Below are 72,089 nucleotides of genomic sequence, written 5' to 3' on the forward strand. Positions count from 1 at the left end.
GATGATTATTACTGAGTGGGACCAGCACCAAAAACGAGAGGTCTTGAGAACCATTCCAGATAATCAAGACTGGGATACATACAGAGACAACTAGAGACCCACATGGCAACTAAGGAACACAAAAGTCCTTGATGCCAACTTACAGCCTCACACTGATCTCCAGCACTATGTACCTGAAAGAAAGGTGTACCCAAAGGGTAGAAAATGGATCCATTATATGATGTATGACAAAGCAAAAGCAGATGCTGGAACCGCAAGGCGGGCCCTGGAAACGAATTTTCATGACATTGGAGGTATCTGGCACCATGGAGGTCATGACACAGGAATATATGGAAGCTATTATTGCATCTACCGAACCAGAGACCTGTGGATCAACCACCCTCAAGTCCAACCATGTGCTCGATGGCCTAGAAATGATCCCAAGGTAATATTCCCCGACACAGTTTATGATTTTTCAGATTATAAAAAGCTGTGGTGGGACTTCATGAATGTTGATGACAGAGAAGAAACCCATTACATAAAGTTGAAATTCAGCACATTGGCAGCATCCCAGAAAAATCTACAATGTGAATGGTTTCAGAACTGGTGGACAGATTACGGAGTCAGCAAAACAGCCATGGACCCAGTATATCATGAAAGATATGAAAGAAAATACTGTCACAGATGTTTTGAGTACAACATTGGGGAATGTTTTCATCGCATATACAGCACAGTCAAAGAAATGACAGTTCAAGAGTGGGATCCTTTTCACATGACAAAGTATTCCCTCCAGGAATACATGAGAGAGCACTTAGAATGGTATGTCTTAACCAAAGTCCAGCATCAAATCATACTGGGTAAACGCATGATAGTCCGGAGGATTTATACAAAGGCATGTGATGATCTACTTTATAAAAGAAACAGATTCCCTGATCTGACTGTATTTTGATTACGTACCAGTCACAAGGGCTTAATTGTGACCAGAGTTCCCGTGGGCTTTACTGTTTAAAAGCTTCCACAGTGTAAATATTCTCAGCTAGTCTTTTCCCGTGGGCTTTTTGTACAAAAAGTATCCACTGTGTAGATAGCCATAATTTGTTTTAGGTACATGAATCTACTTTACAGACTATATCTCATGCGTTACCCGAAAGCAATTATTCGGTCTACTTTATGGACCCGAATATTTGTGCGGACGTCGCTCTGATAGAGACTGAAAAGTAATGATTCTTTAAGCTTTAAGTCATTTCTGTCTGACCAACAGTAATGTTTGTCCCCCCTTCTCATCCTATATAAGAAGGGTAAGGTTCATTTCTTGGGCATCAGCATTTGGAGAGTTTTGTGTGTGTGTTTGAGTCGAGTGTTCTCCTGCTCTACACCTGCGGACATCTAGTCTGATCTGCTTGCAACACGAGAAATCACTCAAAGTCCTTAGTTGGTTTGAGAAGCCTGCGTATCAGTGTGCTCGGCACTGATAAGAACCTAAAGTGGCCGAACCATTAGAAGAGTCAAGTGTTTGGGTGTTAAGTCTGATTCTGAGACAGAGCCTATACCTCGCCAGAAGCCTCCGGTAGTAACTTGCTCAATTTTGAGCTGTGAAAAGTCTGGTAAATGCGAGATTAGTCTATCTATGTATAGAATCCATTTCTATAAAAGCTCTATGAGCATCCTGTAAGAATTTTCTCCATTCTGAAATAAAATGAGTATGCCATTCTGTTATTGAGTACCTCTATGTATTTATAAGTCCGCTGTGGTAGTAGTTTTCTCTGTGCTTTCATCCCAAGTTCGCAGGAAGTTCGCCAAAAGATCGAAGGGACACCAAGGCCATTTGAAGGCGTGGATGCTGTTTTTGAGGCCGTCAGAGTGTGAAAGATCCAAGTAGGTTCATCACTGGTTCATCAGGAGTTGGCTACCAGAGAAATACGAAGAGACACAGAGAACGAGCAAGCTCGTGACAGGAGCCCCTGCTAGAAATTGCTATTAGAGCCAGTAACGTCTGGTTCTAAAGGTTGGTACTCAGATCTATATTGCTTTAAGTAAGAATGGATCCATTCAGAAAGTCTGTTTCATTTCGAGAGCTTGAAGAAGATAATTCCCATCCAGAAGAAAATCCTCTTAAAGAAATGTTTGAAAATAGTTCAAGTAGAACCTTAAACTTCGCTGAACTTACTTATGAGGAATTTCAGCCTTCTGCAAGATGGGCTTTACCAGATATAACACCCTCTGAAGTCTATAGTGATTTAGCTCCTTTCCATTTAATTGCTGCATCTAGAATTAGCATTAAAGAGTCTGTTAGTCAAGTCTAGGAGAACTCTGAGAGTACTCAGACAATACCACTGCTAAATCCTCAGGCCTTACAAGCAGAAGCAAAAAGGTTAAAAACAAATTATCTGCATCTTGGTTGCATTCGGGTTGGCATCAATCCTTTGGTCCATAAAGGATTAAAAACATTTGTGCTTGCTACTGTTAGAGATCTAACGCACAACAGATATACAGATTCTATAATCGGTGGGATTGTAGCCCCTTTGTCTGATGGCCCTGTATACTTTGATTGTTTCCCAAACTTTTCCATATATGTGTTTGATGAAACCATTAAAGATATCTTACAGCTGCAAATCCATACTACGGGTTTTGATATGAAGAGAAAGAGGAACAATATAGCCATCCAGACCAAAGCCTGTTTTAGACATACCAACACTTTATGGCCAGCAATCCGTCATACTCCCAGTCGAGATTCCAAATCAAGTGTGGTAGTCAAAACTGACCCAAAGAACCAAAAGATTGAACATCTATTGATAAAATGGGAAGATCTGCAATTCCCTGAACATTGGGTTGTAAATCACTCCAGGCCACAAATTCCCCGAAACAACACTTCTGCCAATATAACAGAAAATGCTTCCAACGCAGTCATATCCTTTCCTCGCAGGTCAACTATTGATCGGAGAAGAATAGATGTTGCTTGTAAATCATCCAAATACTACAGAGATCCTTCCACTGTCGATACCGCCTGTCCATCATCATCCTTTTCTTCTTGTAAACATCCACAACTTTTCGAATTAGCCCAGCTTGTAAATTTTTCTTCTTTAGAAGTAAAATGTCCAGATTGTACAAATGTCGTAAATCTGCTTTCTCTAGCCGAACAGAATGTTCATCTGCACCATAATCCTCGCACTGGTGTTGCTCCTCCATCTACTTCTATCATCTCATGCCCGAATCCTAAATGTTCTGATATTCCTTTCCCACATGAGCCTGAGCCCGATTCAGATCATGTTCTCATGATCCATTCAATAGAAGAAGAAGACCCTAGGCTTACTCAGATGATTTGCTTAATGAGACCAGCAAAGCCGAGGTATGGGTTGGGGAAACTTGAGCAATCAGAACTGATTCCAGAATGCATATTCAAACAGATTCCTTCTGACTGTAAAAAGCCTGCAGTCATGGAAATGCATAAGTTTTTTGCACTTATGGATGGGTGCTTAAAATCACAAATCAGTTCTAAATGGATGAAAGAAATGTTGAATTGGGATTTTTATACAAATCCGCAAGCAGATGAATTTGACCAAGGATATACCCCAGATCAGAAAAGAAAGCTAGCCACAGACTGGAAACATTATATGGAAGTAAATAATGTTTGGATATCTTTCTATTCATGGAAAGATAAAATTTCTCCTATAAATTTTTTAACTGGTGCTACTTCTATCAGTATGAATGACAAGCATGGATGGACTACAATTGATGGATCCACAGTTGAAACCCCTACTACTTTTCCCCCATATAAAGGAATCATCTTGGGAGAAAAGACAAATGCAGCCAAAGCCATTCCCTTGGTTCAAAAAGATGATAATGCCTTAGGAATTGATGGAAGAATTCAAAAGGCTAGTGAACAGTTAAATTGGACCAATACTGCTCTAAAGGGTCTAGAAATGAATGTGGCTAAAGCAGAAGATGTAAAGAAGCAAGTAGATATTGTACATTCTTCACTTAATAGTGTAAATTCTTGTTTGAATAATTTACAATTTGATTCCAGCATGACTTGTTCTTACACCAAGGAATCATTGAATAAGATTGAAGAAATACGAGAAAACTTAGTTGGACATATTGATGTAACTAAGACACTCCTTACTGGCTTAAATGAGAAATTTGAAAGGATGCAGGTCACAAAAGTTGAGAAGCCAGTTCCAAATTCTTTCTTGGTAAAAAGAAATATAAAGATTGAGAATCCAACAAGAAATGTACAGAAATTCCCGCTGCTGTTCCCCAAAGAAACCACCTCAAATACTGATGAGTCTGAACACATCAGTATTGCTTCCTTATTCAGCGAACCAGAAACAGAAGAACAAAAATCTCAGGAAACACAAATCTTCCCAATCTATGAGCCTCTTGAACATAGATTTTCCAGATATTCTGCTCCTGAGATTGAAGGGAAAGGGAAGTTGCTTGAAGCCCATACTTTCTTCCCGGATTCCCACAGAGAATGGAACATAGACAACATGAGCATTGGCCAAATTCGCCAGATGATTGATTTAATGTATACTGAATATAAACTCATGTGTCTTAGAGGAAAATCAGAGGTAGATGCTTGTAGAACCATCATCCAATGTTTTACAGGTACTCTTCTCAGATGGTGGGAAACTGAATCTTCTCCTAAACTTATTGAAACCATGGAAGCAGAAGTGCTCAAGGATGAAAAAGGAGATGTTATTCATAATCCTGATGGTACTGTAATAAGCAATATGATTGGTGCACTAACATCAATGATTCTAGAACATTGGTGTGGCTGTGAGACAGAAATTGCCAACAAACATGAGGTCATTTTGATGAACCTCAAATGTCATAAGATGTCTCAATTTGATGATTTCCATAGAGATTGGATGCAACGAATCTATGAGGTGAAAGATTCCAAAAACTTACTCTGGAAGCAGGTATATCTAGCTGCTCTACCCTCTAGATTTGTTGACTATATTAGATTGCAAGAAATTTTTCAGTTACCTTTTGAGTCTTATACATGGGGAGAAATTTATTCCCTTATTACAAAGACGCTGGTAAGTCTTTGTACCAGCTCGAAGGTAAACAAGTCTTTGGAAAAACTGTCCAGACTACCAGATAGAAAGTCCATTTGTAGCAAATATGGACTGACAATAGATGACCCATTGGTCAAAAAGAGAAAGTCTAGGAAAAGGGCCAAAAGAGAATTCAAAGAGACTTTCTACAAAAATCGAAGGGATTATCCAAAAAATAAAAGGAAGTATTCTACAAGGGATAAAAGCCATAAAAAGAAGGGCCACTACAAATATATCCCAAAAACCCATTATTATACTCCTTCTGACATCCATTTGCATACATCCAAGCAAGAAAAATGGAACAAAATTACTTGTTGGTTGTGTGGCCAGACTGGGCATACAGCTTCAAGATGTCCCCAAGGGGAAGAATCAAAGCTTAATAAGGGAAAAAAGACAGTTGTTTATGCTCAAAAGGCTAAACAAGTTAAGAAAGAGTATTCAGGCCCAAGCTTTTGTCTGAGATGTAAATCAAAGACCCATGCTACAGAAAGGTGCCCAAATATTATTATCAAAGACTCAGCCCAGCAGCACCAACTAGAGGAATCGTCTCTTGATTCTTTTAGCACTTCAGAAGAAGAATTTCAAGTTAATATCGGCCACTATACTGATTCTGAATCATCTGAATGTTCTTGCTCTAATTCAGAAGAATGTGCATGTCATATATTTTATGAAGGTGACTCTAAATTTTTGTACAGTTGCAGCGAAGAGGAAGAAAGAACAAATCCTCCTAAAGAAAAAGTCCTAATGGCATCTGCTGAAGAAGAGGCGGAAATCAAGATTTTATCACATATTAGGACAATGGAAGAAGGACCCATGAAGAACCGCCTGATAGAAGCATTCACAGATCAGCTTAAATCAAAAGCCTCAAAAGAATCAGGTAAGAAACCTTTGTTTGTCGATGCTGTCGTGGCGGAAAAAGTCGTTTGTGCGGACACAACTGACCTCCCTAGGAGTCTAAACTCTCTAGCGACAAACAAGACAAAATGGAGTGATCTTTCTCTAAATATACCTTTCAAAACATGAAAACTACAAGTGTTTAGGCTTACCTTATTCCAAAACGCTGTTGTTGTAGTCCGTCCTTGCCGATCCGGATGAGCTCCTCCTTCAAGTCAATTCCTGCAACCACAGACAATCAAACAATTACCAAGCACTTGCATTTCATATAATAAAACATATATTCAACATGCAGACCAAGGAACACATGAAATAACTCATTAACACAAGCTATTGAGAAAAATAAACCAGTTTGTATTAATAACGAAACAAAGAAACTCTTACAACCTGGCCTTGGTGTTGTGCAAGTTCCTCCCAGGGTCCATCAAGGGTTTTCCTCTACTTTGACAAAGCTCACCCACTTCCAAGTAGAATCAAGCAAAGACAATCTCTCCTCACAAGGTTCTAAATGGGAGTCCTAATTCCTGCAGCATTTACCCAAAGAAAATGTATAGCTCCAACCTCTCCTCCCTCTGGCTCAATGTCTTTATTTATAGTGCTGTAAAGAGGTTATTCAGGTCCACCATCAATGGGATAATCCCCCTCTTTGGGTGGGATAGCTCCCTTATTGATGGGATAAGTTCCTCCTTAATAGGGATACATGAACCAACTGGAGGCGCATCCATTTCATCAAACCGACCTCTAGAAAGTTCTAGAAGTAACCACAAGTAACTTTTTTAAGATGAAACTCACGCATTTTGCCCTTTACAGAAGGACGCACCTGTCCCTTAACATACAGAGCGTCCATGGACGCAACTTTTGTGAACATTGTGAGCGTCCCCGCAGGTAAGGCTAGAGAGAACCTGCGACCCCAGAGATAAACACATTTTTTACAAGACTTTCTCTCTTCTTTGAGTTTGAGATGGATAGCAGAGGCATAAGACTTGCCTAAGAGGGTAGCATGACTGTTGATTTGAGCCATACTAACTGTAAGTAGTCATGGTGACATTTTTTAGTGTAACAGATTGCCCCCTAAAGTGCGAAGCCTGGAATAGATTAGGGTTTTGTAATTCTAGGAAGGGTGAAGCGCTTTATCATTTCAAGGATTGTCTTGTGGATGACCTGGTTGGAACCTGCAATTTTCAACACAAAATACATGTATAAGATTATATCATCACTGAGGTAGGCATTCCCATACTCAGATTCAAAACTTTAACTAATGGACTAACTATTCTGATACAGGAATGATCTTGCAGTACATCATTTTTATAGACTTTTGTAGACACAGTATGGACGCAGCCATCTGTTTATGATTAGTCTACATAGATAATGAATACAAAACTCCTCGCAGCCTGGATGGTAGAAACTAGATCCAGGGTCTTCACTTCTACTTCCCGAATTGGTACGATTCTAGCCATGTGATTAAATGATTGATGTCGAACATGTTAGAAACCACTTGATTACCAGTCGATGATGTAAACTGTTAACAAGCGTGAGAGAGACCACCAGTAATGTCAATGGTTCTCAAAGTACCAAGCACAACCCGTGAAATGTGAATAGATGTTTTGATGTCGAACACTTCACGGAATCCTTTGATCGAAAGTCAATGATGTAAACTGACGTCAAAGGCGAGAAACCTGCCATTGATGCATGCAGACTTCAAGGTACTGTCGATTCCTAAGTCATCTTTCTAGATAATGTGTCGATGTCGATAGAAAGCGACCCGTTGCAGGCAAGCCCGCAACACGAAATCATTGTTCAAGTTGAAGAAATGTTGCTGTAAGGACTGACTCAGGGATGGTCAAATGGATGACAAGTATTTTGCAGATGAAAGTTTTGCTTGCAGACCTCTTGAACACATAACGACACGACAGATGGCTTGGTGACGAATAACTCAAAGTTAATCCCCGGAACCCGGTTAAAGACTTTCAAAGTGGTTTGGTCAACTGTGAGGTAAAAGATTTCCCAACCCAGGTGAATGAAAAGTGTCGTGTTCAAGAGTGGTAATAAAGTTTCTTTTGAGACAAAAGGTAACAAACAGGTTCATTCTTCTCTCTTTTCCCCCACCATTTCTGGCAAGTACCTCTTTATTTTTAACAAGCTTGAGGAGGATAACATATGCTTGATTATAAGCTCATCCTTCGGACGAGTCCAACCTAGTTTAAATTCGAACCCTAGGAAGGAGTGGTTCGTTCCTGTTTGTAATTGAACAGGTCCTTTACTGTAAAAGTTTAACGAGCCCAGTATAGGAGAAACTCGGCGTTTTTCATTTTTAGAGAGTCTGAAAAAACAAAAGGAGACTCCACGTTGAACTTTTTCGTATATTTGTGTCCCTCAAGCCCGAAAAAGTATAAAATAATACCTGGGGGAACCGCTTGATCTTGCGACCAAGGAGTACTTTCATAATAGTGTCGTTGACCTGAAAAGTAAAAAGCGATCAAGGACACGTCGTTTTATTTCCTTATCGAGTTTGAAACGACAAAAACCCGGCAATCTTTTCCTGATTTTGCGGTCAGAAAAGAGCTAAAAGGGGACCGTCTTTTAATTCCGTTTTAACGAGTGTAAAAGAAACGCTCGGCGATCTTTTCATGTTTTAGGAGTCAGAAAAGGGCTTAAAAGATGACTCTGATATTTTTGTTTGTGAAAAATTACAATTTCCCTCGAAATCCCTTTGTCCTGCACAAAAGCAACACATTACTCATACCTGTTTAAAATAGGCAAAAATACATCGAAAAACATCTTTTCATGGTAAAAAATGAACTAATTCATCCAAAAAACCTATAAAAAGACCTTTTACCATGTCATTTTTACCGTTTGACTGTTGAGGTTGAAAAAGGAGCTTTTGACAAGAAACTTCCCGTGGTCGCTGCGGAAAATCTGACCGTCGGAATCGAACGCCGTCTTATCCAGGTATTTTACACATCCTACTCTGCATTTCTATCCGTTTAGAATCAATTTTTAGGTCTTAGTTTCATTTTTTGGGGGGTTTTGGTTTTGGAATGCGCCTCTCGGCGGACGCGGGTGCCCTTCGGGTGACCCGCGTCCCCCGACTTTTTCTCATACGGGAAAATGGTCGGAAGACGCGGCCCGCCTTCAGGCCAGCCGCGTCCGGGCGCCCTGTGCTACAAAGTCGGGGTGCGTCTTCCGAGAAGCGCGCATTTCAAAACCCCAACTCCCTCAAAAAACTACCAAAAATTCCCAAATCAATTTCTAATTGCTATTTCTGATGTGCAGGGCATTAACCATGTTAGATTGGAGAGAAAGAGAGCATGTAGAGGATGATGAAGCTGCAATAAATCATCAACCTTCCCTGGATGCCCTAAGAGCATGCGGATTATACAAATATTGGACCATACCGGGCATGAGGGGCCAGGTAAGATTCTTGGAATGGCTGGTTGAGCGATGGAACGTTCAAGAACAATGCTTTTACATAGGAGGGCACCAGCTCGAGATAGAGCCCTCGGATGTATACTTTCTCACTGGCTTGCCGAACAGAGGTGAGCAACTCAGTCTTGCGGGGACTAGGCCGGGTGGCCAATCCCTTGATAGTCTCCGCGACGAGTGGTGCACACCTGGGGCTCACCATTCAAAAGGCATAGAGATAAAACACATCACTCTGCCTGAACTCAAAGTCATAGCGTTCACGGTTACCAGAATTTGCGGCGCGGCCGCTTTACACATTGCTTCCGGATCCCAAATGCGGATGGCAATTGACTGTTACCAAGGCACCATTTTCAACTGGTGTGAAGCTGTGTCGGCTCATATGAAGAGCCAACTGACCAAGGCAAAGAACGGACGACTAAAGACTTTTGGATATGGGCCTCTAGTCGTGAGCTTTGCCTTGGAGAGAGTTCCAATGCTGATCCCTCAGCAACTCACTGTTGATATCTTGGGTCCTCGGGAGCCAAAGCTGATACGATGGGTTGCGGTGATGGCCCGGCATCCTGACGAGGGCGCGACAGTGGTTCGATTCTCAGATAGTTACTTTCACTGGTTAGAGGACCAGGTTTTTTCGATACAGGACTTTCCGTATGCCGGAGTGGATTTTAGAGGTGATCCGGACATGGTTCTTCCACAGGGAGAACAATGGGACGACAGAGGTACTTTTATTTTCACAAGTTTTCTAATTATGTATTTTTTTATTTTTCATATATATCGTCTCAAAACTAACAGTAAAATTTTCAAAATGCAGATGTTGGTCCACAGCGTCCAGCCAACCTCCGGCCTTTTGATAGACTACATCCAGCTGCACCGGTACCGGCCCCACAGGACGCGGCTGCAGAAGTACTAGCTGAGTTGGAGCATGATCTAGAGCGTCTCACGGCAGATATACCTGAGACTACTATGGATGACATTCCTATCAGGCTTCAGCGCTTCGTAGTCGCGGTCCCTGGACCGTTTAGGAGATTTTTGCGTAAGGTAGCCCGCGCAGTGGTGTCATACAGAGAGCACCACCAGTGATTGACTAGTCACTTTTGTAGTCACATGTGACATTTTGACTTTTTGTACTATCATTTTGCCGATCATAAGGTGTTTTCAACCTATGATCGAAGACGATGTATATATTTTTTGACACACTTCTATCTATATATATCACTATTACCGGCTTATCTTGTTTAACATATGTGATGAAATGTTTTTAAATTTACTTGCATGATTATCGTAAATGTCTGTCCAACATTCGAGAAGCAATTGCATCTGCTAATGTATTCAAAGACCTTGGAATATGTTGATATTCAATGTAATCAAATTCACGTTCCAAGAGACGCACTCTCAAAAACAACCTTAATAACACAGGATTCCTAATGGCATAAACTCTATTAAGCTGTAATACAACAAGTTCAGAATCTAACCTCACTATCAAACGTCGAATTCCAAATGAAATAGATTCGGATAATAATTCAATCACTGCACTGTATTCTGCAATGTTGTTCGTTGTTTGACCGAGGCTTACCCCATGCATAGAAACTAACTCGTCAGAGGGCGAATAGATAACCCAAGCTGCGGAAGAGATATTCCGTGTACTACGACAAGCACCATCAGCAAATCCAATGTATGTTTGGAGAGGCGTCGACATCTGCAATATCAAGAGTAAAACCAAGATAAGCCAGAATAACGACGAAAAACCACACTCTCTAAGCTAAGCACACTGACTAAACTAACACACTTGCTAGCTAGAAAGAAAATCTAACCTATCTAAAAATTTCTCCATACCCATCATTTAAGCATAATACCTCTTTAGGTAAAGTCCATTTCTGGGTTTACCCAAAGAGTCCCCATCAAAGTCAACTAGCTCATAAGCCCCTTTTGCTAGCTTTCGCTTTACAATGTAGGGCCCATGCCACATGGGAACGAATTTTCCGGCACCTAGCTTATCGTTAGCTTGATCATATAATAGTACTAGGTCTCCTTCCGAAAAACTTCGAGGGGTTACATTTTTATCATACTGAGCTTTCATTCGTTTCGCGTGAGTCTCGATTGCCAATGTAGCGTCACGTCGAGTCTCATCTAATTTAGCCAAGTACAATAAACGTTTCTCCTCTTCGGAAGTAGCTGGAAGTAATTCGACAGCCATTTGAAGTGATGGGATTTCGCATTCAATGGGTAACACAGCTTCTAAGCCATAAACTAGCTGGAAAGGAGTGAACCCTGTTGAATTTTTCACTGAGGTTCGGTATGCCCATAGCGCTGAAAATAACATGTTGTGCCAATTCGACCGATGAACACCAATGGTTCGTCGGATCATGATAACTAGAACTTTGTTGATAGACTCAACCAAACCGTTGGCTTGCGGATAATAAGGAGTAGAGCTATCGTGGCGCAAACCAAGCTGGCTTGTAAGCTCAGTCATCATGACGTTTCGAAAATGGCTCCCATGGTCAGTAATGATTGCTTGTGGGACACCAAACCTAGTTATGATATGATTGAATACGAAAACTGCAGCTGTTTTGCCGCTTGCGTCGAATGTAGGCATCGCCTCGGCCCACTTAGTAAAATAATCAACCGCAAGGATGATATACGCATGCCCCCCGGCCGAGTGAGGGTTACAAGTAATAAAGTCGATACCCCATTTGGCGAATGGACCAACGGCAATTATAGGGTGGAGAGGAGCAGGTGGAGCGCGCATCTTGCGATCAAACACTTGACAGTTGTGGCACTTCCTGACTGCAATGATACAATCTTTAAACATAGACGGCCAGAAATAGCCAGCGCGCAACACCTTCTGAGCTGTGGCATACCCAGACATATGACCGCCACATGCTCCAGAGTGACAATCATTCAAAACCCTCTCAGCCTCTTCGTGAGTTAAACAACGTCGAAAAACTAAGTCTGCCCCCCGGCGATAAAGTGTATCTCCAATAATTTTGTATGGCTGGGATTGAAACCGAATTTTTCGACGTTCCGCCTTGGAAGCTTCAGGCCGAAAGGTTTGGGTTTGGAGATAAATGATTATATCCCCGTACCACGGATCTACAGTACTGATAAGAAACAAAGATTCGTCCGCAATGGACTCCTCTGCCACAGTCTCTGTGTCAGCACTCGGGAAATCACACATCAATTCCGCAAAAACTAAGGATTTCTTAGACTTGGACTTCTCGAACTCCAAGTCGAACTCTTGCAGGATGAAAATCCATTTAGAGTACTTGCCCCCTAGCAGTTGTTTTGTCAAAATATAAATCATAGGGTTGCAATCCGAAATAACTGTAGTTTTGCGGAGAAGAATGTAGTGACGGAAACGCTGGACAGCTTGAACGGCTGCCAGGGCCAATTTCTCCACATGCGAATATTTTAGCTCAGTGGGATTCAAGGTCCTACTAAGATAATATATCACATGCTCCGCTCCGAATTCATCTTCTTGAACTAACACCATTCCAATGGTGGAATGCGAAGCTGCGAGGTATAAGAAGTAGTCCTGGTTGTAGTTGGGAGGATGCAATAACGGTGCATGGGTCAACGCGTGTTTAAGTGCATCAAAAGATTGTTGGGCAATCTCGTCCCAAAAGAATTGTGCATTCTGTTTCAACAACCGTGTAAAACCTTTAGTGACCTCGGCGTAGTTTGGGATGAATCGGCGTAAAAAGTTCGCTTTCCCTTGCAAACTTTGGAGTTGGCGCAAACTCGAAGGAGGAGGCAATTTGATGATAGCCTCGACTTTCGAGGGATCGACGCGAATGCCGGCTTTTGAAACAACAAATCCCAGCAATCGACCTGTTTCTATACAGAAAACACACTTGTGGGGATTCAACCGAATTCGATAATGCCTACACCTCATAAAGATTGCTCGTAGGTGGACAAGGTGATCAGCTCGATGTAAAGAATGAGCAGGCAAATCATCGAGATAGGGTTGCACAATGTGCTTGATGTCATGAAATGCATAAGACATCGCCCGTTGAAAAGTGGCCCCGGCATTCTTAAGCCCAAAAGGTAATTTGCAATAAGCAAATGTCCCCCATGGACAAATGAATGCCGTTTTTGGTTGGTCGGCAGGTAGAATATTGATTTGATTATAGCCCGAGAAACCATCCATGAAGGAAAACATTTCACTTCCGGCACAATCATCAATAATTTGATCGATATAAGGCGTAGGATAGTTGTCTTTTGGACAAGCTCGATTTATATCCCTATAGTCGATACAGATTCTTATTGTTCCTTGTTTCTTATTGACGGAACAATATTCGATACCCAATCCGTTAACGGGATCGGATAAATGAAACCTGCTTTCAACAGCTTTTCGACTTCTGCTTTAATCGCAGCCGCTTTTCGAGGGTGAATTTGACGCAACCGTTGCCGGACGGGTTTAGCATCCGGGTAGGTCTTTATTTCATGAACAACAATGGCAGGATCAATTCCCGGCATTTCCTCGTAAGACCAGGCAAACACGTCGCGGAATTCTTGGAATAGGGCCTTGTAAGTTTGGATTTCTTCTTCAGTACATGCGGCACCTATATGAATGTTTTCCTCGATTCCGGGCTTCACTGAAATATCAATGGGAATAGTACGAGAAATATTCCCTAAATTCAACTCTGAATCAGAATGTTTCGTTGGATCCTGAGCGTCTTTGACATATTCAGCGGTAAAGATAGATGAAAAATCATTTTCAAATGCATCATCCTTAGGTAAAAACGAAGATCTGTGATGGAGATCCTCCCATGGTAGATCATCTACACTTAGGATTTCGCGAAGTTGTTCGTCAGATGACACGACTTCGGGAAACGTTATCCGTTCTAAGGGTGAGGTGAAAAGTGACTCTTCACTGACCACATTCATTTGGTCGACTTCGGTTGAATGAAAGTCGGTAAAAGACATGAGAGCTTCATAAGCAATTTCATATGGACTCAAAGGCATAGCATTACCGAGTGAGTCTATCTCAGAGTCAGATGGGACGAACCAAGGATCATCATAAATAATGTTTTCTGATGTAATCATATGAATGGTTGCAAACGAAGGATCTGCGCTGAGTGGAGGGAGAGGAAAAGTTCCCAGTAAACCGGAATCCTTAACTAAACCTACACCAACGTCCCTATAAGGGATTGTCGTCTTACCAACATGCTGGATACTCTCTGAAGAGGCTGGGTCGGATGAAAAGTATGTCAGCTGATCAATAGTCACGATCTTACCGTTATGTGGAAACTTAATTACTCTGAAGACCGATGAAACGACCGCTGTCATAGCATATGACCAACTTCGACCCAAAAGAAGGTTGTAGTCTAGAGGGGCATCAACCACTTCCACATCCAGACTAACGGTTTTACCTTCAACCCCTATAGGCAATTCTTGTAGAATACCAAACGGACGGAACCCACGGCCATCAAAGGCCTTAAGGATGGTGGGGGATTGGTTCAACGAAGGAGAACCAAGCGATCTCCAACATTGAATCGACATAATACACGTAGAAGCTCCCTCATCAATCACAGTCCGATGAATAGGCCTGTTTTTGACTATCACTGGAATTTGGAAAGCCATTTGATGGGGGAGACGTGGTGTACTATTTTCTAGATCAAAGATCATTAGGTTCGGGTCCTGAACATCGACAGCTCCGATAGCCGACAAAAGCAATTTCCGTTGTGCTGGGCATGATTGCAGCACTTCGAGTGCCGACATTGCTGAAGGTGAAACAGCTAAGTCCTCAACAATGTTGTAATTCTGGGCTGCTCTCGCATGTGGATTGAAAGCAGACCTTCGAAGTACACCCTTGGCGGGCGGCTTAATCACTAAGTCTGGGTTAGGTTTTTCGATCTGTAGTGGATCGGAACCAGGAGCTGAGGTTGATGGGTTAGAGTGAGAAGATTCTGCTTCCTTGCCATCAACAGGAGCCTTACTACCATAATCTTGCGATCGAGTCGCAATCCTCACATGAGACATCATCAAAATGGGTTCTTCACTGGCATTCGAAGAAGAACCTATCATCTTATTCTCCTGCTCTGGAAATGGATTCTTTAACACAGCAGGAGTGGGAGAACCTTTGACTATTTTTACAACCTCGGCCCGATGAGGGCAATCTCTCGTAAAATGATCCTCTTCACAAATAAGACAAGGATATCGAGGTTTGCGTTTTTCGTCATTGGTTTCCGACTTTTCAGTTTTCTCCTTTGGAGCCTTGTCTGCTTTAGCCTTCTTCTTTCCTTTCTTCTTTCCACCGTTTTTTGGTTTGGCCGTAGATGACTCTACAGCGTGAATGTCGGCGGTGAGTTCAGGAGAAGACTCTCCTGTCGGAGAATCAGGCAAAGTGATAATTGGAGTAGTTGAAGCCTTGGAAGACTTCTTCTTGCTCTTCGTAGTCACGATACCAATCATACCATCAGCGGCATGAGATCCCGAAGGAGCAGCAGCGATTTGATTCGACTTTGGAAGATCCGGAATCTTCTCGTGTAACGTACCCGACTGAGTGTAAACTAAGTCAAGGTATTGTGCCTGAGCAATGACTTGCTCCTCAGTAACTACTCCGGCCTTAGCTACATCTTCAGTAATCTTCGGTAATAATGATTTGACAAACCATTCAGCTAAGATTTGGTCCGGGATAAAAACTTTCACTAATCTCCTTCGACGTCTCCACTCATGAATGTGATCAGAAATATACGTGGACGTCGATTGTTTTAGTGAAGTTAATAACTCCGTGCCGTTATCGTATCTGACCGGCAACTGAAAGTGAGTTAAGAACGAGGTAGCTAACTGGCTAAAGTTGTAAAAAGAGGCCCGTGGTAACTCAATGTACCACTTGGCCGCGAGACCAATGAGTGTACGCTGGAAAAGACGTAAGCGGATGGAATCATCTGAGATAGAATTCGAAGCACACCAGAGGTGGTAAGTCATCACATGATTGGACGGATCCTCTCCAGACTTACCTTCGAACTTGGGTATATCGCTGGGCAACTTATTTGGCATTGGCGGCCAGAACTGAAGATATTGAATTGGATCGTTCGTTAGGCGCGTCAAGTCGGGTAAATCCAAAGTTGCAATAAACGGTAACTGCCGGTTAGGATCTCTAAAACTCTGGGTCACAATACCAGCCCCAGGAGGAGGATATCCAGGATAACTAGGAACAGGAGTCGCATTTGGGATATTATATCCTCCTGGAAAACCAGGATTAACCGGACCGTACTGGGGTTGTTGAGGTTGTTGATAAGTGTACCCAGGATACGGTTGATACTGGTAAACCGGTTGTTGGACAGCTTGCCCATGTTGGTACTGTCCCTGGTACGGAGGTTGAACAAATTGAGGTTGAGTAGTGACAACCGTACTTATACCAGGCTGACCTACAGGCATCTGGACCGTGGTTTGAATCGTAGATCCAGACAACGGTAAAGATGTCTGAGGTGTGGTAACAGGGACAGTAGAAACTGGAGCCGTCGATACTCCAGAAGTAAGTATGGTAGATGTAGCGGTAGTTGCAGCAGCCGTTTGAGATGGAGTACTAGGTGCAATTGACGGCTGAGTAACTACCGAAGCTACAGAAGTTTGAACATTTGGCTGGACAGGTTGCGGTTGCTGGGTTGGACCAGAAACTACGGGTTGTCCAGCTTGAGGAATCATCTGTACACTTGGCTGCAACACCTGTTGACCCTGTGATGGATCCCACACTAACATTCCAGGGTACTGACCCGTAACAGGTTGAGGATACTGAGATCCATAACCAGATTGAGGGTAGGATTGATAATTGTAAGGTGCAGTTCCCATACTCGGAACATATGACTGACCTTGAGGCGGTTGATAACCTTGACTTGAGTATTGACCTTGAGGTTGATAACCTTGAGGTAAATACTGATACTGGGGTTGACCTTGACCTTGAGGTTGGTACCCTTGAGGTTGATAACCTTGGGGTTGATACCCTTGAGGTTGCCATCCTTGGGGTTGCCATCCTTGAGGTTGATATTGATACTGAGGTTGACCTTGGGGTACATATTGAGGCTGAGGTTGACCTTGAGGCACGTATTGCACCATAGGTACATACTGACTTTGAGGTTGCCCCCCAGACACGATTTGTGTACCTTGAGGTTGCCCCCCAGGCATTAACTGCGGTTGCCCCCCAGGCGGTAATTGGCCACCTTGAGGTTGGGAAACGGGAACTGAACCTGACATCATGTAAATGTCTCCTACACCCAATGGTATATTACCACTGTTTCCAGCAAATAACCCATGATCAACGGGTTGAGGAGATGCCCCCGCAAAGGTACCAGAAAGTGACTGATACCCAGTGGGAACAGAAGGACCGCCGTGTAAAAAAGATTCAGGACTTTGAGTAAACACGGACGACTGACCAGACATATTTACAGGAGTATGAATACCTCCAGGTGGAAAAGGAGTACGAGGTGTAGAAAAACCTACTGAGTTGTCTAAAAAATTGGTTAACGCAAGGTACCAAGAAGTACTTCTAGGAGGACTGTAAAAGATGGATTCACGCTCCCTTAGATCAATAGTAAGTTGACCTTCAAGGTGAGAGACACCTATATCTTCTTCTGGAGCAAGTTCTTCTATAGCAATCAAACCAGAAGGTAGATTTTCGGTGATAATTCTTTCTATTCTCGGTGAATCAGGGACACTAGAAGTTGGAGTAACAGGTTCGGAAATTTCAGGTTCTTCGCCTGTTTCACTGGCAGATGAAAAACTACCAGCAAGCTCGGAAACTGTAACAGTTTCGGGATTGTAACCTGTTTCTAAACTTTGGTAATCTGGATGGACTACCAAGGAAGATTCTCCTTCTTCAGGTGAACCTACTCTACTGTCACTAGGAGGAGTTACAAGGACCTTTAACCCTTCGTACTGACCCGGAATGTCTTCAGGAGATTCACCCCGCGATTTACGGAGTTTTCTTAACAAATCTATTCCGGTAACAATCTCAGGAGACTTGCCCCGAAGTCGACGGGACTGTCTCGGTAATTCCGCCACAATTAAAGATTTTTAACTACAACACACGAAAACAAAGTAAAAATTTCAAATCAAACCACCTAAAGTCTTCTAAAGAAGCAAACAAATTTGAAGCACACGCCTAAATAATCTAGAGCGTCAAACCAAACACAAACAGTAGTCTTCCGGACCAAAAGCGCTAGTTGGTGATTAGGCCCAACCTCGCAGGATTCAGTACAGAAATGGCGGGTGGAACAGTTACCCCGGCAACCTGCTTAATGAATAGACCGGCACAAGTTCCTCCACTTTAACCGTCTCGAAGTGAAGTGAACCCCCCGGAAAATCCAAGTGAGTATAACCGACGTCTGCTCCAGGTACAGTGGGACCTTCCCTCCACCGTCACCTCGGTAGAACCCTAAAGATTATGGTCACTAAAGTTACCAATCACAACAATTACACCTGGGGGAACAGTCTAAACTCCGACAGCACGCAAGGGCAGAGTAACAAGCTCAATCCCCTTACCGGCTCCTTGACAATAATCCAAGGTTTACCGATAAGTGACCCCTGGCTCCTCGACAATGGTTAATCCGAGGTTTACCGTTTGTAATACGTACTGTCTGGCGTCGTTCCCAACGAGGGGGGAATGATCCCCTCACTGGTTCGGACACGAGCTCGTGCTTCTCCTTTAAGAGGAGCTTTCCCAGAGTATAACTGAAACAATTGGATTTAATCTACTCAAGATAAACTATCTGTTTGGTTTTGTAGTCTTGGAGAGTTAAGTACTCACCTACTCCAAGACCCTAGCCTAAGCTATGTTGGTGTTTCAGAGCCCTAGAAAAATAAAAATTACTAGATTGATTTTAATTTAAGCGTTACTTTTAAGGTTGTTTCTTAAGTCAAAAGGTGATGGAAGTGAAACCAGTGGTGTGTTGACTCGACTCGAAACCACTACAAAATGCACCTAGGATGATTTACCCACTACTTTACTTTTTCGATGAATTGCTTAACTAAAAAGTTGAGAGAATGCAATCTTTATAAAAGCAACTTCTTAATTGAAGACAATCAAAGAAACAATTCGTTTGTCTTTTCCAAGCATAAAAACATGACCGCTCTTTACATGCACGAAAAAACTCTTTTCCTCTTTCAAAAACAAAAAGCTACTTGAAACAAGACTTTTAAAGAAGATGTTTTTGTATTTTTCTTTTAATAAAGCAAATAAATCTAATATAACCAAAAATCAATCTTAACAACTATTAAAATCTACGAAAATTCACTCATAAGCAAACTAAAAGGTAAATTTACTCTAAGCAATCTTAACGAGGCCAAAACCAACAATGATTATTCTAAGGTGTTTTACTTGATCACAATCAAATCAAGGACTAGCTTATTGCAGAACCAAAAACTAGTCAAAACAAAACTCTAATCTTTTTGTTCTTTTGTAAAATGGAAATCAACACTTTATAAACAAGTAATTCGAAATTTGACCCAAAACAACTTAAATGGCAAGCTGCTCACACAAGGAGACTTTACGACAGGCCCGACTTCTAAGAAGGCTGACTAACCAGAGAGATCTAAGGCTGGACAACTTTCTATCGTCAAAGTCACTACAGGACCTATGCAAAAATCAAACCCTAGGCCTAAACTTCGTTGAAATCCACTAAAACACTCAAAGCTCACAAAACAAGTTCAGGTGAAAATTTTTGACAGGGTACTAAAGGATCTGGGCAGAAAACACTAAGAAAAATCAAAATCTAAAAGCAATTAAAGCAAAAAATGGAATTTTCCTAAATTTTACAGGAAGACGCAGGCAACCCGTTATGACAGGTGCGGGCCCGCTCTGTGCAAACGGCAACAGCGCGTCCAAAGACGCACTGTGCAGTACTCAGAGGGTGCGTCCTTCTGGAAAAGTTAAGAAAAACCAAATCTAACTAAATCTAAAGCTAAGCCACCCAAATACTAATTCTCACAGTAAAAAACCAGAAAATAACAATGATTTTCTCAGAGCAAAGTTCACACAAAGGAAAAGACTTTCTCATTAATGGATTCCCCAGCGGAGTCGCCAATTTGTCGTGGCGGAAAAATTCGTTTGTGCGGACACAACTGACCTCCCTAGGAGTCTAAACTCTCTAGCGACAAACAAGACAAAATGGAGTGATCTTTCTCTAAATATACCTTTTAAAACATGAAAACTACAAGTGTTTAGGCTTACCTTATTCCAAAACGCTGTTGTTGTAGTCCGTCCTTGCCGATCCGGATGAGCTCCTCCTTCAAGTCAATTCCTGCAACCACAAACAATCAAACAATTACCAAGCACTTGCATTTCATATAATAAAACATATATTCAACATGCAGACCAAGGAACACATGAAATAACTCATTAACACAAGCTATTGAGAAAAATAAACCAGTTTGTATTAATAACGAAACAAAGAAACTCTTACAACCTGGCCTTGGTGTTGTGCAAGTTCCTCCCAGGGTCCATCAAGGGTTTTCCTCTACTTTGACAAAGCTCACCCACTTCCAAGTAGAATCAAGCAAAGACAATCTCTCCTCACAAGGTTCTAAATGGGAGTCCTAATTCCTGCAGCATTTACCCAAAGAAAATGTATAGCTCCAACCTCTCCTCCCTCTGGCTCAATGTCTTTATTTATAGTGCTGTAAAGAGGTTATTCAGGTCCACCATCAATGGGATAATCCCCCTCTTTGGGTGGGATAGCTCCCTTATTGATGGGATAAGTTCCTCCTTAATAGGGATACATGAACCAACTGGAGGCGCATTCATTTCATCAAACCGACCTCTAGAAAGTTCTAGAAGTAACCACAAGTAACTTTTTTAAGATGAAACTCGCGCATTTTGCCTTTTACAGAAGGACGCACCTGTCCCTTAACATACAGAGCGTCCATGGACACAACTTTTGTGAACATTGTGAGCGTCCCCGTAGGTAAGGCTAGAGAGAACCTGCGACCCCAGAGATAAACACATTTTTTACAAGACTTTCTCTCTTCTTTGAGTTTGAGATGGATAGCAGAGGCATAAGACTTGCCTAAGAGGGTAGCATGACTGTTGATTTGAGCCATACTAACTGTAAGTAGTCATGGTGACATTTTTTAGTGTAACAGATGCATCCTATGAAAGGAACACTAAGTCTTTCCAAATGCATCACCAGAAACCAGGGAAAGTAAGATCCCTGACTTTGGGAGAAGTGAGTGGTGAAATTCACCAACTCAAAGCAGAGATTTCTGTAATCAAAGCTCAAATTGCAGAAATTAAGAAAGGCAAGGAGATTCAAGAAGAAAAAGAAGAACAAACCTGGAACACAACACCCCATAGCCAAGAAATTCAAGTTGCTGAAGGAAGGTCAGACCCAAATTTTGGCTTTCAAGATATGAGATTGTTTACCATCACATATCAGCAACATCATGTCAAGGTAAAAATCTGTATCCAAGGCCAGATATTTTCTATGACTGCATTGTTAGATTCTGGTGCAGATATTAATATTCTAGCAGGGGCTCCTGTCACGAGCTTGCTCGTTTTCAGTGTCTCTTCGTATTTCTCTGGTAGCCAACTCCTGATGAACCAGTGATGAACCTACTTGGATCTTTCACACTCTGACGGCCTCAACAATGGCATCCACGCCTTCAAATGGCCTTGGTGTCCCTTCGATCTTTTGGCGAACTTCCTGCGAACTTGGGATGAAAGCATAGAGAAAACTACTACCACAGCGGACTTATAAATACACAAAGGTACTCAATAACAGAATGACATACTCATTTTATTTCAGAATGGAGAAAATTCTTACAGGATGCTCACAGAGCTTTTATAGAAATGGATTCTATACAGAGATAGACTAATCTCGCATTTACCGGACTTTTCACAGCTCAAAATTGAGCAAGTTACTACTGGAGGCTTCTGGCGAGGTATAGGCTCTGTCTCAGAATCAGACTTAACACCCAAACACTTGACTCTTCTAATGGTTCGGCCACTTTAGGTTCTTATCAGTGCCGAGCACACTAATACGCAGGCTTCTCAAACCAACTAAGGACTTTGAGTGATTTCTCGTGTTGCAAGCAGATCAGACTAGATGTCCGCAGATGCAGAGCAGGAGAACACTCGACTCAAACACACACACAAAACTCTCCAAATGCCGATGCCCAACAAATGAACCTTACCCTTCTTATATAGGATGAGAAGGGGGGACAAACATTACTGTTGGTCGGACAGAAATGACTTAAAGCTTAAAGAATCATTACTTTTCAGTCTCTATCAGAGCGACGTCCGCACAAATATTCGGGTCCATAAAGCAGACCGAATAATTGCTTTCGGGTAACGCATGAGATATAGTCTGTAAAGTAGATTCATGTACCTAAAACAAATTATGGCTATCTACACAGTGGATACTTTTTGTACAAAAAGCCCACGGGAAAAGACTAGCTGAGAATATTTACACTGTGGAAGCTTTTAAACAGTAAAGCCCACGGGAACTCTGGTCACAATTAAGCCCTTGTGACTGGTACGTAATCAAAATACAGTCAGATCAGGGAATCTGTTTCTTTTATAAAGTAGATCATCACATGCCTTTGTATAAATCCTCCGGACTATCATGGGTTTACCCAGTATGATTTGATGCTGGACTTTGGTTAAGACATACCATTCTAAGTGCTCTTTCATGTATTCCTAGAGGGAATAATTTGTCATGTGAAAAGGATCCCACTCTTGAACTGTCATTTCTTTCACTGTGCTGTATATGCGATGAAAACATTCCCCAATGTTGTACTCAAAACATCTGTGACAGTATTTTCTTTCATATCTTTCATGATATACTAGGTCCATGGCTGTTCTGCTGACTCCGTAATCTGTCCACCAGTTCTGAAACCATTCACATTGTAGATTTTTCTGGGATGCTGCCAATGTGCTGAATTTCAACTTTGTGTAATGGGTTTCTTCTCTGTCATCAACGTTCATGAAGTCCCACCACAGCTTTTTATAATCTGAAAAATCATAAACTGTGTCGGGGAATATTACCTTGGGATCATTTCTGGGCCATCGAGCACATGGTTGGACTTGAGGGTGGTTGATCCACAGGTCTCTAGTTCGGTAGATGCAATAATAGCTTTCATATATTCCTGTGTCACGGCCTCCATGGTGCCAGATACCTCCAATGTCATGAAAATTCGTTTCCAGGGCCCGCCTTGCGGTTCCAACATCTGCTTTTGATTTGTCATACATCATATCATGGATCCATTTTCTACCCTTTGGGTACACCTTTCTTTCAGGTACATAGTGCTGGAGATCAGTGTGAGGCTGTAAGTTGGCATCAAGGACTTTTGTGTTCCTTAGTTGCCGTGTGGGTCTCCAGTTGTCTCTGTATGTATCCCAGTCTTGATTATCTGGAATGGTTCTCAAGACCTCTCGTTTTTGGTGCTGGTCCCACTCAGTAATAATCATCATGACATGTGCTGCGTTTTTTTCAAGGAATTCTCTGCTGAGAAAGTCAGGAAGACAATTGTCCTTTCCTTTGATGTGCTCAATGGAAAAATCAAAGTTTGCAAAGAGTGCCTGCCATCTGGCAAACTTTGCTTCTTCTGGTTTCTTGATGTCCTTGGATAGGACTTTCTTCATTGCTGACGCATCTGTTCTGAGAAGAAAAGGCTTGTTTATTAGATATACTGCAAACTTGCTGATGCAATTCCATGCAGCTTTTACTTCTCTTTCAATAACAGAATAATTCTGTTCTGCTGGGTTCCATACCCCTGAGGCAAACTGTACCACTTGTTCTTCTTTGTCAACCTTTTATTTCAGAATCCCTCCCCAGCCTATGTCAATGGCGTTGGATTCAACTATCTTGAATGACTCATCATCTGCTATATACAGTATAGGCAAAGACTTTACCTTTGCTTTGATTTCTTGCACTGCTCTGGTATGGGCATTGAGGGGGATTTTTGCCAAGCCGCTTATTGAGCACTTTCCTGTCACTGGCACAGTCTTGATAAAAATTGCTTACATAATTTAGGCAGCCAAGGAACCTTTGCAGTTGTGTCTTGTCTTTTAAGACATCTGGAAATTTGTCTGCAAAGTCAATGGCATGTTGTTGCAGAGAGATTTGTCCATTAGAAATTTGGTGGCCTAAGAACTTTATAGAAGTCTGAAATACTTCTATTTTCTTTTTGCTAAGCACAAGCCCATTTTTCTTGACCAACTTCATGAAAATATTTACATGTTTGAAGTGATCATCAATATTTTTGGAAAAAATTAAAACATCATCAATATATACAAGTAGTCAATCAAAATATGGCTTAAAAATATCATTCATGACCTTTTGAAACTTTGAAGGAGCATTCATAGTGCCCTGCAGGAATACTAGGAGGGAAATGCACCTTAATATTGCGCTAAAAGCACATGGTTCTTGTGGTTTACACGGGGAAGAATAATAAAGAGGATGGAAGCTTCGTGAAAAATGTGGAATTGTGTGCCTATATTCAAATCATTGGAAGCTTGTTGAAAAACGTGGAATTACTTACGGGTGGATGATACAAAATTTCAGAATAGTATGTAGAATTTTAGTGATCTTGATTTTAAAAATATTTTGATAATCTTTTGTGGTTCATATATGCAAGGGCATGAGAAATGGAACGCCGGAAAATGTATCTATTTATTTATTAGTGAAAGTATAATAGTTTTTCCTTATGGAAAAACCTGTTTTTTTTTCTAATTTCTTTCATATCTTGCCAAATTTGTCTTGGTTTATCTGTAACTCAATGATCACATTCTTGGTTTTAATATGGAATTTAATCATCATTTAATGAGTTATTCAATTTCTGTAAATTTATACCAGATTAATTTTGGTCTTTCTGGAACACAAACACTGGGAAGGGTTAATCTGGTATAAAAGAATATCCCTCCATTTGAATTGTTGATCTCGATTAGTAGAGGTAAAATTTCATTTTCGGCCCGGCCGAGACAGAAGAAACTCTTGTCTTGCGTATGCGAAAACTACTGCGTCAGACTCTATTACTACTCCTTGGCATTTGTTGTCTTCTTCCTTTCCCACTAGCAAATCTGTGCTTGAGCTGCCCTCTGTAACAACCATAGTCAGTTTTTACAGGTTCCCATCAGATTTCTAAATCTGGTATGGAAGAAGAGATCGATTTGCCTCTCATTCACATAGCTTTCTGTGAGAAACTTTGGAACGAAATAACTGCTGAACCAATGTGAAGAAATCTGTAGACAATAGATGAATATGCTAATCAGTCGCGCCTGATGATCAGTTTCTTTTATCTGGGGTCTTTTTCTACGAGTTTCGATTGCTTTCTTACTTCTACTTTAATTATTCTAATGTTTTCTCAACTTATTGCTGGTGTACCTTTCAGAAATGTCGATGATTAATCATTTGATAGATTACACTGTGCATCGGAAAGCTTGTGCCCAATTAGCGTTATATATATATTTCCACTTTAGTGGTAGGATAATTCTAACAAAATGCCATGAGAAACTCTGCTTTTAAATGCTCATTTCAGTTTTGTCTGAAGGGAGTTTCGAGTTTGGTCAGGCTGGAAAATCTATTTGCAAGACTTATTTGATCAGGTTGGAAAATCTACATTCGATAACAAAGGGCTCTGTTATTCATACAACGCAAAACAAAACCATGGTCCGGGTATTAAATATGCTAACTCTGTTTCTGAAAAAAAGCCAGGAGTATGTACAGGTATTCAAACGTATTCAATATAGTAACTTCAGTTCTAAAAAATGATTAGAAGTTAAATATACTTGGAAATTCTTTAAGTCAGATCTACTTTAATTATTCTAATGTTTTCTCAACTTATTGCTGGTGTACCTTTCAGAAATTTCGATGATTAATCATTTGATTTTTTTTCAGAGAAAAAAAGCAAGATTGATTATATTAAGATAATATAACTGTCTGTGATGTACATAAAGGTAAAGGTGGCATTTGAAGCCACAGTCTATGATATAGAGCATGTTCAGAAAAATAGATAGTCCAAAAAAAACTTCATAAGCCAGATTGACTTGTGATTTAACAAAGACTGAAAAGCATATATGCATCCACATCTTGGATCAGAATTACCAAAATACGAAAAACAGATAACTGTTGGATAACAATGCTGAGATTGATTCATATAGTGTAATGGTGCGGAGGAAAATATTGGAAAAAGGAGCTTTTGAATCCAGGAAGATATTGTGGTTCCTCCCGATCCAGGCGCACCATATCATTTGATAGATTACACTGTGCATCGGAAAGCCATTACTCCGGGAAACCATACCATTACATACGTTTGATGAAACAAGGAGCCGTGCTGGTTTGTTTTCAAGTCTCTAAATCATTATATATATTTTCCTCAGCCTTGTCCTCCACCCTTCATCAGCAATATTAGCCCCGTGGTTTTTGCTCTGGAAGCAAAATTGATTCAAATATTTTTTATGTATGTGAAATGGGCACTTCGTAGACAAAATATGATTTTGCAACAACCTGTCAATGTGGCCTGCTATTTCGTACGAAATACCGAATGCATTTCGTGTGCGTTAAAGCCATGAAAATATTTTATTGAACTCCCACAATAACAGTATACACATAACATATGCGATCTTAGATCTCCTACAATAACAGTGTACACATAACATATCCTTTCACGAGAGAACACAAACGTACTTGAAATAAGAATTATTGTAGCAGCATTACTGATGATCATCGAAAGAATTGGAGTCGTAAACCTCCATATGCCGGGTTACTAGATACTGCTTTCCGGCCCTCCTGTGTAGTGATTGAGCTATGGAAGGGAAAGTTCGATCGGTTGGTATCATCTGAAAGTCTTGCGCTGGTGCAATATCAACGAACCGACCAGAGTCTTCCGTATTGGGCAGTCTCGCAACATCCCTTGCCAACGGTCTTCCGCTCCTCGAATGTTGATCTGCCGTAGATAATAGATTCCTTCTGCTGCTGCTGCTGCGGGATAGTATTTGATGAGTGGAGCTGTGTCGGACAACAGCTCTGTAAATGCAGGGTATCAGCCCTTCCATTGGTATCGCTTTGATAGATCTCTGTCACTGATTATTGCCGATGATGGTTAAGCAATGAAACAATAGAAATCAGAAGGTAAGTGGAATGCTAAACTATATTTCTCTTCAAGAGCAATATTGATATCAATATACTTGAGATGAGGAGGGGTAAGGGAATGATCTACCAGATTTCTCTGCAAGAGCAATATTGACACCAATAAACTTGGGATGAAGAGGGATGTGATATGATTTGGTATAAAAAGGATGCAGATCAATGATAGACGACAACTATAAGCGAGTCTCTCTGTGTGCTACCTAATGCTTCTTAAAACCGGCCGTCTGTCTTATCGATGGCACAGTTTGGTCAAAGAGCAACAACCTGCGACTACTGGGTACCTTCCCGTTTCTGTCACATGTTTCGTGCGACTTACTAAAAGCAAAGCAAAAAAATAAAGTATCACCGAATCAAATACCAAATTAGAAAACAACAGATAAGACCCACACGCTGGATACAATGAATGCGGGATAGAGTGAGCCCAAGAGTCTTCTTCTCTCAAAGCCTGTCGTCGAAGAATATCTGGTAAGGCGGATAGAGGATAGCATTGTCAATGAATTAGCATCTTGTTTCGCGTAGTGTGATGGTGGTTTCTTATCAACAACTTTATCCGTAGATTGATAATATAATGCGCTGTTGGGGGAGAGTTATGTAGCTTCGCTGTCGATCGATATAAAATGTTTGTCATTTGTCGTAATGGACACGGAGGTCGGTTCTATGGATCCGTCTTCGGGTCGACGTTTTTTTAACAATAAAATAAAGAGTGGAACTCGACAGGATATATTAACACGTGTTTTCGTGGAAAAAACATAATAGTTTGGCATTTCGTTATGATGTGTCATTATCTGTCTCCATTCATATGGTTAAAGTTCAGAATAAAAATGGAAAGTTTAAATGTAAATTGAATTTTTATTTTTTGTTAACCTCTTTTTTATAAGTTATATTTCAATTCCATATGAAACATGGAAAGAACGAATTCGAAGTTTAGAAATATTTTTAGTCCCTAACATTCTATTTGGAGATTACACTTTGAGAAAAATTGGGAAACGTTGGATAAGAAATGATGACTTAAATTTTATAGACTTGTTTTTGTTAGGAATTAATAAATTTAAATGTGAAGTATTTAAATTGTTTTTATTAGGAATTAATAAATTTAAATTTAAAGTTTATAAATTAATTGCTTGATCAGGTATTTTATAGTGTATAGTAAATACTAGTAAATCTACATATTTACAATTGTATTCGTGTATTAATATTCAAGAAAACATAAATAATGGTGGGAAGTAACTTCTTTTAAGTATGAATATTTATATCTTATTGAGAAAAATATTTTGAATATTAAACATTATAAGTTATGTTAGGCAAAGCTAAACCAATAGTAGTCAGCTGTTAAATCAATTGCTAGAGTCATACATAAAAACTCTCTATTGCCTTAAAATATTTTGGTCAACAAATATATTGAAATATTTCATGTATAATACACAACTTTTTCTTGTTATTATTGTTTTTGAAATAATATATATCAACTCAAGAAATGAAATAAATTACACATTTCTCTCCCAATGAAAAGTGAAAACATAAGAGATGTTTTATTTATATTACATTTTTTGTTATTAATATATTTTTGTTTTAAATATTACAAGTCAACTGAACATAGAATGAATTGCACATAATGCAAAAATATTATTTTTACATATTTTCTTCTTCCTAGGTAGTCTTGAATTCACTTTTGGTTCAACTTAGTGATTCAATTTTGGCGTCGAGACAACCTTCCTTGCAACAAATCTGTGAAGAGCTTCATTTTAGGCTTTAATTGTTCAGTTATTAGGAATTTCGGTGGGAAAGGTATTTCAGTCCATGAGATAATTGCGGTGCGAAATTAAGTTTAATATGGGCCACATCTCAAGAAGGTACTCTTGCATTTCTAGTTTATAACTATGTTGTTTTCTTCAATTTTCGTCTAAATAGAAATACTAGGGATCTAGGCCTCTCCTTTGGCCCCAGGGTTGTTTATTGGCATTTTCAGACCAAGAGTAACTCCACGAATGTGATTGTGTATCTGCATTAAGAGATAATTGATAAATACAATGAAGGGAGACAATCAGAATTCAAATTTGAGTGTCTCTTCACATTCCTTATTTTTGTATTTACAATATTTACATAATTTTCCTAATCCCAAACATTAACTTTCAAAATTTGCCCCCTTAATCTGAAGGGTTTTTGGTGAGTCCAAGCATCATTCTGAATATTTCAAACTTTTCCCTTACAAGCGCTTTGCTTAATGATGGGGCCAGCCCACGTGATCCCGTCGTCAACGCGTTCCACGTGGTGGGTGTACAAACAGATAATAATGTTGAACAGAGATTTTTTTTGATATATGCAAATTGTTTAACCGCGTTGAATTAAATGAGGGTTATGGCGATTAGTACGATGGTTTTTGTGTGTTGCACATCTGTCCCTCCTTGGGATTCCACAAGCCCGCCTTGGTATAGGATTTCCCCACCTTCGCGCTCACTCGGTTCATTCATTATTCTCTCGGTCGTTTGTGCTGTGTGCTCTCAGCGGTCTTCGCGACTTCAATGTGGGTTTCGTTTTTGCTGTCTTGCTTTACTGGTTCGGGACTCGACCTGTAAGTTTTTCCACTCGTCCAGCAAGGTTTGAAACCCTGGTAAGGTTTGCTCCCTTCGTGGTCTCCTTCTCAAATGTCGACTATTATGGTATGCATGGTATCCAACTTGGTATGTCTCCGTCTCTGTGTGTCCTTGTCTTGGTTCGTTATTTGTGCTTTCCACGAGTCTTACAGTCGGTTGTTAGTTGCGTTGTTCCTAGTAATGTTTCTCCAGCTCCGAGTTCAATTCCTCTACGAGCCCAGTAGAACTGAGGTGGCGGATTCCTTCGGTTCCTCCACCAATTTATCTAGGTAAGTCCCCTGTTCTATGCTGGATATATGTGCTCCTTTTTTCTTAGTTGTCTAACGTCTTTGGCTCCTTGTGAGCAGGGAAAAACATGGAGGAGTGGTTGCAATTATGGCTTGCCTCCATAAGGTAACCAGATATGTATTGATTGTTTTCTTCAACTTTCGATTCCCCTTTGTTCCATTTCACAAGAACTCATTTCATTTGTCATTTCTCTTTGCAGGTAGAGCCACCGGAGGGTTTCGGCGCATGGAAACTCAGCCGTTCCAATTGACCACGGGTAGTGTCGTTCTGTTCGTTAGTTGTTTTCGCTTGGCTTTAGTGTTACAACTATAGTGTTGGTATATCTTTGGCCTTCGAGCTGCTGTCTATATTTGATTCTTCTGTAGTTTGTCACTATCGTTGGGTTATGGTAATCAGTTGAGGACTATGGGGTTTGGCTTCCGCTTGTTATAAGTATGAGTCATATAGTTATGAACTGGGTTCGTTCCTTTGTTTCGAACAGAATGTAAATGAGTAAAGAATGGGATGACTGTATTTATGTTTTCTATGAATTCAACTCTGGAACTGATTTGGACTATATTTATAAATTCGCATACCTGGTGTTTACATAATTTGTTTGCTTATCTGGACTTGCAATTTCCGACTTCGTATCGTTTGTTCACATAAATGATTTTATGTCTGATTGTTTGGTTGAGTCCGCCTGTAATCTAGGCGCTGTCACTTCTCCTCTGGTTTCGGTTATCTCCTCTTTTGCTTTATAACCTGTAGTGGTATAACAACAGTCTCCATGAAGTAATTTTAGACAAATTATTATACACAGTGTTTGGGACGTTGTAGGGATGAATGTGCACAAAAAATTTATATTTTTCTCCTTTTTATTTCTTTGTCAGTCAAACCCTTACATAGCGCTTTGTCCCTCTTTTTAATATCAGTGTTCTCAAACTATCACTAACTGCTGTCAGTTATGTTCAATTGGTTACATCAGTTATTCCTCATATAGAACTTTTCTTGGTCGTCTAGCATATTTTCTTTTCACGTTTTTATAACAGTAAATTAACTGTCTGGAAACAATGACTCTAACTAATTCCTACTGTTCCTAATTACAATTTACTACATTAACTTAGGCAACTAAATAAAAGAAGGAAATAACAAAAAAAAAAGTACGCTATCCATTTAGTGAATTAACTCCTTCGTCCCCTTCAGAGACCATATCACCTTCACTGTTGTCTTTGCCCTGTCAGCCAGATGCTCCAGCATCAGGCTCCCGGGGTAAAAGAAAATCATGGCTCCGTTCCATGAGCTCCTCCACCGAATAGCCAATCTTCTGTATCTGCGTCGCGTCGAACCACGAACTGTCCTCCATTGGACGGTCTCTCCACTTGACGAGATATCGTAGATATTCCTTCCTACGTGTCTTCTTGGCTATCTGGGTGCCGAGAATCCCTTCAATCTCATGGGATTGAGCTGAAGGCATATGCCTCATCCAAGAACTCTCTCCAACTTGGGTGTCCCGTTCGGGCCGTACCACACTGTCTTCCTCTGCTTGGGCAGTATATGGGAACAAGTCCGCCACATTGAAAATAGGTGATATGCCTATATCAGGTGGCAGCTGAATTTCATAGGCGTTGGCTGAGAATTTACGCAAGATCTTGTAGGGACCAATTTTTTTAAATTTTAATTTATTATATGCGCCCTTAGGAAATCGTTCTTTGCGCAAGTGTGCAAGAACCTCATCTCCAACATTAAATTGTACTTCTCTCCGCCTTGAATCTGCTTGCTGCTTATATTTCTGCACGCTGTCCTACAATTTAAATTTTACATGTTCATGTACTTCGCTCATTGCTTCGGCAAAATCTTCTCCATCCGTGCTTCTCCACTCCAATTTTCCCAAATCTCGCAGTTCATGTATTCCCCGAGGATGCATGACGTACAAGATTTGGAATGGGCTATGTCCGGTGCTACGATTTGGCGAATCGTTATAAGCGAATTCCGCCTGAGCGAGAGCACGATCCCATAACCGTGAATTTTCCCCAGTCAGACTCCGTAATAAATTCCCCAAACTCCTGTTCACCACTTCCGTTTGTCCATCAGTCTGCGGATGATACGCAGAGCTAAAATTCAATTATGTGCCCAACTTTTTCCACAGGGTGCGCCAAAAGTGTCCTATGAATTTTACATCCCTGTCAGAAACGATAGATCTGGGTAGGCTGTGTAATCTAACAACCTCCGTGAAAAACAGGTGAGCTACATACGTGGCATCGCTAGTTTTTCGGCAAGGGATAAAATGCGCTGTTTTTGAAAATCTGTCTACCACCACCATCACTGATTCATACCCCCGCTGCGTTCTAGGAAGTCCCAAGACAAAGTCAATGCTGACTGAGTCCCATGGCCTGTTCGGAACAGGTAGTGGCGTGTAAAGTCCAGTATTCTGACTATGTCCTTTTACCAGTTGGCAGACTTTACACCTGTTCACATATCATTGTACATCACTGCTCATTCTGGGCCAGTGATAAAAGTGTCCGAGCTGCTCCAAAGTTTTGTCTATGCCAAAATGACCGGCTAGACCACCACTATGTTTCTTCCGTACAATATTTTCCCTCATCGAACAGTCCGGGATACATAATTGTCCACCTCTGAACAATAGTCCTTCCTGCAAATTGTAGTCCAACCATGGACTTGAATTCCTCAACACGGGATTTTGGCAGGCTTCAAAGGATTCTTTGAAGTCTGTGTCGGTCTGGTACAAATCCTTTAGATGTTCGAATCCCATCACCTGTATTCTACTTTCCTGTAAGTAGAAAAGCTCTCCTGCTCAAGGCATCTGCCACTTTATTGGCTTGCCCGCTAATGTGTTTTAACATGAAAGTGAAACTCTACAAGTATTCTACCCATTTGGCGTGCTTATGGTTTAATTTGTGCTGCTGCATCACATACTGCAACGTTGAATTATCAGAAAATAATACAAACTTGTTGCCCAGCACGTAGTGTCTCCAATGCTTTAAAGCTTGGACCACGACATAAAATTCCTTGTCATACGAGGAGTATTTTTGCCTGCTTTCATTTAGTTTCTCACTAAAGAATGTCATCGGTCCAACTTCTTGACTGAGCACATCACCAATAGCTATCCCATTTGCATCACATCGAACCTGAAAAAGTTTGTTAAAGTCAGGTAGCCTTAAGATTGGCCTCTTTGTAATCTTCCGCTTCAAAAGCTGAAAGCTGTCCTCTGCTGCTTTGGTCCAACAAAAAGGCTGGCTGGCCTTTTTGATGGTGTCTAGCATCGGTGCACAGATTTCACTGAAGTTCCTAATAAACTTCCAATAAAAACTTTCCAGTCCATGAAAACCACGTACCTCAAATAAGCTCTTTAGTGACGGCCAATTCATGATTGCCGTAATCTTTTCTGGGTCATCTTCAATTCAATTTCTGCAATTACAAACCCCTAATAGACCAGTTCCTTCTGCGGGAAAGTACATTTTTTTAAGTTTATCAGCAGTTTGTTCTGCTGTAACTTATCTAGCACCCTTCGAACATGTTGAAGATGTTCTCCCTTTATTCTGCTGAAAATCAAAATATCGTCAAGATAAACTATCACAAACTTGCCAATAAATTCTTTTAACATCTCATTCATCAATCTCATAAAAGTACTAGGAGCGTTGCTCAATCCGAATGGCATGACTAGCCACTCGTATAACCCTTCATTAGTCTTGAATGTTGTCTTCCACTCATCTCCTTCTCTAATCCTGATTTGATGATATCCACTCTTTAGATCAATTTTCGTGAAATAAGCTGCCCCACTAAGACAATCCATCATGTCATCCATTCTGGGCAGGGGAAATCTATACCGAATAATGATTTTATTGATAGCTCATGAATCCATACACATCCGCCATTCTCCACCCTTCTTGGGTGCGAGTACTGTTGGTACCGCACAAGGGCTCAAGCTTTCTGTAGAAATTTCTGTTTTCCCACCCCGGTTTTCAGTTTCTCCTTATTTCTCCCATGTAGTTAAATGCCCATTCCCATAACCATACATTTAACAGACTGAAAAAATAAATATTGCTGAAAACACAAATTCTGGAAATTTTTCAGAATGCTGGAAATTGCAGAATTAAAAATTAGCAATTAAAAACAGCCATTAAAACACATTAAAACACTGATATTTTTGGTCAACTTGACCCTGGAAAAACCCCCTACAACTCTTGGGGAAAACCAGTTTGAGAGCTCTTCTTTATTTCTGAAAATTGTCTTTTTACAGTGAGAATTATTCAGCAAAAAATCAGCAAGCAAATTTACAACTTATCTCCTTTCCCGTGCCTCACAGCAATCTGGAAATTACAGCAAACATGACAGCAATAAATGTTGTACGACCTCCATTTTGTGTGCAGAAAAATCAGCAAACTGCTCCTAGATTTTTGTGCAAAAATCTGCCTTTCACTATGTGCTGAATCAGCTGTACAAATCTGCTCAACTGCTGCCTTGGAATGAGTGCCAAGCTGCTGTCTCCTTCTCCTCCCTGCTCAGAAATCTCTCTTGCTCTCCTTCTCCCAATCTGCTCATGAAAGAATGAATGACCTTTTCCTCTTTTTCCTCCTTTAATATAACTCCAAGTGACTTTTGGGTGATCTCTAAATCCAATGGCTGATATTAAATGCTCATTTAAATCTCACTTTCTATTTTTTAATTCACCCCACTTTAATAAAGACCCACTTAGTCATTTATTTCCAAAGTCACTTTTCCTTTCTAATTTTTCATTGACTTTATAAAAGTCACTTTAAAATTAGACTTAATAACTTTATCACTTAAAGTCACTTTTAAATTAGATTTAACTTTATAAAATTATAAAGTCACTTTAGGAGAAAAATTAAATTCTTTTGGACACTTTTCCCTAGGCCAAAGATCAAAGCCTAAGGGAACCACCTGTCCTCCGGTACCAAATTTCAACACTCCCTCTTACCGAGGAAGGTGTTCCTCACCACACCCATCTTGTCTCTGAAGTAGACATGCTTGCCCCGTGGTAAGGCTTTGGTAAGGATATCTGCAACCTGCTCATCAGTGGAAATATACTCAAGCTTCACAGCTCCCTTCTGAACATAGTCTCTGATGAAATGATATCTGATCCCGATATGCTTTGACCTGTCATGAAATACTGGATTCTCCATGAGTTTAATGCAACTTTGATTATCACAGTAAATCACTGAAGGTCTCAACGGCTGACCAAATAAGCCAAACAACATCTTGCGAAGCCAGATAGCCTCACAACTAGCTAGACTGGCTGCCATATACTCTGCTTTCGCTGAACTCAGTGCTACTGACTGCTGCTTCCGGCTGAACCATGACACTACTGCTGAACCCAACCCAAAACAGCACCCTGAAGTGCTCTTCCTATCAGAAGCACAACCTGCCCAATCAGAATCAGTGTATCCTGCCAATCTCACTCCATCTCCCTGCCTGTAGTCCAGACCATAATCCACTGTCCCCTGCAAGTACCGCAAAATGTGTTTTGCAGCCACCCAGTGAACCTTCCTAGGCTCACACATAAACTGACTCATCGTGTTGACTGCAAAACAGATATCTGGTCTAGTGTTGACCAAATACATCAAGGAACCAATCAGCTGCCTGTACAATGTGGGATCCACCAACTCGGAATCCGAAGCATGAAGCTTCTTCCAATTGGTGATCATCGGTGTCGACATGGGTCTACAATCCTCCATGTGGAATCTGCTAAGGATGTCCACAATATACTTCCCCTGCCCCAGGAAGAAATGCCCCTCCTCCTGCCACACCTCCAAACCCAAAAAGTAATGCATCAAGCCGATGTCCTTCATCTCAAACTCCGCCGCAAGATCTCTCTTGCAGTGCTCTATGAGTCTCTCTACACCTGTAATGATCAAGTCATCCACATACAGCACCAGAATGAGAGGCTCCTCACAAATCACAATAAAGTAAAGGTTCGGATCTGCCTCACTCTTTGTGAAACCCATCCCCTGCAAGTATGCATCTATCCTGGAGTACCAAGCTCTGGGAGCTTGCTTCAGGCCATAAAGGGCCTTCTTCAGTCTGCACACATGGGACTCCTTCCCATGCACCTCAAAGCCCTGTGGCTGCTCAATGTACACCTCCTCCTGTATGAAGCCATTGAGAAATGCGGTCTTCACATCCATCTGGTGGATCTTCCAACCCATCTCTGCTGCTATCGATATAATGGAGCGGATCGAAGTATATCGAGCCACGGGAGCGAAGGTCTCCTCATAATCAACTCCCTCTACCTGGGAGAACCCTCTAGCCACAAACCTTGCTTTGAATTTCTCAATGCTGCCATCTGTAGCATGCTTTACCTTGTAAAGCCATCTGGAAGTAACCACGGATTTGCCCTCAGGCCTCGGCACCACCTCCCAAACATCATTCTTCATGATAGAAGAATACTCCTCCTGCATGGCCTCTCTCCAGACCTGCTGGCTAGCTGCCTCCTCATAGCTAGAAGGCTCAGAGTCAAGGATGTTGGTAACCATCGCCATATAACTACAAAACCTCTCAGGTGGTCTACTCTCTCTGACCGGCCTCTTCGGCTCAGCAACAGATGTGGCATCTCTCAAGGTGTCCTGAAGCCACTTGGGCTTCCTCTTCCCTGAGCGCACTTCTCCCACCGGAGAATGAAACTCCTCCTCCTCATCATCATCAGTAGCCTGAACTCCTGACTGTCTGTCTGCTTTCCTCCTGCCTGCACCTGAACCTGTAGAAGCTGAGGTACCGTGTGAACTGTCCATCAGTGGACTCCCTAGTGAACTGCTCTGTGAACTGCTCTGCATGCTGCCCGGAGCACCACCCCTCTGGCTCGATGAGCCACTGCTCACTGACGGACCTGACATCCTCATAGATGTACCTCCTGATCCTTCTGATCCCTGCCCACTGGATCCCTGCGACTGACTCAACTGCTGCTGAGGGTCTGGCTGATCCAGATACTCTAACTCCCGTGACCTCCTAAAGGCCCTGTCCTCCTCGAACTTCACATCCCGTCTGACAACAACTCTCCTCTGTGCAGGAATGTAAATCCGAAAGGCCTTTGAGGTCTCACTGTAGCCACAAAGATACCCTTCTCTGCGGTGGGCTCTAGTTTGGTCCTCTTCTCCTTGGGTATATAGGAGTATGTAATGCATCCAAAGATATGAAGATGACCAAGATCAGGCTTCTTCCCAGAGAAAGCCTCCTCCGGAGTCATGTGCCCCAAGGCACGATGCGGACTCCTGTTCTGCAAGTAAACAGCTGTGTTGCAGGCCTTTGCCCACAAGAACAATGGCAACCCCTGATCATGTAACATGGATTTGGCAGCCCCTATGATGGATCTGTTCTTCCTCTCCGCAACCCCGTTCTGCTGGGGGTTGTAAGGAACAGTGAACTCCCTCCTAATGCCTGTCTCCGCACAATAGTCAACAAACTCTCCAAGGGTGTACTCTCCTCCATTTTCCGACCTCAAGGACTTGATCTTTCGACCTGTCTGAGTCTCCACAAGAGCTCTGAACTCCTGAAACCGCTTGAAGACCTCACTCTTGGTCTTCAAAAAATAAATCCAGGTCCTCCTGGAGTGATCATCAATGAATAAAACATAGTACTCATATCCACTCAAGGAAACATGAGACATCCGACCGCTCACATCGGAATGAATCAAATCAAGTATCCCCGTCGCTCTGCTGTCACTGCTGGGAAAAGGGGATTTGGAAAATTTGCCCATCACACAACCTGTGCAAGTATCAAAGTGATCAGTACTGAAATCTGGCACACCTGTAGTGATCTCCCGCAATGTCCTCAAGGCTCCATGATACATATGTCCCATCCTGCGGTGCCAAATCTCACACAGCTCAGAATTGCTAGCTCTGCTGTCGGTACTACTGCTCAATGCCAAAAGGGGTTGGAATGCAAACTTGTACACCTTTGCATGGCGTACACCTTTCACTCTAGCTGAATCAGCTGGAGTGCCCCTGGGATACATCAACACCTGTCCTCCCCTGAACAGTACGTCATATCCTCTGTCCTCCAAAGCTGAGACGGATATGAGGTTCTTCCTCATCCCTGGCACATAAAGAACCTCTGACACCTTCAAGGGAGGTTTGGACTCCCTCTGAAATGTCACTGTCCCCACCCCGACTGCTCTAACAACTCTGTCATCACCTAGTACTACCTCAATATCAGTGCCACTCTCTGAAAGCTCTGAGAAGTACTCACAAACTCCTGTCATGTGACGTGAAGCCCCACTGTCCACATACCAGATACCTGTAGATGCTTCGCTAATCGAGGGAAAAGCATGCTCCCTCTGAACCTGTGTGGCAAGTGATCCTGCACTAGAGGACTCACATGTAGTGAACGCAAACTCCCGGTCAAAACGACCTGCAAAGTCCTCAATCTCTGCTGAAGCTGCCACGTCCTGGTTCTTCCCCTTCTTCTTCTTCTTCTCCGGACACACAACTGCATAGTGTCCCATCTTTTGACAATTCCAACACTTCACCTTGGAATAGTCCTTCTGTGTGTTCCCCTGTTTACCTTTACCTTTGCCTTTGCCCCCACCACCGCTTGCGGAAGCCTGCTTCTTCCCTTTGCCTTTCTTGCTTCCTGCCACCAGTGCTACATCCTCATCCTGCTCAACTGGCTTGGCTGCCCCAAGCTGTCCTTTCCTGATCTTTGTCTGAATACAATCATCCCAAAACCTCTCCCATGTGGGAAGGGTCTCACGTGCACAAACCCCATCAGCAAAGTTCAACCATGAACGGGGGAGGTCATTCACTGCAATCCGCACCAAATCAGTGGGTGGAATGGCCTCTCCAATCGCTGCCAACTCATCTCTCACGTTGGTAATCTTTGTGAGATATCCAGCTGCACTATCATTCCCCATCTTAATGTTCTTCAGCTTCTCCTTCAGGACCATCTTCCGGTTCTCATTGGTACTCTGGTAGAGATTGGACAATGCTGTCCACATCTCATGGGCATTGCTCTTTCCTCTCACATGAGGAATGCAATGGTCTTTGATTCCGTCTAGAATCAGCGTCTTATCCTTATTGTTCTTTTTTTTATACTCAGCCAACTGAGTAACATCAGTGGGCACAACAACAGGGTTCTGTGCGGTATGCACCATGATATCCCAGACTTCTGCCTCCTCAAAGATACTCTGCATTCTCTCCTTCCAAACACTGTAATTTTTATGCCCATCCAGCCTATCCTCCACCCTCAATCCCAATGACATCCTGCTGTCCTAAAACTGAAAAATAGCACTGCTGTAGTAAAGATAAAACTGCTGTTTATGAAAAAATCAGCTTGCTGGAATTTTCTGAGTGAAAAATCAGCCACTGTAATTTTTCTTTTTGCTGTCCCAAACTGCCCTTCAGCACTCAAGCTCTGATACCATGTAGAAATTTCTGTTTTCCCACCCCGGTTTTCAGTTTCTCCTTATTTCTCCCATGTAGTTAAATGCCCATTCCCATAACCATACATTTAACAGACTGAAAAAATAAATATTGCTGAAAACACAAATTCTGGAAAATTTTCAGAATACTGGAAATTGCAGAATTAAAAATCAGCAATTAAAAACAGCCATTAAAACATATTAAAACATATTAAAACACTGATATTTTTGGTCAACTTGACCCTGGAAAAACCCCCTACAACTCTTGGGGAAAACCAGTTTGAGAGCTCTTCTTTATTTATGAAAATTGTCTTTTTACAGTGAGAATTATTCAGCAAAAAATCAGCAAGCAAATTTACAACTTATCTCCTTTCCCGTGCCTCACAGCAATCTGGAAATTACAGCAAACATGTCAGCAATAAATGCTGTACGACCTCCGTTTTGTGTGCAGAAAAATCAGCAAACTACTCCTCGATTTTTGTGCAAAAATCTGCCTTTCACTATGTGCTGAATCAGCTGTACAAATCTGCTCAACTGCTGCCTTGGAATGAGTGCCAAGCTGCTGTCTCCTTCTCCTCCCTGCTCAGAAATCTCTCTTGCTCTCCTTCTCCCAATATGCTCATGAAAGAATGAATGACCTTTTCCTCTTTTTCCTCCTTTAATATAACTCCAAGTGACTTTTGGGTGATCTCTAAATCCAATGGCTGAGATTAAATGCTCATTTAAATCTCACTTTCTATTTTTTAATTCACCCCACTTTAATAAAGACCCACTTAGTCATTTATTTCCAAAGTCACTTTTCCTTTCTAATTTTTCATTGACTTTATAAAAGTCACTTTAAAATTAGACTTAATAACTTTATCACTTAAAGTCACTTTTAAATTAGATTTAACTTTATAAAATTATAAAGTCACTTTAGGAGAAAAATTAAATTCTTTTGGACACTTTTCCCTAGGCCAAAGATCAAAGCCTAAGGGAACCACCTGTCCTCCGGTACCAAATTTCAACACTTTCTTTGATCAGTCCTTTGTCTAGCAACTCTTGCACCTGTTTACGAATCTCTTCATTATCTTTCGGGCTCATTCTATATGCTACCTTGTTCTGTAGGCTTGCTCTAGGTATGAAATCGATATGATGGCTAATGCTCCTCTTGGGAGGAAACTTATCTGCTAAGTCATCGACTACAATGTCCTTAAATTCTTCTAACAGCTCCTGAATCTCTATAGGCAATTCTGACTTTTTTGTGTTGAACAACACTGTCTTAGTCCTCCTTACAATCGCATAATTCACCTCGTTTTCCTCGATCTGCTTAACAAACTGTTTTCCTCCCATTAACAATGCTTTTGTTCCACTTGCTTCTGTTGTATCCTCCTCTTTGATGGGTACAAGCGTATGCTTGACTCCATCTTTCACAAATTTGTAACAATTCGTCTTCCCATCGTGCGTCACCTTCCGATCATACTGGCACTGTCTCCCTAGCAGTATATGGCACACACCCATTGGCATGATATCGCAGACAACTTTTTCCTTGTATTTGCCAATGTGAAATTCAACCTCTCATTGTTCATCAACTAATAGTTGGTGGCCTTTCTGTAGCCACGACACCTTGTAAGGTGTGGGATGCTTAAGTCGCTTCAATCCTAGCTTTTCCACCATCTCGGTGGCTACTAAATTATCTGTACTTCTGTTGTCTATGATCAATTTACACCTGCAAAAATACATCTGATAGGTATGGCTGCTGTCATACTATTTATTGGGCTGGTTGGGATTATTATTTCCAAGCGTTATATATATATTTCCACATTAGTGGAAGGATAATTCTAACAAAAGGCCATGAGAAACTCTGCTTTTAAATGCTCATTTCAGTTTTGTCTAAAGGGAGTTTCGAGTTTGGTCAGGTTGGAAAATCTAATTGCAAGACTTATTTGATCAGGTTGGAAAATCTACATTAGATAAGAAGGGGTTCTGTTATTCATACAAAGCAAATCAAAACTATGGTCCGGGTATTAAATATTCTAACTCTGTTTCTGAAAAAATGCCAGGAGTATGTACAGGTATTCAAACGTATTCAATATAGCAACTTCAGTTCTAAAAATTGATTAGAAGTTAAAGATACTTGGAAATTCTTAAAGTCAGATCTACTTTAATTATTCTAATGTTTTCTCAACTTATTGCTGGTGTACCTTTCAGAAATGTCGATGATTAATCATTTGATAGATTACACTGTGCATCGGAAAGCCATTACTCCGGGAAACCATACCATTACATACGTTTGATGAAACAAAGAGCCGTGCTGGTTTGTTTTCAGGTCTCTAAATCATTATATATATTTGCCTCAGCCTCGTCCTCCTCCCTTCATCAGCAATATTGGCCCTGTGGTTTTTGCTCTGGAAGCAACATTGATTCAAAAAAAATTATGTATGTGAAATGGGCACTTCGTAGACATAATATGATTTTGCAACCTGTCAATGTGGCCTGCTATTTCGTACGAAATACCGAATGCATCTCGTGTGCGTTAAAGCCATGAAAATATTTTATTGAACTCCCACAATAACAGTATACACATAACATATGCGATCTTAGATCTCCTACAATAATTGCATACACATAACATATCCTTTCAGGAAAGAACACAAACGTAGTTGAAATAACAATTATTGTAGCAGCATTACTGATGATCATCGAAAGAATTGGAGTCGTAAACCTCCATATGCCGGGTTACTAGATACTGCTTTCCGGCCCTCCTGTGTAGTGATCGAGCTATGGAAGGGAAAGTTCGATCGGTTGGTATCATCTGAAAGTCTTGCGTTGGTGCAATATCAACGAACCGACCAGAGTCTTCCGTATTGGGTAGTCTCGCAACATCCCTTGCCAATGGTCTTCCGCTCCTCGAATGTTGATCTGCCGTAGATAATAGATTCCTTCTGCTGCTGCTGCTGCGGGATAGTATTTGATGAGTGGAGCTGTGTCGGACGACAGCTCTGTAAATGCAGGGTATCAGCCCTTCCATTGGTATCGCTTTGATAGCTCTCTGTCACTGATTATCGCCGATGATGGTTAAGCAGTGAAACAATGGAAATCAGAAGGTATTGGGAATGATAAACTATATTTCTCTTCAACAGCAATATTGATATCAATAAACTTGAGATGAGGAGGGGTAAGGGAATGATCTACCAGATTTCTCTGCAAGAGCAATATTGACACCAATAAACTTGGGATGAAGAGGGATGTGATATGATTTGGTATGAAAGGGATGCAGATCAATGATATACGACAACTGTAAGCGAGTCTCTGTGTGTGCTACCTAATGCTTCTTAAAACCGGCCGTCTGTCTTATCGATGGCACAGTTTGGTCAAAGAGCAACAACCTGCGACTACTGGGTACCTTCCGGTTTCTGTCACATGTTTCGCGCGACTTACTAAAAGCAAAGCAAAAGAATAAAGTATTCACCGAATCAAATACCAAATTAGAAAACAACAGCTAAGACCTACACGGTGGATACAATGAATGCGGGATAGAGTGACCCGAAGAGTCTTCTTCCACGTGATTCTCAAAGCCTGCCGTCGAAGAATATCTGGTAAGGCGGATAGAGGATAGCATTGTCAATGAATTAGCATCTTGTTTCGCGTAGTGTGATGGTGGTTTCTTATCAACAACTCTATCCGTAGATTGATAATATAATGCGCTGTTGGGGGATAGAGTTATGTAGCTTCGCTGTCGATCGATATAAAATGTTTGTCATTGTCTATATGTCGTAATGGACACGGAGGTCGGTTCTATGGATCCATCTTCGGGTCGACGTTTTTTTAACAATACAATAAAGAGTGGAACTCGACAGGATATATTAACACGTGTTTTCGTGGAAAAAACATAATAGTTTGGCATTTCGTTATGATATGTCATTATCGGTCTCCATTCATATGGTTAAAGTTCAGAACAAAAATGGAAAGTTGAAATGTAAATTGATTTTTTTTTTTTTTTTATAACCTCTTTTATATAAGTTATAGTTCAATTCCATATGAAATATGGAAAGAACGAATCGAAGTTTAGAAATATTTTTAGTCCCTACCATTCTATTTGGAGATTACAGTTTGAGAAAAATTGGGAAACGTTGGATAAGAAATGATGACTTATATGGTACAATGTTACATTAAAAATAGTCAATAGGAAAATCAAATTTATAGGGTAATCAAATTTTATAGGGTTGTTTTTGTTAGGAATTAATAAATTTAAATGTGAAGTTTATAAATTAATTGTTTGATTAGGTATTTTATAAATTTTGGTGTGTAGTATATACTAGTAAATCTACATATTTACAATTTTATTACTGTATTAATGTCCAAAAAAATATAAATAATGGTGAGAAGTAACTTCTCGTAAGTATGAATATTTACATCTTATTGAGAAAAATATTTTGAATGTTAAACATTATAAGTTATGTTAGGCAAAGCTACAACTAATAGTAGTCAACTGTTAAATCAATTGCTAAACTCATACATAAAAAGTCTCTATTGCCTTAAAATATTTTGGTCAACAAATATATTGAAATATTTCATGTGTAATATACAACTTTTTCTTGTTACTACTGTTTTTGAAATATTATATATCAACTCAAGGAATGAAATAAATTACACATTTCTCTCCCAATGAAAAGTGGAAATATAAGAGATGTTTTATTTATATTACTTTTTTGTTATTAATATATTTTTGTTTTAAATATTACAAGTTAACTAAACATAGAATGAATTGCACATAATGCAAAAATATTATTTTTACATATTTTCTTCTTCCTAGGTAGTCTTGAGTTCACTTTTGGTTCAACTTAGTGATTCAATTTTGGCATCGAGACAACCTTCCTTGCAACAAATCCGTGAAGAGCTTCATTTTAGGCTTTAATTGTTCAGTTGTTAGGAATTTCAGTGGGAAAGGTATTTCAGTCCACGAGATAATTGCGTGCGAAATTAAGTTTAATATGGGCGACATCTCGAGAAGGTACTCTTGCATTTCTAGTTTATAACTAAGTTCTTTTCTTCAATTTTGGTCTAAATAGAAATACTAGGGATCTAGGCCTCTCCTTTGGCCCCGGGGTTGTTTATTGGCATTGTCAGACTAGGAGTAACTCCATGAATGTGATTGTGTATCTGCATTAAGAGATAATTGATAAATACAGTGAAGGGAGACAATCAGAATTCAAATTCGAGTGTCTCTTCACATTCCTTATTTTTGTATTTACAATATTTACATAATTTTCTTAATCCCAAACATTAAGTGTCGAAATTCGCCCCCTTAATCTGAAGGGTTTTTTGTGAGTCCAAGCATCATTCTGAATATTTCAAACTTTTCCCTTACAAGCGCTTTGCTTAAGATGTCTCCAATCTGCTCATTTGTGAAACAATGTCATAGGTGGATTGTTTTGGTCTCAACATGATGTCAAATCAAATGGTATTTTGTATTGATGTTCTTCGTTCAATCATGGAACTTTTAGTTCTCCGGAAACTCTATTGGAGAAGTGTTGTCAATCAAAAGAGGAGTCAAATGTACTTGTTTCTCCTACAAATCTTCCAAAATTATCTTGAGACACACAATTTTCTTTGTTACTTCAATTGCTACCACATATTGTACCTCATTTTTGGAATCTGTTGGAAATGACTATTTGCATGACCTCTAAGAGACAACTCTTGATCCAAGACAATAACATAACCTAAAGAAGATACTCTGGTTTCTTTATCTCCAACAAAATATGAATCAGAGTATCCAATCAAGTTGAAGTCTCCCACTTGTGTATACTTGAGATCAAAGTCTTGAGTTCCCTTCAAGTAATTTAGAATTATTTTTGTAGAAGATCAATGGCCTTCACAAGGTTTTTGCATAAACTTGTAGAGGATTCTAGCAACAAATGAAATGTCTGGTCTAGTTGTATTCATGCAGTTGAGACTTCCTAAGAGCTATCTATACTTTTTTGCATCCTCAAATTATTTTCCTTGAGTGGATGTGAGCATTAAGTTTTTCTCCATTGGAGTAATCAAAAGATTGCACTAATCGCTATCAAGCATGTAAAACAGATCTCCAATGTACTTATTCTGAGAGAGGAATATAAACTTTGGTTTTTTTGTTACTTCAATACCAAGATAGTAGTGAACATAGCCCAAATCTATCATTTCAAAACCTTTCATTTGTTCTTTCTTTATGGATGAAATTTGTTTCTCATAATTCCCTGTCATGAGAAGATCATCTACATACACCACAATATATACAATTGTTTCACCAAATTTCTTGACAAACAAAGTTGCATCATCAAGTTCATAATCATTGAAATTCAGTTTTAGAAAATGCTCAGTGTACTAGGATCGCGGTGCTTACTTTAGGCCATAAAAGGATTTTACAACATTTCATATTATTTGTTTCTAACCCTTCATAACAAATCCTTTTGATTGGGACATAAAAACATTCTCTTTCAAATCTCCATTCAAGAAAGCAATTTTTGCATCCATTTGATAGACTTTCTGACCATTTTGTGCTGCCAAGGAAAAGAGTGTCTGGATGTTAGCCCATTTTGTTGTGTTAGAAAAAGCCTCCTCATAGTCAATCCCTTCCTTCTGTGCAAAACCTTTTTCCACAAGCCTGGCTTTGTGCTTGTCAAGTGAGCCATTTTCTTTATACTTGTTTTTGAAGACCCACTTGCAGCTTATTGGTTTGGCTCCCAATTGAGGATCAAACAGCTTCCAAGTTCCATTATTTATCAAAGAATCATATTCATTCTACATGACTTATTTCCATTCATCATGAGAAGCGCTTATTTGATGGAAGTTGGTTCGATATATGTAGACAAACTCGGTTCACAATCATAAGAATCATCTATATCAATAGGTGAATAAATATATTCTACATCACCTCGATATTTTCTGTGTGAGCTTCTTATTCCTATCTGTCCAACCTCATCAAGATGAACACTTTCAAGTGTCTTTGTCAACCATTCTGGAGGACCTTTCTAAGATGGCTCAAGTTTCTCAGTTGATTGAGATGGGGCTGAATCAATATTTTGTCTGTCAATTATGCCAATCACATCACTCAAAGTATCATTAGTGGTTGGAGCTTCATGTGGTGGAGAGAGTGCTTCAGAAGAAAATTCCACAGATTGATCTAGTATATGGATCCCCCCTTCAATATGTGGAATCTCATTATCAAACTCTTGAAAATAATTTCCATGTTCGAATATCCAAGTGATCAAGTTGACGCTCAACAAAATTGTTAGTGTTGGAAGATTCAAGAAAGATGACATCTCTAGATATTATAAACTTCTTATTGACTTCATCATAGAAATGGTATGATTTGAAGGTTTTTGAGTACCCCAGGAAGATACATTTGCAGCTCCTTGCACCAAATTGTTTTCTTTGTTTCTTACATATCAAGGCATAGCAAGTGGAACAAAAAACCCTGAAATGCCACATTGAAGGAATGTGGCCATACCACATTTCATAGGGAGTCTTGTTTTTGATAGCATGAGATGGACAACTATTATTTATATACACAACACATAGAACTACATTAACAAAAAAAATTGGCTTAACATTCTTGAAAAACATCATTGAAGGTACGATATTTAAGATAGTCATGTTCATTATTTCAGCTACTCCCTTCTGTTGAGGTTTATAGGGCATGGTTGTTTGATGTTTGATCCCATCCTAGCGCAAATAGTTTTCAAATTTATTTGAGGTATATTATTTTCCATTATCAGTGCAAATAGATCCAATACGAGATTGTGCATCATTTTTAATCCATGCATGAAAGTTCTTAAATGTTTCAAAAGCTTGAGATTTTTTCTTCAATAAATAAACCCAACACATTCTAGTGTAGTCATCAATAAATGTCATTGTATATTTATTACCATTTGCACAAAGAATAGGCATAGGGCCACATAAATAAGAATGAATGAGTTCAAGTTTTCTATGTTCTCTGGAATGAGAATCATGAAAATATTATTTGTTGTTCTTTCCTAATCTACAAGCATCACATTGCTTAAGTTTACTAGGAATAGTCAGAAAACCAATAACACCATTTCTCTTCAACAAATGAAGGTTGTCATAGTTTAAGTGTTTGAATCTAGAATTCCATAAAATATTTAATGGAAATGTACTTTCATCGTAATGAGAACTCTATGAAACATTTTCTACATGAGAAGAGGTTCCTTGCAGCTTCCTAGTTCTTTCTTATTCTATCTTGATCATGCCAAGTGAGTTATGTGATGCTTTTATGACATTGACCTTTCCATAAAATATATTAATGGAGTTTCCTTTCTTGTGGATGTGGACCAAAGACAACAAGTTTCTCCTTACCTCATGTCGAAGAAAGTCTAGAAGATCATGGAGTTTGAGCTTGATCGTGCCAAGCCTTGATGGCTTGAGTTTTGACTTGTCTAAAAAGTATGTTGCTCCATCAACATTATTAATTAATGATTAAAAGAAATATCTTCTGAAATTGATGTGGTAATTTTCTCTTGAATTAAGAAACCAAGCCTTTTTCCATGAAGCAAGTGAAGCATTGAATAAGTATTTAGTTACTCCAATGTTGCAATGTGCCACAACACAATGTGTATACTTAGGTGATTTTCCTTTCCCTTTTCTAGGCATTTTACCCTTTTCTTCATTTCTTTCTTGTTTGATTCTGTCCCAAGGAAGCTTACATGTGGAAGCATCATGTCCATCTCTATTGCATCGTATGCATTGACGATCAGAACTTTCTCCTTGGAAATTTCTGACCCCCTTGCCTCTAAAATTCTTCCTTCCTCTTTCTCTTTGGCCACCTGTTCCTCTAGGCAAATATTGTGCATGATTATTCTGGTTTTGTGCAAGGCTTTCAAATTTGTCAAAATACTAAGGAGTTGTCTTTTTTTCCAAATCCTTCTCTTTTTAAACAAACTTCTTCTTAAGGGAGTCAAAGGTAATCTCCTTATGTTTGCCACTTTCTTGGAATGATTCAACATAATTTGAATGTGATATATAGTGCATTGACATAGGCTATGAGAGGAATATCTATTTCAACACTAGTGGATTTTATGTCATGCATAATAGATCATACTTGTGATGCTAAGGAAAGAGTGTCATCATTTTTCAATTCAAGATTGAATGAATTAATCATCAATTGAACAAATTCAAGCTAAGAGTATGATCATACAATTCCTTCAACTTATTTAAGGCTTAAAAAGAATTTGAAAATGGTGAAATACGATAACTCACCTTTTCACTTATTGATGCTAGAATCAAGGCATAATTCTTGTTTTTCTTGTTTTCCAAGATGGCAGGATCCTTATCTGAAGTAGGATTTTTAGATGCATTATCTCCTTCTCCTTTAAATACCGCTAGCCACAACTCATTGAAAATGAAAGTGTGTTCTTTGTAAACCACTCATGATAGTTCTATTTTCCAAAGGGAACTACTCACACAATAGAGATTAATGAATTCATCATCAAAAATACCTATGCGCTTTTGATTTTCAAAATAATTGCAACTTTACTTCTGCCTTCTAACAAGAATTACTTAAAAACCTCACTGCCAACTTCAGTCTTCACTATACAAAGTCAAAATAGTAAATAATAAGTTATACCTTTCATAGACCATATGGTAATTTCATATGGCCTTTAAAAAAAGTTTCATTGAGTTTCTTATGCTATATGCCATTACATAACACTTCATATGCTTCGGCCCATTTAAAAATCCATTATATTTTACTTGACACATGCCAATGCCATTACATATCACTTCATATGCTTCAACCCTTGTAAAAATCCACTAAATAATTACTTGAAATATGACAATCACGGGAGCATTATAATCCCAACAACCACACCAACACACAAATAAGATGACAATAACTCAAACTATGATTCATTGTTCTCAACACAACCCTTTAAAAAAAAATTAACGCAAATTACTAGAAAACATTCATACACACATTAGGGGAGTTTTGAGGTCTAAAATGGACCTCCAAAGGAGATTATAAAATAATATTGGAAATAATAAAATAATATTAGATTACATAATCAAAGTTTAGAGGGAAAAAAGAAAAAACTATTTTTTCAACTCGTATTTTCAACTTATCTATCTACGTGTTTACTCAAATTTCAAGAGGCAACACTTGTTGGATGCAAAATTTGATTCCTCATCCACGGAGTACCCATGTTGCATGATTTTGATGGCCCTTGCTACATGAAAAAATGTGAAATACATGAAAAATGTGATTGTAATAACATTTTTCATGTATTTCACATTTTTCATGTCACACAGTCCATCAAAAGTATGCAACATGGGTACTCCTTGGATGCGGAATTATATTTTTCATCCAATGAGTACTCCCACTTGAAATTTGAGTAAAACCTTAGGGAGATAAGTTGAAAAGATGACTTGAAAAAGTAGTTTTATTATTATTATTATTTTTATCTTTTTACTTTTTTACTCCAAAAATGGTGAATCATCCCCCATGGTTGACATCATCATCTTGAATACTATTGGTTCTTATAAAGTTTATTTTGGTTCTACATTTTTCTTAGGAGGGGAATTCTAGACATCAAAATTCCCTAATGTATATGTCATTCGACACAAGGTTTTCGAAAAATATTCAACGAAATCTTTGAAAAATTGTTCGACGTATAACACGACCTTAAAAAATTTCTGATGCACGGATAATTTTCCAACAAATAATATACAACAATAAACACATATAATAATGAATAAGGGTCAAATGGCTTCACAGTCCCAACATTCAATGCATAGAGATAAATTGCTACTCCTTACAACACATATGAACTAGCACTATTCCAAGACTTAAACTTAAGGCCTCTGCTTTTATATACTCATTCAAATGCGAACTAATTTTTTTTAGGATCTCAACACACAAGAGCAATAGAAAATTTGACATAGTCACTAACTGATCCGAATGGAAAATGGCATCAACCCATGGTATTCATCCACCCATGTTATTCATCCACACACGGAATTTACCCATGGTATTGTAAGTGGCATCCACTCATGGTATTTATCCACCCATGGTATTGTAAGTGACATCCACCCATGGTATTCATTCACCCATGGTATTGTGACATCCACCCATGGTATTCATTTGCCCATGGAATTGACCCATGGTATTGTGACATCCACCCATGGTATTCATTCACCCATGGAATTAACCCATGGTATTGTGACATCCACCCATGATATTCATTCATCCATGGAATTGACCCATGGTATTGTGACATGCACCCATGGCATTCATTCACCCATGGAATTTACCCATGGTATTGTAACTGAAAAATACTAAAGTAACAAGTGACATTTTGTAAAAGGATAGATGGTCCGCCACAATGTAGCGTTTATAGTTATTATCGGTTTTAATAAAAAGTTTATTTGTGGTTTTATTTATTGGGTGTTCAGCAATTTTCTACCGGCATTTCAATTTTTCAGATCTAGGGGGCCTCTTCCCCCAAGATCCGTTTCAATTTTTTAGATCTTGGGGGCCTCCCCCTAAGATTCGAATTAGTGGTGTCACAGAAGGTTACGATTCCATGGGAATGAGGGTTTCATGCATATTTCAGTTTCAAATTTTTGCAGCAATATTCAACAAAATTCAGGCACACGCTGCAACCTCCACATAACACTTTCTTGGTCCAAGTAGGAAGAATTTTTCTTTATTCCATTTTTTTGTAGGAAATTTTTTTTTGGGTGGCGAGTTTGTAGATTAGATATGAATCATTTGGTAAAACATTTATAAAAACAAATAAGATATCTCAATTCCTTATGAAAAAATATGAAAATTAAAAGAAAAAATCATCCAAATCAGAGTCTAGATGAGGGAGATATCACTGATTTAAAATCAGCTACGTTGTAGAATTTTTTTCTAACGACAATTGGTGGACGATGACTCTCCTATCATTTTTTGAAGTTTTCTGTAGAATTTTAGAAAACGGATTGTACATCTGAGCTCCTCTCGAAAAATCACCCAATTTAAAAAATATGGGTCGAATCAGAGTTCGGATGTAGGAGATATTGCTCATTTAAAATCAACTATTTTTTCAGAACTTTTGTGACGGCAAAAAACTTGCAGCGCGAATCGGAGATTCTAGGGTGTCTAGATAAGGATTTCCAACACATGGGAAGATGCAAAAATGGTCCTTCTGCTTCCAAAAACAGGTTATAATAAATATTTTGAGTTATATTGACCGAGTTATGTCCATTTTAATTATGGGGCAACATTTGGAGTGGGTTCCCATTGGAGACATGCCCTCCCACCCCACTTTAGTAGGCACTTGCTTCACATTCATCAGTTTCAGCATAGCAGCATTTGGCTTGGTTTACTTGGAGATGTGCCCTCCCACCCCAGGACATGTAGGCACCTGCTACTTCATCAACAACCAACATCATGGTTATGGGTCAACTGCACAAAATCCTTGTCATCAAAGTCCATTTGCTTGGCTGCATGTTGTTAGTATCACAGTTGGTCACAAGCATTATAGGGTATCTCTATCCTCAGATCTTCGTTTGTTATGGTTATGGGTCATCCACAAACTCACACTTCATCGAAGTCCATTTGCTATACCACACACTGTCAATATCATAGTTGGTCACAAGCATTATAGGGTATCTCTATCCTCAGATCTTCGTTCATCATGGTTATGGGTCATCCACAAACGCACACTTCATTGGAGTCCATTTGCTAGGCCACACACTATCAGTATCACAGTTGATCACAAGCATTACAACGTATCTCTATCCTCGGATCTTCGTTCATCATGATTATGGGTTAACCACATAAAATTGTTCGCTTCAGTGGCTCTTCATATTCAATAACGGCTTCGCAGGAGGAAACTTCACGCAATGGGGACCATTGCTTCTTAAGGAGGGAGGAATGATCCGAATGGAAAATTGCATCAACGCATGGTATTCATCCACCCATGTTATTCATCCACCCATGGAATTTACTCATGGTATTGTAGGTGGCATCCACTCATGGTATTTATCCACCCATGGTATTGTAAGTGACATCCACCCATGGTATTCATTCACCCATGTAATTGACCCATGGTATTGTGACTTCCACCCTTGGTATTCATTCACCCATGGAATTGACTCGTGGTATTGTAACTGAAAAATACTATAAGTAACAAGTGGCATTTTGTAAAAAGGAAAGATGGTCTGGCACAATGTAGCCTTTATAGTTATTACCGATTTTAATAAAAAGTTTCTTTGTGGTTTTATTTATTGGGTGTTCTGCAATTTTATTCTGGCATTTCAATTTTTCAGCTCCTCCCTCAAGATCCATTTCAATTTTTTAGATCTTGGGGGCCTCCCCCTAAGATCTAGATCATTAACACAGGCCAAGAAAAAAGGATACACTAGATGACACTTCAAATTCGAAAGAGGGATAGAGAATAATGGCAGGGAAAATGAGGAAAATGACAAGAGTTATAGCAAAAAGGCTAATTTTGGGAGTTGACTATGATACCATGTCAAGCCAGGAGTAACTCCACAAATCTAATTGTGTATTTGAATTAAGAGATCATTGATAAATACATTGAAAGGATACCCTTGGAATTCAAATTGTAGCTTTTCTTCACCTTCCTTATTTTTGTATTTACAATACTAACATAATTTTCCCAAATCCAAAGATTAGGTGTCAATAGGAATGTTATAAATGGGATTGTGACTACAGTGGTTATTTGAGCACATTGGAAATCTCTTCCTTTGGTTAATTTACACAGGTTAGTGTGTTTGAAAAGATAACGTCGCCCTTGGTCCTCTTACAATCTCTGCCTAGTTTGTAATGGTAGTAATTCCCTAGTTGATAATTTAATAACATATCATATTAGAACTGATAGGTATCTCTCTAAAATAAGTCTATAAAGTATCACAAAGTCATTGGAGCTATCAAACATCATCTTAAATCAGAATTGGGACTTCTTAGGGTGGTATAATGGACACAAATTCGAACTCTGGGTCCTCTTGAGCAAGTAGCCCATGCTCTCAATGTTTGGCTTCCCATGAAGCTGTACATAGAGTAGATTATTATCTTCAAGTAAAAATTTTCCAAATGTCTCATGCTCAGATTGATATTATAGATAAGATACTCTCTCTTCAATTTCAACTTTCGCAGTTGGTTGATGAAGTTGATGCTCTCAGTCGCATGGTTATGGACCTAAAATTAAGCAAAAAGTCCTAGGAAACTTGAGATAGGCACTAAGAGGATATATGACATCGTGAAATTGATCTCAACAAGTTAGCTACAGATAGCGACTAGTACCTCTAGCAATCTCATTTAATGTATTTTGGTTTTTTTGTAAGCATGTAGTCTAACATAATTTTTTTGTGGACATTTGTAGTTTGTCTAATGCGACCATGTGTTTTTCTAATTACATGTTTTGTTATTCATATTTTCAGGCCTTTTTTCACTCATGAAAGCATGATATTATTTTATATGTTTTTATCTCTTGTATTCCTCTATGTATATCATCAGACGTGTATAGGTATTTTGGTTAAATATGAATGTTGAAGATGTAATCCCCATGTATTTTTCTGCGACCGAGCATAGATTTCTATCAATCTTACTCTTTTTTGTTAAAAAAAAAAAATTAATGTGACGAGAGAACATCTCTCATATATTAGGTTGTTGTGTGCCTCTTGAAACACAAATATATAGATGTTATTAAATTTCCATATAAATGTTATTTATTGATATTACTTTTAATTTTTATTATTCTTAAGTTGAATCAATATTATTTAATTGCTGGAAAATTCAAGTAACATCTATGAACAAGCATTTGTCTTTTTCCTTACATGATTATTTTATACAATTTACTTAACTTATGTTTTCCAGTACTCAACTATTTTGTATAGTGCGAGTTTAAATATGATGTTATATCATTTTTCTCAACAATATCATTATTTAGAGAGAATTCTTCTTTCATTTTGTTTCATAAACATATAACATACAATTTTTAACAAATTGTGAGCATTGTTTCCTTAATTATGATTTTATGGTTTCATGTGTGGGTAATTTATTAATGTCGATGTAATATTTTTACATAAATTATATTACGGTGGTTTGGGTAAACTTGAATTGTTCAAGTTACCAGTGATTTTCGAGCTCCAGGTTTATGAGAAGCCATAGTTTTTCTCATGACATTCAAGTGGAATATATCCTTGCAACACCCTCCTCCCACACTTACCCAAGTTTACCGGTCCATTGGGGTAAATATGTGATGAAGAGTTACTAGGATATGATTAAACTCCGTATGTACAGTTAAGGAAATGTAATCAACCAAACAAAACTTTATAGATGTCCCTCATGGGCTACACGACTCCCAGGAGCTAACCAACCATCCTTGGTGCCCAACACTTGATTTAACTTGCTTTTTAATTGCACCAAAACCCCAGTCGCTCCCATGAAAATCCATCCATGTGACTATAACCCTTCAACCACTCCCACAATAAGGACTCCACATTATTGCGAACTCTTTAACCCAATTCTGTGCTAGTGACTTCGAGATTTAAGTCACCTTTTCAGGCTAGTCTCCAGACCACTACCCAGAACTTGATGAAACTTTCCAGAATAATGAATGACACCTCGACAAATATTTCACATAAAACTTAGATAATAAATTTCCCTAACAAGGCCTAGCCATGAAATTCATTCCATAAGACATGTAATGTACAGGTCATAGATACACATCTGAACATAGGGAGCTCATACTTATTTGAGAATCATCAATAAGGTTTGATTCCCTATCATAATATATTCATTTTCATCTATTAGGTCATGCATTCATTCACATTTCATTTGCTAACCATAACATGATTAGAGAAATAACTCAAGTTTTTCATAAACCATGCTTATAACCAGCATATAACCAGAGAAATATCAATGATAGAAAATACATATAAGCCACATAATAGCAAGTATATTTACTCATAAAATACAAGAGGAAAAGAGCCCTTATTAACATATGCAAAATCCAACCAAGCCAGGGACTTCCACATACTACTCGACCATAGATTGGGTAGAACCAAATCCCTCTTCAGCGAATCACCCGCATCCCAGATTCCAAGGGTGAATGTGAGATCTTGTGACACCCTCCTCCCAAACCTACCTAAGTAATTGGCCAACAAAGGTAAATATGTGACGAAGAGTTACTATGAAATGATTCAAATCCCTCTGTATCAGTTAAGGAAGTGGAACTAATAGAACACAACCAACCACACCTTCTAAACATGCAACAGAATCCCCAAGAGCCATCCAACCCATCAAGGTGATCAACCCTTGAGGCAAACTGAAATTTTTTTGCCTCATTCGCTCCCTTGACATGGGCATGCATGCGACTAGGAACCTCCAGTCACTCCCACTACAAGGAATTCCTGCGACTGGGGAATTTTCCAGGTAGTTCTATTATAGCGACTCTAGAATATGGGCCACCTTTTTAGGGCTGGGATGTAGACCACTACACAGAACTCCATGAAACTTCCAGAAATTAAAAGTAACATCAAAACGATGATACAAATGAAAATACTTGAATAAGGACATGAATGGACCCCTACTAGCCATGACAAGCATTTTTTCAAGCATGTCATAAATATGCATTCTACAGGTTTAAACAGCAGACCTCAGCGTAGGGGTCTCACACTTACCTATGAATAACTAAAAGGCTTTTTTGCCTCATCACAATAACTACATCACCATCTATTAAACCATATATTAATTATACATTCAATGATTGACTAAAAAATGATGAGAGAAATACATTTTCACTATCATAAAACTCACTCATCACCATCATATAATAAACAAAAATATCAAGGATATAATAGCCATATAAGCCACATATAAAAAATATATATTTACCCATAAAATACCAAGGAGGAAGAGCTATTATTGATGAATGCATAATTCGACCAGGTATGGGACTTCCACGAACCACCTGATCATAAAATAGGTTGAACCAAATGTTTCTTTCAACCAGCCACCCCTGTGCCATATTCCAAGCATGAATGTGGGATCTCATAAAAAAATCAATCAAAACCAAACTAGGGCTTCCAGTGGCCAAACCATCTCAATCCTCAATGACTAATTCTATCTGATGGTCGAACATCACTAACCATCAATAGATTGGTCTCTACCCTAGTTTTATAGGGTTCTAAAGATTTTTTTTCAACCAGAGCTTCCACGACTGGTAATTCAAACCATAACTGTCATCAGGCTTCCAGAGTAGTTGTCCAACTAGGGATTCCAGGATTAGTAACTCATTCCACCAAGGGATTTCAAAGCGTTTGTCAAACAAAGGCTTCTAGGAACTAATAACTCAACCACAATCAATGGAACATGAGAACCAACTTTAAAACAAAATTACAACCCACAACAACATGGATATCTAGGAAATGAAAAGTCTAAGAATAACCATTATAAATCCAGGAAACCCTCCATGACAATGACAGATGAGAACCAAATAACCACATGCATATGTCATGCATGCCAAAACTAGCAAGGAAATCATACATGAATCTCAGTAACTGCAAGAAAAATCTATTGTAGATAGTGATCCCGGTGTCCTATTACACTTTCCTACATTTCCTTTGCCTTCTTACTACAAATCCCAACTATGTCACACTCCTCCAGGAGTGCTCCAAGAAAACTCTAAGTGTCCAAGAGTATGAGTGAGAGAGAGAGAAAAATAAGAGCTCCAAAACTGAACTGATCAAAAGCCATGAACTGATCTACATAAGCCTTTTTATTAATGAGGCCTCTGTTTTCTTCTTTTTCCATTATTTTTCCTTAATTTTCCTCTTCACATGCAACCTGTGACCTTTCACCTTCCATTTCTCCTAATTTCCATCACTTTCATAAATAAAATGCCAAATGATTTATCTTTTTGTTTTCAAAGCCTTGTCCATTTCCTTTTCCATTTCCTTTCCCAAATTCCATAGACATTAATAAAAATATTGTAAACTTTGAAATGAGAACTATAAACTCAAAATGGGAACTCTAGCCCAAAAACCCCCCAAAACCATGAAAAAAAAAAAAAAAAAAAACGATAAGTGCCTATTTTGGAAAGATGTTTTATCTTTTTTAGGGTTATTTTTTAACATATTTACAAAATGGCAATAAAACCAATTTTTTTGTGCAAAATAAATGAAAAAAACAAACTAATGTTTTTGGTAGAATAACATTCTTCTTTCCAAGGTATAATTTCAACATTTTTTGTGCAATGACAATAAATATAAAATGATGGGATCTTGAACACATTAAAATTCCATCAGTTTTCATCCACGTCATTAAACATATAGTAACATGACACTAAATATTGCTAAAATTCTAACTGCTTTCAACCATAACATTAAAGATAAAAAAAAATGGAAAATTTTCAACCATAGAATTAAAAAAGTATAAGTTTTCAACACATTTAAACCATGACATTATGAACAAATTACGTGACTAAATTATTCAAAATATCAATACTTCTAGCTTGAATAAAACATAAATTATATCTCTAAGTTATTGTTACACTGTGGATATTCTAAACAATAAAACTCATCATAATAAAAACATATAGTCCAACAAACATAAAAATGACTCATAACTTTATTTAACATCATATGGAAATCAAAATTTTTATTTCAAGATACGATGCAAACATCAATTATATAAATTGTATTAAACAATTATTTAAAATCACGCATATCTTCTTGCACACCATTAGAATTCACATCTTCAGATGAATGACTAGATGAATATGAAGATGTTCCATATTCTTCTCTTTCATCAACTAGTGCTTCATCTGAGTCCACATCCATGCCCACCATTTCAGGCTTCAAAATTCTTCTAACTGGGTTCAGTAGACTCCCATCTCAACACTATTTCTTCTGGTAACAACCTCTTCAAAATCTTTATCGTCTTGAAGTGAATAGTCCTCTCCTTGTTAAATTGATTTTCTAAAAAAGTATGTCAACATCCTGCAATTTTAAGAGGTCTGTGCGGCGACAATTTATATTTGTACCCTTTCTTTTTCTCTTTCCAGAAATGTTTTTATTAACTACCATATCTCGCTTTTACAAACCATTGAATGGTGTGTATTTATGGCATGCCAATGTACTTCAACACCTCCAACATCTTCATTTTCTGTAATGACCTTTATAACCTTAGAAATCCAGAATGGATAGCCATTGGCATCTCCATCTGCTAGCACTGTGATCATGCAACCCTCCATAATATCCTTTCTAAAACCCTGTAAAGGTATTCCATGGATTCTCATTGTGCACAAGAACTTCTGGAACTAATATACATTTCTCTTTCCTCTACATGCTAAGAATTAATAATACCTTGAGATTGTTGTTTTCTAAAAATGTTTCTTTCCTCATGTTCACTTGACACATTTTGTGGCTGACTAAATGGAGTTTTCAAATGTATATGTTAATTTGTTTTTATTGAAATCATATCACTTTGATTATTCAGAAAAGACTCCCATAAAACTGAATCAACAATATCAAAGTACTCATATGTATATCTAATACATTTTTTGATTTCTTCCATGCAATAAAAATAACTTATATCTGTCTTCTACCTGTGTGCATTATGAACTTCAGCAACTGATTGTAATAACAATATGTTTGACACAAATATTGGATGATCTAGGACAAACTTAAAAAATTGCCAAACCTGATGACGACATCCATTTTGCCAGTATTTGAATACTTCTTGCCTCATATTAGTGTTTTCCAGTCAATTTTTTTGATACGAAGTTGATGTTGGAAGCTAATGTCATTAATTTGTTCAATGTATTTCTCCTCATCGTGTGATCCTAGAATAAACTGTCACATGTCAATAGTTTCTTCGAAAACATCAAAAATAGGCTCTAGCATGTATGATTTCTTAATACATTCAATTAGTGATGACAAGCTACCGACATTCTTCCTCCTCAATGTGACTGAAAATGACTAAACATCTGATCAATATGGTCATGAGTGTGCCCAACAAGCATGTTTAGATATCCAAAACCAATCTGATTTTTGTTTTCATGATAAGTATTTTCAAATTGTAGATACAAAACTTTAGGAAGATTACTAGTCTAATGAGAAAGAACATCATGAATTACGGTTATTGTCATATTTTCATCACTATGAATATTTGGAGATATGAAGTATACCCTTGGCAACATTCTCCCATTAAATACCATACAACTGACCAAGTGATATTGAATAAATTTTTCCTCTTGTAAATTTTATGGTGTGCGAAAAAAATGTGTAGAAGTGTTTTCTTCTAGTTCATACCATCAATTATCAAAACCAAATATTTATTTGGATTATTATAGCACTTCTTTTGATGCTTGTACAACGTTTTCGTTTCACTTGTTTATTTTTTGCGATGCTCTTGAAGTGCTTTGACAATGGAATCTACACAACATAAAAGAAAGTCATTAATAAATATGTTTCCATAGTTGATGACTATATAATTTTAAAAATTAATGTTATCAATACTTACCTCTTTTTTCACTTTCACATTTATCCCCTTTTTTATTTATGAGAAGCACATCCACTGCAAACTCCCATCCTTATCTTCTTAGGAATACAAAAATTGTTGAATTCTTTCTTCGATATCTTCACAAAATATTGATATGTAATAAATCAACCATTTCCTTCAACACCTTTTGCATATTCTTTATATAAGTTGTATATTTCTTGTGTTGAGAAGTTATCTATAATATGTATTGTCTCTCTATTTGGAATACACTCTCCATGCTCTAAAAATAAGTCTTTCATCCATGACATTGTAGTATTTTATAATGACCCAAACTGTCATTTATGACGTACTTCTGACTAAAATGTGGAATCCTTTTCCAAATTTTGATGGATCCTTGAGAGACGAAAATTACCCATTGCATGAGACATTTTGAAATCCTTTCTAAAGATAAATAAAGACCCAATATGATAATCATAACCTGACAATTTAGATTGCATGCACCCCACTAAATATGAATTTTGCATGCCTTTATTCATTAACAAATATCTCTTCCTTTTCTCCAATGCATACTTGAAATCCATATATTTCAATCAATCCTTTTGACAACATTCACATGAAATGAGAGCAATGATAGATATTCTTCTCGTGAGATATTCTCCTCTACCCCCTGTATAACTAAATAATCTTTGATTGATACGAAAAGGTCTACTCCTACTCCTCGATACCATATTTGTTGGAAACGTCTCCCTCATTGAATCATCATCTATATAAGGATTTTCATCATCACTAGGAGGAATATTATCCTCACTATGATCATTTGTGATTTTGAAATACTGACTTGGAGGATATTCTTCATCTTGCCCTTCATCAGTGTTACCCTCATAGTCCTTAGAATTAGGACTAAATGGAAAATTTGACTTTTTGTTTATTGGATATTCTTCATCATGTGCATTTTTATTGCTTCTCTCATAGTCCATAGGATTAGGACTACACGGAAAATGTGACTCTTTACTTACTAGAAATTCTTCATCTTTCCCTTCATCATTGCTGCTCTCATAATCCTTAGGATTAGGACTAAGTGGAAAATGCCTCTCTATTTACTGGAAATTCTTGATCCTGCCCTTCGTCACTACTGCTCTCATAGTCGTTAGGATTAGGACTAAGTAGAAAATGTGACTCTTTATTTACTAGAAAATCGTCATCTTTCCCTTAGGATTAGGACTAAGTGGAAAATGTGACTCTCGATTTATTAGAAATTCTTGGGCTTGACCTTCATCACTATTGCTCTCATAGTCCTTAGGATTAGGACTAAGTGGAAAATGTGACTCTCAATTTATTGGAAATTATTCATCCGTGCCTTCATCATTGGTGTTGTCATAGTCAATAGGATTAGGACTATGTGGAAACTGTGACTCTCGATTTATTGGAAATTCTTCATCCTGGCCTTCATCACTATTGTTGTCATAGTCTGTAGGATTAGGACTAAGTGGAAACTGTGACTCTTTATTTATTTGAAACTCTTCATCCCGTCCTTCATAAGTGTTGTTGTAATAGTCCTTCGGATTAGGACTAAGTGGAAGATCTAACTCTCTATTCATAGTGAAATAATTTTCGTTATATTCATCAATATGAATAGAGTTGTTACGTGACGAAGAAGTTGATGGCTCACAAAACGAAACTTCACTATCATAAGAATCCATGGCTTTCAAACAGAAGAGGTTGAATTATACAAATGCACTCTCTCCTAATGATAATATATAGGTTACAGAATGAAAATTTCCCTCCAAATATTTTCGCTGAAAATTTTCGACCCAAAAATTTTGTTTCATGAATTTCCCTCTAAAATTTTCTTTTACAATTTATTGAAAAAATTCAACTAAAATTTTCTCATGAAATTAATATTTTAAAGTAAAGTTTTAAAATAATGTTTTTACCTAAATTAATGTTTTACTTGAACTATATAGAATTTACTACACAGTTACATATTTTGTTTTTTATTATATCTTCTATCCCACATTTAAAAAATTACTATATCACCATAACATGATTTATATATTAAGTTTTTATAATAAAAAAATCCATACCACATTCACCATGCGGTAAAAAAATTCCATAATTTCTGCCATATTATAAAATTCATTATCACTATAACTAACATCACATCAAGACTTTTCTAGTTTTCATTAAAAGAATTCGATCGATTTTGTGAAGCAGCTACATTGTTATTAAAATCACACTCAATAAAAGATTATCGCACTTGGAAGGTTATTTTCCCTTTTTCTGAGTGCAGGTCTTAAACCACCATAGGTTTACTAATAGTTATGTGTCAATTGGATTGTTATGTACGCGCATAATAGTAGACAAAAAACACATTCGAGTAAAAAAAATTAACTTTTTATTAATTAAATTTAGATTCCTTTTACAAATTAAAAATTTACATGAGTCAAGCTTACCCTCCAACCCCCTAGATGGCAGGGGGAGACTATGTTAGTAGTGGGCGTGGTGGGCCCGATCATGGGCTTCCTGGTTGTGGGCATGATTTCCCAGGTAAGAGTGCCCCCCTGGTAGGCTAGGGGCACGATTCTCAGAATCACCCCCTTCACCTACTAGGTGGTCACTATGCCCTGAGCGGACAGGACCATGGCCAATCCTACTCACCCCCAGGCTATGTGCCCATGGGCAGGCATGCACACGACACCCACCCCTGAGGCCTGGCTTGCCCAGGTCATGAGGGTCAATTCTCGAAATCTTCCCTTACCCTTTGTTCGGGCTGGGCCGCGGGGGTGGGTATCATGGGGGGCGCACTCATGGGTGGGCATGCCCGGCCGTAGGTAACACGTCGTCATGACGCGGGCTGCCCTGCCTAGCTGCCCATAGCATGGTGGCATGCACGCAACTCCCTCCACCCCCGACCTCCACGACCTAGCCCACCCAAGGGGTGATGCTCGATTCTCATAACTGGCCCCTTGGCAAGTAGGCGGGTGATTCCAAAAATCTACCCATGACCTACCAAGAAACTAGGGACAAATGACAAAATAAATAATTTTTTTCTAAGGAATGGATTTTTTTTCCCTGTATGAACCTAACATCCAGCTTTTCATGTGGGTCGATGTGCATGTTTTTGGTCCTTTGTCGTTTATATATATATATATATATATATATATATATATAAAAATTTACTTAAGGTATTGGATTTTATGTAATTTACTCATTTATATATGTGTATATGTTTTGCAACAAAATGGCATCAAGGAAGATTTTTCTGAATCTTTCTAGATCAAAGACTGCTAAAACTGGAGGTGGATCCTCAAAAAATATTGTTGAACGAATTTGACATGAACTAATAACTACAAATCTAGCAAGTGCCTCAAAGGATAAGAAGTTGATTTCTTCCTAGAAGAAATCACAAGAAGTGATGCATAGATAACTTATATGGCTTGTGAAAGATAGTGAAGGTGAACAACATCTGCAAATTTATCCATATGTTGATATCCCTAATGATAGTGTAAGCTATAAGGTGTTGGGAAAAGTACTATACATGTTTTTGATATCAGTTACTAAATTTTTGTACGTACTTACAAAACCGTCGAAGTCACATGACATGGTTAGATATTAGTTTGCATTGTCAATGTATGACACAAAAGATAGTTCTACAAACATGTGTAAACAAATCATAAATGAGATTGCAAAAGATATCGTAATTATTTATATTTATATTTATGTGTTTTGTGTTATTCTAATTGTATCATTATATCTCTTATAACTTAGTTTTTATTGGCATATTATATTTTGTTTCACATAATTTTATTGAAAATCTTTTAATTATGTTGGGAGACATTTATTTTATAGAGCAAGATATTATGAATGTTATCAACATTTTCTACTCAGGGTCAAAAGAAGGTATGACAAACAAGCAAAAAAAAAAAATTCATGATGCTACAAAACTACATCCAAGTGATCAAAAAAGAATTCCTATAGTGGATAAATGTAGCAAAGCTAGACATGCTACTTTTGAAAAGGACGAAGTTGAAACTGAAGCTGAAGAATATGTTTCCATTACTAAGGATGATATTAGAACTTATTTTAGAAAGGAGAACAACCATAAAAGACCAAAAGAAAAAATACCCAATAATGTCTCTATTCTAGTTGACGATGAGGATATTACTTATCTAGAAGAAAAGACTAGGAAGAAAATAAAAGTTGATCATTCTAAAAAATGCATGGCCAATCGTGAATATCCTAGTGATAATTCAAAAGAAAGCAGAGAAATCATTACTCCAGGAGTTGATTTAGAGGATGGAATTATTAAAACAAAACAAAATTTCATTCGACATCACTTGATAAAGACATGATTAATTGAGTGTGGACGTACATTTCGACTTAATGTCAGCCAAATATATAAGCCAAGTGAAGGAAAATTTAAATATCAAATTAGAAAGCCACACCACCTGCATATTCGCAACTTGAAGACATTAATGAGGAACAACCCATATGCTCATGTGGTTGATTTTGTTCTTCTTGTTGATCGAGTTCAAGTTCCCAACAAGGAAGAATTTGATAACTCAAAATGTTTTGAATACAATTATTATTTTCTTTGGGGGAACCATTATATATAAGCTCAAAGGTAATTTATGGAGTAATATCCCAATAACCCATGCTTTGAAAGAATGAAATCTATCATTTATGTTGTTTTGTCAGATATAAAAGAAAATTTATTGGCATGTGATCATAATACAGATAATTAGTATAGGATGTTTATGAATTTCATCCAAAGGGTTAGACTTATTCATAATGAATTTGAAGAAAAATGTGGTGGGGATAAGACAAATGTTAGTGTAACATTTCAGAAGGAATGTTGTATGGAAATAGGCTATCAAATTGAGGAAACAAAATTTCAAAAGCTGACAAAGCAAATTCCGATATATTCAGAGGTATGGATAACATTTTCCAGTTTCCATTTAGAATTGGAGAGATATCGGAATTGATTGATGAGATTTTTAGCATGTCGGAAAACATTGGCATTAAAAACCAGAAGGTCAAAAAGTCAAAACCATTCTTTTGTATCAGTCGTAAATGAGGGCCTGAAATGAAGTTTCTTTCAGAATATATGACTAGCACACCTTGGAGAACATTAGAGGAGTGAAGGATAAAAAAATTGTTAAAACAATATTATCTCGTGTGACACTAGGGGAATTATCATTGGACGAAATGTGTGAGGAATTTTAGATGTATGTTTGTTGAATTATTTTTACTTATTTCTAGATTATAATTTTCTTTTAAATATAACATATTGTTGTTGGTAGTATTTGTTCTACATATCATTATATTAACTTTTTTTACTTTATCTATTGAGTCACAAGGTTTACATTAGTATACAAGAACAAATGGTTAAATTGTTGAATGAAGATAGTTGGGATGATGTTGTATGCAACTAGCCAGATTCAAGTTCTACATCAACACTAAAAGATTTTTATATTTCATTTGAAAATGTATCTTGATTTATACATTCATTTTTATTAATCTTTGTACTATTTTTATTTTGTAACTTATAAATATATTTGTTTATTTTATTAAAGATGAATAAGGATGCAAATGGAGCACTAGATAGTTTCAGAAGATTTATTGAAAAAATTAAGATGGAAAGACTGAGAAAGTAGCGCCTTAGTAATGTTGAACTTGATCCAAGTCTTACTCATTTCATTTCGAATGGGCTTGAGACTATTCAATATCAAATAATACAAGGTGATTGTGAAGACATTGCTAAACTCATACCTAAAAGGGATTATTATCTAGTTATTGCAAATATTTCCCATGGTTTCAATATCCCAAACATTGACTATGATAGTGACCTTTGTACTTATCAAGCTCTTAATAAAGTGGTTGCGAGATTTGTAGAAGTCACAAAATCACCATTATGGATATTTATGACATTTCTTTCAGACACGCAATTGACAATATTATTGACAAGCTTCAAGGGGAAAACAAACTGAAGAATGCAGCTTATATGGTAAGACGTTGAAATTGTATGTTTGATTAATGTTAGAAAAATCATTTATGTACAAGTTAATTTAACTTTTACTATTTCATGTTAGAGGAAAAAGTCAAATCTTATTAACCATGGAGATCAACCAATTATAATTGATTGTGAGTTCATCCATGTTGAAAGTTGAACAAAAGATGATAGCTTAATCCTATGCTTCTTAATTAAGTAGATGGAAAGATTCATATACAAGTATTGGTTTATGATGTTGTTCTAAAAAAACTAAGATATGAAGATAATAAGAAAAATGAGAGATAGTTAACATTTATAAAAAACCACAGTGATTGATTAACTATCTTATAGACTTATGTTCAAAAGAAGCCGATTGGGTTGTGGATTTATTCTCACGCTCGCATAAGTTTTATTATATAAAATTGAATTTCAATGTCGTATTTTTTATTTTATATGTGATTATACTACTTTAATTCATCATCTATTTTGTGCTAGATATTTAGGTACAACACTAACATGTTACCTACAAAAAGGAAGAAATTGCATTGCCATTGGAAGGGACCCAATATAGTGAAAATTTATTTAGCAAACAATTAATGTTCTTCAATTTCTTCCAGATAAAATGCAAGAACTTGGGTTGAGGAAATGGGATTTTAATGAATCATGTGTGGAAAAAAAGGAAAAGGAACCTCAACGACCATTAGATGGAATGATTGTAAAGGGATATATTAGGAGATTCGCAGACATCGAAGATCCATCAGAAGAGGAAAATGAGGAAACTGAAGTAGAAAATATTGTGGAAGAAGACAATGATGAAACTCTAGAAGATGAAGAATATGGATTACATGATATTATTGATTAAATTTAAGTTATGATTGGAAATCAAGCTCATTTTTTGTAACTATTAATTAGTTATGCTTGTAATATTTTGAATTTGACATTTTATGAGAAGAATAAGTATTCAGTTAATGTTGCTATATGTTCAATATCTGTATTATGTGTTTTTTGCTTTAATTTTTGTATGAATCATTATTTTTTGAAAAAAACTGTGATTATTATTATTTTTTGACATGAAATTCATAAAAAAAAACTATTATTTAACAATTGTTTGTTAAAATTTTCCTATAAAAATTGTGATTTTGAAATGTCATTTCTAGCAAAAATAAAAATCTCAAAATGTGTAATTTTTTTGTTATATTTGTGTTCAAAATGTTTATTCCTATGTCAATTATTAAAAAATATTGTTTTTTGGAGACAATTATTTGATGTGCATTGAAAATTTAATTGAAAATATATAAATATGTAGAATATCGAAAGTTTAAAATATCGACACTTTTCTTTAACTATGCAAAAAAATAAAGATCTCACTACAATACATATATACATATACATATACATATACATATACATATACATATATATATATAAGGAAGAAGACTATTTCGAAAATTTTTAAATTGAGAAAATAATTATTCACATTTAATACATTAGAAAATTTAAAGTCAAAAGATAAGTCTTCTAAAAAAGGGCTTGAGGTTGCATCCATAGTTTTTAAAATCAATTTGCAAATCACTAACATTTTAAAAATAATGTACATAAAAAAATTTGAAGTGTCAAAAATTGTGTTAATACATATATATATATATATATATATATATATATATTCTGAATCAACACTTTTCAAAATCGGTTGATTTTTTTGCTACCTCAAAAAAACGGGTTATCATATCAATTCTCGTTTCAAAGTTTACGTTGTTTAAACCCAATTAATACCCACACTAGTATATTTTTCCCAACATTTAGCTTGGAATACGTGTCCTATTACCAATGTCTTATTTTACCTTAATTAATTTTTACATGGATTTTTTTACCATTGCTATTACAGATTCCTCCCCCTTCGGGGAACACCATAATAGGTGTTCAATGACACTTACAACCAACAAGAGTATTAAAAGAAAAACATACTACCCGCGGAGATTATAGCTTAGATTGGTGCAATATTTACAATGATCAACTTGCTGAGAAGAAAACCAACATGAGAACATAACAACATGAGAACCATTGTTGGCCGGATAAATCGTTCTTGCGGACAAGATCAACCTCCCTAGTATCTAATGATATCTAGCGACAAGCAAACCAAACAAATTCTATCTTTCTCTAAATATGCAATTTATAAATAAAGGCAAACAAGTGTTTTATGCCTACCTTGGGTCCAATGCAAGTTTGTGGAAGCCTCGCTTCGTTGATCCAAATAAGCTCCCTTGTAGAGAATCTGCAAACACAAACAAGCACACAAATTAAATAGCACCTAAAAAGCCAATATAATAAAGCATACTTATCATGATGATCAAAGGATTCATGAAACAAATTACATAAGACAATTTTTTGAGAAAAATGAATGTGATTGTATTAACTTAAATCAAAGAATAACTTTACAACCTTATGCCTTGATGATGTACAAGCTCCTCCTAGGGTCCATCAAGAAGTCTCCTCTACTTTGACAAGTTTCACTCTCTTCCCAATGAAGCCCAAAGGTATGTGATCTCTCCTCTCAAGCTTAACTAGGAAGTCTCAATTCCAACATCATTTACCCTAAAAAATGTTAAGCTTCTAACCTCCCTAGCAACTAGCCCAATGCCTTAATTTATAGTGCAATGGAGGGAAGTTACTAGGTCCTCCTTCAAAGGGATAAAGCCCTCCTTCAAAGGGATAAGATCCTCTCATCAAGGGATTACCTCCTTCACTTTTGGGATGCATGAACCACCTAGGAGCGAACCATCCACGTCAAGATTCCTTCTAGAATCATCTAGAATTAACCCAAAGTGAGTTTTTAAGAATAAACTTGTGCCTTTTTGACTTTCACAGGGGTCCGCACCCACTCCTTTAGAGACAGAGTGGGCAGGTCCGTAGGTAACATGAACAGGGGATGCGGGACCATAGGCAACAATGAGAGAAAGTGTGGAACCAGAGCTTTATTGATTTTTAAGGTCTTTCTCTCATTTTCAAAGCTTGACATGAAGAGCTGAGGTTTGAGACTTGCTTAGGAGGACAGTATGAATGATGATAGACCCATACTGACTACAAATAGTCATGGTGACAATATTTTTTGTAACAACCATAATGACATGACACCCATACCACTTATTTGATATTTATAATACAACTCGTGGTAGTATTTACATCCATATCCATATGTACATATACCAAAACATCATACCAAGCATTTACCAAAGAAATATATAAAGGAAATTCACTCAACCAGTGAATAGAGAAGGATACATAGATCGGATTTGTTATGCCATCTCCCATGTAGCTTCATCAGGCCCAAAGCGTTTCCACTAGATAATAACCTACTCGATTGCTTGGTTCTCAAGCATGAGCATTTTTATCTGTAATATAGATTGAGGTTCTCACTGGAATTCTCCTTATGGCTCCACCTGCAATATATACCAGTCAAAAACATGATCAACATCTTTAACCTACTCTTTCAACAATGATACATGGAAAACATCATGGACTTTCACTGTCGAAGGCAGTGCAGGTTGATAGGCTACTGGTCTAATCCTTTTAAGAAACTTGAGAGGTCCACAAAACTGAGTTGTCGGCTTGGCACATGATCTAATCCACAAGGAGATATTCTTGGGCTTGATATGCAAGTACACCTCTTCCCCAACCTGAAACACCTTAAATAACTTGTTTCGAGCTGCATAAATTTTCTATCTATCCCCTGCTGCCTTTAGAGTCTTCTTGATTACCTACATTTCTTATCCATTTCTGCCAACATATCTGGTCCTACCCTGTTAACTCAATCACTCCATATAATAGGAGTATTACAACTATGACCATAGAGTTTCTCGAACGAACTCATCCTCAAAGACTCCCGATACTTGTTTTTGTAAGCGAACTACTAGTGCAAGATACTCTTCCCACTTTCATTGTTGATGCATCAAATACATCCTCAACATATTCTGTAATATCTTGTTGACCCTCTTTATCTATTAATTAGTTTGTGGATGATAAGATATATTGAAGGCCAACTTTGTACCAGAACCTGTAAATAACTATTTCCAAAAGATAGAAATGAAGTTATCATCTTTGTCTAACAAAATATTCTTTGGGACACCATGCAACCTCACTACATCTCTGATGAAAACCTGTGCTACATCATTAGCTAAATAAGTATACTTTACTGGAATGAAGTGCGCTAACTTTGTCAACCCATCAACCATAACCATAAGCGAGTCATGCTATCTAAATTTCTTTGGTAAACCTGTGATGAAGTCCATGGAAATGACCTCCCATTTCTACTCTACAATCGAGATCGATTGTAGTAACCCACCTACATGCTTACACTCTACCTTTACTTGCTGACAATCAAAGCATCACACCATCAACTCTGCCACTTCTTTCTTCAATTTTGGCCAGTAGTAGAACTTCTTCAGTGTGTCAATGTCTTCTGATTCATCCAGTGTGACCTAAATATGGTTTCACACAAAACTCTCTCAAGCTAAGCTTCTTGAGCTCACTACCATCTGACATGTATAACATGTCCCCAAATCTGAGAAGATAGTCCTCGTCCTGTGCACCTATACCTACACCTGTATTTGTACATCTAGACCTGTGCATGTACCTATACTTTACTATAACATGTGCCTGAGCTCCATGTACTTATTATCCTGTTGACCTTCCTGTAAGATCTAAGCATGTAAATCTATCCCATAAGAACTCATAGCTACTATGTGGTTCACATTTATCTGCCTACTAAGAGCATCTGCAACCCTATTCTCTTTACCTTTAATATACTTGATCTCAAAGTCGAACTTGCTGATCATGGCCAACCATCTAGCTTACCTAGAATCCAAATTTGGTTGGTCAAATAGATACTTCAATCCACTATGATTTCTCATTAGTACAAATCTCTTACCAAGAAGATAGTGCCTCCACATATTCAATGCATGGATAATTGCTGCCAAATCAAGATCATGTTTTGGATAATTCTACTCATGCTCATTCAGTTTCTATGATTCATATCATACTACCTCTCCTTCATGCATAAGAACTCCATAAGGTCCTATCTTGCAAGCATTTGTGCATACCACAAACTCTTTTCCTAGATTTGGAATCTTTAGCACTAGAGAATTTGTCAACAATTGTTTCAACTCCTCAAAAATTGTTACACATTCTTCTCTCGATTTAAACTTCTTACCGTTTTGCTTCAATGATGTGATATGATATGAAATGTGAGAGAAGTTCTTGATGAACCTCCTGTAGTAACCTGCTAAACCCATAAATGATCTTACCTCATCAACATTCCTAGGAGCTACCCATTCCATGATAGCCTTTATCTTCTCTAGATCTATTGCTATGCCTTCCTTGGAAACAAGATGCCCTGGGTAATGTACATCTATCTGAAAGAACTGCATTTGCTAAGCTTAGCATACAACTGATCCTCTCTTAGAGATCTCAACACTACTGCTAAAATTTCGGCATGCTCTTCCTCATTCTTAGAAGATACCAATATATCATCAATGAATACAATAACAAACTTTTCCAGATAAGGACATGACGCACTATTCTTCAAACACATAAAAGTAGCTGGAGCATTAGTCAAACAAAATGGAACTATAAGAAACTCATAATGTCCGTACCTAGTCCAGAAATTTTTCTTGTGAATGTCATCTTCTTTAATGCGTAATTGATGATATCTTGATCTCAGATCAATCTTTAAGAACACTGCTACTCCCTTCAACTGATCAAACAAACCATCAATCCTCGGAAATGGATACCTGTTCTTAATGGTCACCTTATTCAACTACTTGTAATCAATGTGCCACTTGAGAGTACCATCTTTCTTCTTCACAAACAATACCAGTGCACCCTATGGTGATACGCTTGTCCTAATGTATCCTTTGTCAAGCATT

At 38.2% G+C, this 72,089-nt stretch overlaps 1 protein-coding gene across 3 annotated transcripts; it reads right to left on the reverse strand.

Annotated features, from left to right (window-relative positions):
- Nucleotides 1–26,223: 26,223 nt before the first annotated feature.
- Nucleotides 26,224–42,983, reverse strand: LOC149194897 (uncharacterized). Of its 3 annotated transcripts, XR_016254571.1 has the most exons (3): nucleotides 42,358–42,983; nucleotides 41,869–42,072; nucleotides 26,426–27,369 (listed from the first exon to the last, which is right to left on the reverse strand). XR_016254571.1 is itself a non-coding variant. In XM_089405179.1 (2 exons), the coding sequence occupies exons 1-2, from the start codon at nucleotides 42,693–42,695 to the stop codon at nucleotides 42,021–42,023; spliced, it is 390 nt and encodes a 129-aa protein (XP_089261305.1). In that variant the 5' UTR covers nucleotides 42,696–42,983; the 3' UTR covers nucleotides 41,866–42,020. The 3 variants fall into 3 exon arrangements, 1 of the variants encoding a protein (XP_089261305.1); XR_016254572.1 differs by lacking the exons at nucleotides 41,869–42,072; nucleotides 42,358–42,983 and adding an exon at nucleotides 27,507–27,856 and having other exon boundaries at nucleotides 26,224–27,369; XM_089405179.1 differs by lacking the exon at nucleotides 26,426–27,369 and having other exon boundaries at nucleotides 41,866–42,072.
- Nucleotides 42,984–72,089: the final 29,106 nt, after the last annotated feature.

This window comes from Pinus tabuliformis, chromosome 2_2 (genome assembly GCF_031772625.1).
Source record: "Pinus tabuliformis cultivar Carrire ecotype Pingquan chromosome 2_2, CPIR1, whole genome shotgun sequence".
NCBI lineage: Eukaryota > Viridiplantae > Streptophyta > Pinopsida > Pinales > Pinaceae > Pinus > Pinus tabuliformis.

Excerpts from the sequence above, each read along its gene's own strand:
- LOC149194897 (XM_089405179.1), bottom strand. The coding sequence starts at position 42,695 with ATGGAAGGGCTGATACCCTGCATTTACAGAGCTGTCGTCCGACACAGC. Across the intron at positions 42,073-42,357 it reads AATTCTTTCGATGATCATCA|AGCAAAAACCACAGGGCCAA; the intron begins GTAATGCTGCTA and ends TGTTGCTTCCAG.